Source organism: Zootoca vivipara, chromosome Z1 (genome assembly GCF_965207765.1).
Source record: "Zootoca vivipara chromosome Z1, rZooViv2.hap1.1, whole genome shotgun sequence".
NCBI lineage: Eukaryota > Metazoa > Chordata > Lepidosauria > Squamata > Lacertidae > Zootoca > Zootoca vivipara.
Window position 1 is genome coordinate 3,361,434 of NC_142583.1, and position 71,512 is coordinate 3,432,945.

Sequence of the window (71,512 nt, forward strand, 5' to 3'; positions counted from 1 at the left end):
CCTGCCTTGCAAACCTTTATCCACCTGGCCTGAGAGGGCGGGGCCCGGACTGACTCCAACTACAAAAGCTGAGGCTGCTGAACAGACTCTTGGGCTGGAATGTTCGCTAGGTGGTCTTGTTGTGGGCTGTGTGTGTGTTGTCGTTACTGATATTAATTTCTTGTCTCTTTATTTTTAGGTCTTATTACGATTTATGGGGAAATTTGTTGCACACTTTTTGATGTGTTCTATTTATAGCTTATGACTACTTTTGTAATTATGTAAATCTACTCACATTGTAAGCCGCCTTGAGCATGGTTTTAACCAATGCTATTTTTCCAGAAGAGGTGCCAGAACTCACCATGAACGCCTCCCTTGTTTTCTTAGAATGGCAATGACGCCAACTTGAGACGGACAGGAACTGAGTTCTGGTGATTTCCAGCTGGGGGGGGAAGGGGAACACCCTGGTTTTAACTATGGAAAGGCAGCAGACAAATAAGATGGTGAAGAAAGAATCGCCCAAGAGCAGCCATAGTTGTGGAAGGCCGGGCTTTATTTATTTATTTATTTTCTGTGGCAGATGACTTACAGTAATTTCAAGCCACAAGGCAGCTGTGGTTTCCCTTCATTTAAAGAAACCAAGCTTTGTCACTTTCTTGAAGTGCTGGCAGAGTCGCAAGCAGCTGGTCAGCCCTGTGTCCTGGACACATCCCAAGGCATACCTGCCAAGTTGCTGTCAGAGAAATAAGGGACCGGGTGAAAATAGCAGACCGGAAGTAGCCCTGCCACCATTTTGGAACTGGGCAAAGCAGCATCAAAAGTCGCTTCTGAGCATGCTCCGCCCAGTTCCAAAAAATCAATTTTTTCAGCTAGGAACAGCTGGAAAAACGGGGATTTCCCGGGGAAAACGGGAGACTTGGCAGCTATGTCCCAAGGGGATGAGTTCCTGAGTGGCAGAGAGACTCATCCAGCTTGGCTCACCAAGTGTTTTCTGACCTATCCCCAGTGGCACTCGTAACATAAAGCAGATTTGCTGGATCCCGACAACACCAGTTAATACCTTCTTGTGAGAGTAGGTAGCCTAAAGGAAGCAGTGGGTAGACAACCCCTTAAAAAAATCCAAAGATTGTTTGAACCATCTGGCAGTTGCAAACAGGGGCACCATATGGGGGGGTCAAGTGAAGAGCCTCCCCCTCCCATTTTTTTTCCAAGGCGGGGGTCAGGCCCCCTCAATGTTCTGTGGCAATGCGCGCACACCATGTGACATGCTCATGTCAAACGCACAAACCGCGCTTCTCTCCACTTCTATTTTATGCCCACATTTCTGTAGGCCCTTTAGAATAATTAGGGGATCTTTTCCTCTTTAACCAAGGTGTGTATGTATTGTAAATTAATTTTCTATTGTTAATAACTTAAAATGTTGCAGGAAAAATCCTGAGAAATTACTGTTAAGTTTTGGTAGCAGACTTCTTTAAGATTCTGGACACATCACGGGTGAGAAAAATAATAAACGGACAGAAGCAAACAGAGATAAAACATAATGAAATTCATTTTCTGTATGCACAGCAGGACTGTGATAGACTCGACAGGAAGAGATTCAACAGGAAGATTATGACACAGCCCTTTCGCCATCCTTCAAATATTTTTTCATCTAATAGGGAGGCACTAGATCATCTTCTCAACAAGGGCATTTTTGCTTTTCTTTAAAGTACCTTTTTATATTAGTGACAGGGAACAGTGGGTGGCTGATCACGGTGTTGGCATTGTGCAAGAGTTACTGCTGTTCCAATAGCAAAAAGCATCCGGTTTTGTAAGCAACTGGGGTTGTTATCCTAGTCTATTTTTTAACTTCCATTTGAGAGAAGAGTTAAACCACTTAGAAATTCCCTCATGCATGGTACGGTCTAATAATAATAATAATAATAATAATAATAATAATAATAATAATTTATTATTTATACCCCGCCCATCTGGCCGGGTTCCCGCAGCCACTCTGGGCGGCTTCCAACAAAATATTAAAATACAGAAATCCATCAAACATTAAAAGCTTCCCTAAACAGGGCTGCCTTAAGATGCCTTCTAAAGGTCTGGTAATTGTTGTTCTCTTTGACCTCTGGTGGGAGGGCATTCCACAGGGTGGGTGCCACCACCGAGAAGGCCCTCTGCCTGGTTCCCTGTAACTTGGCTTCTTGTAGCGAGGGAACAGCCAGAAGACCCTCGGCGCTGGACCTCAGTGTCCGGGCAGAACGATGGGGGTGGAGACGCTCCTTCAGGTATACTGGACCAAGGCCGTTTAGGGCTTTAAAGGTCAGCACCAACACTTTGAATTGTGCTCGGAAACGTCTTAACTTCTATGCAATGTAAACAGGAAACAAATTCACATAATATTGTGCTTACTTATACTTGCGCCTCCAGGCACCCACTCTTCCCCTTTTCTTTCCATTCAGTCTCAGGTTGGCCTGTGGAGCTGCCCAATGATTACATTGGTTAGAGGCTCTTCTACAAATCATCCCACCTTCTGAGGTGGGAATATGGTTGGTAACCAGAAAGAAGGCCTCTGCATTGTGGTACCCAATCTGTACAGGTACTGACTGCCTGGCACCAACTGTGATGTCTTCAAGTGCGATAAAAAAAACCTTTGATTTGCCCAGGCCTCACATTCACCCCAGAAGTCAAACGGGGACCAGCAAGTGCACCATCCCACCTAGAGGACCCTGTTTTAGCTAAACACAGACAAAACCCCCGAACAAATCATATTGTAGGTTGTAGCATACAATGAATCTTACAAAACAGTAGAATTACAAAACTGTCACTTGTGTATCAAATATAAAAACTGCAATGTTCACATCAAGGAGAATGCTCCCAGTAAGAGGTCTAAATTCCTCCTGTTCCTGGGAGCCAGTTATGACTCATAACTCAGGGAAGACATAAGACTGGCCAGGATAGGGGAGAAGTGTACAGTCCCTTCTAGCACATACCTAGCATTTGGATTGGGAAACTCTGCTCTAAGCAGCTGTTGTAGCTGACACCGAAACCCTGCTCTCCACCCTCCTATAGTTATATGACATCTGGGTGTGCACAGAATCATCAGATACACCTGGGAATGCTTGAGTCCGCACTCACACCCAGGTCCCCAAAGCAAGAACTTCTACAAGGTCAACACTCACCTTCTTCTATAGTGGTGACCTCTGCCACTTTGTGCCCTAACTCAAACTTACTATTATTATGTATCATTTTGGAGAATCACTGAAACTGCCTGCTACCCACAATGCACTATAGTTGTTGTTGTTTAGACGTTTAGTCGTGTCCGACTCTTTGTGACCCCATGGACCAGAGCACGCCAGGCACTCCTGTCTTCCACTGCCTCCCGCAGTTTGGTCAAACTCATGTTCGTAGCTTCGAGAACACTGTCCAACCATCTCGTCCTCTGTCGTCCCCTTCTCCTAGCGCCCTCAATCTAGTACGTGTTCTCTTTTTGTAATCTTTTAAAATGTGGCAGACACAGCCAGGACACACCAGCACAATTCTGACAATCATATTGCAGTCTTTGCTTCCTCAAAGTAGCATCCAAGTCAGACAAGATATGGAAAGAGATCTGACTCTAGTGCTTCTGACAGCAGGTGTCTCAGAATATCAAAATATATCAAAAGTGGATGACGGATGAACACTTCAGTGCATTAGGGCCGAGGAAAAGTGTCTTACCGCCCTTTTTTATTTCAGTCTTTAGAGAGGGAGAGGCTATAGAACCCAGCCTCTGGGATAATGGTGTTGTCCGAGTGACTCTTCACACACACATCTCTCCCACTTCCTCATTCGTCTCCTCTACGGGTGCTGCTACGTGCCTTCTGTCTTTGAGCTCTTTGCTCTCCTACTTTTAAGGCTCGCCGTGTTCTGGGAGATGGAGGGTCTGGAATGCTTTCTAAAGACACCGTGTCGGCCAGGTGTTGTTCCGGCTCTCCCATGATTTCCCAGCTTTCCCCTTCATCTGCATCTGAGCTGCAACCTGCCTCATACCTCTGTTGTAAATCTATACTGTCTTCCTCTTCTTCCTCCATGGAAGGGTCAATATGGGGAGGCGGTCCCCACCATTCCTCCTCCAGCCAGTCCCAGACTCTCTCCCTGTGAAGAACTTGACACAGAACTGGCTCCGGTTCATTGGATGGAAGTCCTTTAACTGTAGAGCTGGATGAGAAGCAGGGCATAGCCAGGCAGAGGCTCAATTAAAGTGGCAATGTAACAAGGGCAGCTCCGCTTTTCGCGTGAGAGTTGTTCATGCATCTCTAAGGCTATGGCATCCCACAGATGCTGCAACTAAGATTCCAGTGCCTTCTACCACCAACCCAACCACATCTGGATAAACTAGACTTAATGGAACATTGGTTCTCATTAAAAAGCAATGTTTGGAGTATACCGGAAAAGGAATTACTGTGAAACTTGCAATACAATTAGCAATTTACTAAAAGTTAGTCTTTTAAAATAAAACAATGTCTATATTATGAACAATATACAATTTAGGGGAACTAATCATATGGCTATACAAAGTGTTCTGTTTACACGATCCTCTGGAGACAAAACATTACAACATTTCCTGGGGATGCAGGTGGTGTTGTGATCTAAACCACCGAGAATCTTGGGCTTGGCAATTGTAAGGTGGGCAGTTCAGATCCGCACGACGGGGTGAGCTCCTGTTGCTCTGTCCCAGCTTCTGCCAAACTAGCAATTTGAAAGCATATCAGTGCAAAGTAAATAAATAGGCACCGCTGCAGCAGGAAGGTAAATGGCATTTATGTGTGCTCTGTTTTCCGACACGGTGTTCTGTTGTGCCAGATGCGGTTTAGTCATGTTGGCCACATGACCTGGAAAGCTGTCTGTGGACAAACGGTGGCTCCCGCAGCCTGAAAGTGGAGATAAGTACTGCACCCCATAGTCAAATTTGACTGGACTTAACTGTCCAGGGGTCCTTTACCTTTATAGCATTTATGCCATTTCTAATGTGCTTATAAAGTTGTAAAGATTTCAAATCCTCCATTTTTGCTAGGCCAGTCCATTCCAAAGAACATGGCTTCCTGATGTCAGGAGTAAAGGGAAAGGGACAACAGTGTGATGCATCAGCTAAAAAAGAGTCAACAGTGTGATGCAGCAGCTAAAAAAAGCCAATGCAATTCTGGGCTGCATCAATAGGAATATAGCATCTAGATCAAGGGAAGTAATAGTACCATTGTATTCCGCTCTGGTCAGACCTCACCTGGAGTATTGTGTCCAGTTCTGGGCACCACAGTTCAAGAAGGATACTGACAAGCTGGAACGTGTCCAGAGGAGGGCAACCAAAATGGTCAAAGGCCTGGAAACGATGCCTTATGAGGAATGGCTTAGGGAGCTGGGTATGTTTAGCCTGGAGAAGAGAAGGTTAAGGGGTGATATGATAGCCATGTTCAAATATATAAAAGGATGTCATATAGAGGACGGAGAAAGGTTGTTTTCTGCTGCTCCAGAGAAGCGGACACGGAGCAATGGATTCAAACTTCAAGAAAGAAGATTCCACCTAAACATTAGGAAGAACTTCCTGGCAGTAAGAGCTGTTCGGCAGTGGAATTTGCTGCCAAGAGTGTGGTGGAGTCTCCTCCTTTGGAGGTTTTTAAGCAGAGGCTTGACAGCCATCTGTCAGGAATGCTTTGATGGTGTTTCCTGCTTGGCAGGGGGTTGGACTGGATGGTCCTTGTGGTCTTTTCCAACTCTATGATTCTATGACCCCTGACCGTTGGGTCCAGTCGCAAACAACTCTGGGGTTGCAGCGCTCATCTCGCTTTACTGGCTGAGGGAGCTGGTGTACAGCTTCCGGGTCATGTGGCCAGCATGACTAGGCCGCTTATGGAAAACCAGAACAGCGCACGGAAACACCATTTACCTTCCCACCAGAGCGGTACCTATTTATCTACTTGCACTTTGATGTGCTTTCGAACTGCTAGGTTGGCAGGATCCTGATGTCAGAGAAAGGGCCAAATCACACAAGACAATATTCACACAATTGAAAGTTTCACTTTTAAAAAACCATCCACACCTTTCCTAATGGCAAGAACAGTTTGTCATCTGTTCTGGCCCTTAGGTTGCAATCTTATGCACTTTTCTGGGAACAAAGACCACCAAATAATATGATTTAGTTCTGAACAAACATGCATGGTAGTACCCTGGAATATGAATGCCCTAGTTGTTCCAGTATTACACATGTAAAGATGAAGTATTGTTCATCTTGTTCTAATTAAAAGGTTATAGGACTGGAATAAAATAAAAAACCAAGCAATTGTTAGCCTGTGAGGTACTAACATAAAGGAGGTTAAATTTCATGCAAGTTGCTAATGAACCTTGAAATTCAGATCTCAAAACTGAGGCACTGCTGCCCCAGACTAAGGCAGGCAAGACTTTTTAAAGGAATAATGGAGGAAATATGCTAGTGACGGCCAAAAAGGGCTTTGCCAATCTGCATATCCAAGGCTGCTATGAAACCAGAGAACATCAGCCATGAAACCGGGCACTGAAAGAGGTTAGAGGTGGGTGCAGGGCACGTTTAACCACATTCATGACCCATTGCACTATTACAGCCTCAGCTGCCAATTGACCATGCAAAGCAGGCCAAACCTTAGTTCTTGTCATCCTTTTCAGTCACTGAAGTACATCAGATTCTTACAACTTTTCAAGTACTTGCTGTGGTGTGAAAGGCAGACATGAGACCTGACCCAAAGAACAGCCATTTCAGCCATAACTGAAAGGGGGAAGAGAAGAGTAAAGAACCTCTACTGAATTGATCAACAGGTAGTCTGATTGAACCAGACATTCAGTTTTAACACTGTATTACAAAGAGTTTAATTTTTAAAAGACCAGCCATAAAATGTGCTTTGTGAAAGTTTTAGAAAATAAAACATTTAGGGTCCAGAAGCACAAAAATATTCCCCGACTTAAATACATTAGAAAAGATGTGAAAACAGCAACTACCTCAAGCATTCCACTTTCCATTCTATGATTGAAGTCCAAACATGAAATAAATAGCTTGCTTCTTTCTTTCTTTCTTTCTTTCTTTCTTTCTTTCTTTCTTGTAAAAGTAGAGTGGTTGTTGAAATGTGCTCATTATTCTTAATAAGAGAGTTGATGCCGAACTTTCTTTTGTGACAAGGCAATTTAAAAATAAAATAAAATAATGCCTTTTTCTGTTGGGATTCTATTTCAAAGTCTTGATTGCCAATCTCTTTAATTGTCAGAAAAGTCCTCTATAATCAGGCCTTGGCACAACTGCACTGCTTTACTAACTAGACCTGAAAGAGCAATAAGTTCTCCTGCTCAAGTTCTGTGGAAATGAATGAGAGCTGTGCAAGAGCACTGCCTTCACTTTCAATGGGATTCACACAAGGCACTTTCCTGAGCAGACTGTACCCTTGCTGTTTAAACAGATGGTGAAAAAAGAAAACACATAAATGAAACCTGAATCGATAGTGGCAAAGTGATTATTATATACTCACATTTCCCTGAACAGGCTGAAGCTTTGCATAGATGCTGCCTAGTCACTATCCTTCCTAATGAACAAAATAGATACCAGCAAATGGTTACCAATAAGCAGCCTTTGATTCCCTAAGATCAGAGGACTGTCACAAAAGAATGTCTACAAATAACACGAACAGGCCACAAAATAGCAAATGTAGACCAATGTAAAGCAGAGCACAACAGGACCAAACGTCTTAGCTTCGCAAATAGCACCAATGTGGTCCCAAACTTGCAGTAATCTATCAGAAAAGAATAACAGATTGTAGACTTAACAAAAGCAACAGAGAGCTGCCCTCAAACCTGATCCAGCCATTCCTGCAAACCTATTCTCTCAGTTTCCAGCTTCGTGGCAACCAATCACAGAGCATGCCATACATTCCATATTGGTCAAGCATCAAAGCTGATGCTCAAAGGGACCTGAAGATCTGCATGTCAAGATAAAGTTGGGACAAAGAAAAATGACAGGAGGGAATGGCACAGAAAAACAGTTCCTTTAAATTTCACCTGGCATGCCAAAAGGGTAAGAAAATTATAAAGAAGAGCTCTGTTGGAGCAGGCGAAAGCCTCATCTAGTCCAACGTTCTGTTTTCACAGTGACTGACCAGAATGAATGAATGAATGGGGAAGACTGTGCATGCGAATGAATGGCCCTCGACTCTGAAAAGGATGAGGCTGCACTAGAAGCATTTGTTTTCGGGTCTTTTCTACTAGAAGTTCTTTTCAGTTCTTTTCTACCAGTACCTTAGGGTAGCGCACATAGTCAACATTCTCTTTGCTCCAACGTTTTCCTGCCCTCCCTCACTGGATCATGCTTACTGCCTGTAGTTTAATTTCTAATCTCACAGGATTACTTATGCTGGACCCATTTCATTAACACAGGATCACATTTCTACCATCAACACTAGCAGAATACTAGAGCAACCATCTTTCTTTCTTCTATGACTAAAATGCTGGCCTAAAACAAACACTCTTACAGTACACAGGCACCAGCACGTGATTGTACTAAATTGTTCCAAGACTGCTCTGTAAAATAGGAGACACTAGAATTTGTAATCAGTGCTTCTCACTTTTTACTTTCTAATGAAAATGAAAGGATGTCCCACCCTTTTGTGGCTTCCAGCAAATGTTTCTGCCCGTGACTTATCCATTCTTCTTGCTCAGCATACACCCTACTACAAAACAAACATTTAAACATTTGTTTTGTCGCTTCCGCCTCCTTGCAGTTATTTTTGTGCCCCTTCTTTCGTTTCGTTCTTACTTTTTTCTGTTGTTTCACTTGAGCTGATCTATCAAAAGTCTGAAAAGTCAGTCTTTTATAATGCCGTTTCACACCGAGGCAACTAATAGTTCTTTCTGATAAAACTGCTTTCAGGACATTGCCTTTGTACTTATTAATAACCTTCATGATATTAATTATTTCTGGTGACTCAACATCAGGGTGGTTTAAGACAACTACTGGCTGGTTAGGATGAGGGCATTTTATTAGCTGATCACTTTTGAATGCTACAAGTCTAAGGCATCTCATGTGAGCAGGCACCACTTTATGCAAGCATTCCTCTTGAGCTGACAGTCTCTTCCGGGGCAAATTCTTTGCAGCATGTGCTCGCTTAGCTTTGTTTGGGGGCTCTTCACCTTTCATGGCCCTTTTACTTAACCCGCTTGGGCTGCTGCCTTTGTGACATGACAAAATACCATTTTGTTGGCCGTAACTTGGTACAGAACTAAGAGAGCGGCAGGTTTGACTATGTGACTCACACAGATTTCTAGAAACCTCATGAACTTCATTCTCAGCGGACAAAGTTGGACCTTTGTCAAGTCTGGCAGAAACACAGCAAGGAACTGGCCTTGGGATAAACATTTTGTTGCAATATCGAGAAGGGGATGGTGACATTTCATTCCCATTTTGTTTTTCAGTTGGGGCTCCAGAACTACTGCAGTTTAGCACTCTCAGTAGAGTTCCTTGAGGAATGAAAGCTGGAGAAACAGTGTTTGTTTTTGTAATCACCCTGGTTTTAGTTTTAGCCTTTTTAAGTGTTTCCAATGGTTGTTCTTGCTTATTAGAAAACTCATTAGAAAAAGTGGTGTCCTTTGGTCTCCGAGGAGAAGGCACAAGCTCTTGTTCAGATATCATATTTGAGCTAGTTTTCTCACTCTTTTTTTCTGGCAATAACGCTTTCTCCTTAGAGGCTTGGCTGTTACTGTGTCTTAATGAAGCAGCTAATTGAGATTTCACATTCGATTCAACAGCAGACATCAGCTGAGCAATCTTTCGGCACAACAACGACGTGGACCTTTTCTTCTGTAGTGTATCATCCCACTTAATTCCTTCCGGGATATTTACAGCGCCAGAGCTGAGGGAAAAGACAGATGAGATCACCGGACCATCTAATGAATCACCTTCATATTTTATATTGTGTGCTTCCAATTCCATCTTTTCTTTCTTTCTTTTCACATTAATTCCATTTATCACACTTAAGGCATTCTCAGACTCCTCCGAAGCTAGAGACTTAGTCTGCTGTGACACGCCAACTCTTTCCAAAGGGTGAAACAAATGGGAATCAAACAAATGTGTTTTTGCAGCTACTCTAAGCCCATTCCATTGTTCCTTTTTGGCATTAGTTAAAGTGAAGCACATGTTACCGAATACCGAAGGCGGCGGTAAACTATTGTTTTTCTGGACAGTATCTAACAAATCATTTGGGGATTTGTTCTTATCTTTGGAAGAGGGAGCCTCTAGGCATATGGATGGATCTGAATTGGAAGTTTTATGTTTATGTTCTGAACATTTTCCCTTTTGAAAGAGTTCTGGGCAATTTGTTTTTTCAGAAGAAAACTCCGCTAAAGGTGGTATAAGATCATGTTCTCTCTGTGTGTTTTCTTTGCAAATAGCATTTTCCTCCTGGGTATTTATCAAGTTGCAGTTCAAAGTAGTAGAATTGGCAGAATCCAGACAGTTCTTGTCATTCTCATTATCTAAAGCACAAGACTCAAGAGTTGGGGGCACACACTTATTTATTGTTTTTTCTTCTTGTTCTGCACACTGGTTTCCATATTCTACTTTTTTAGATTCCATAGCTTCAGAGGTAGTTCCTTTCGGAGGAATGAGTTTAAGAATCAACTGCCGTGTACCATTATTTCTTTTAATTTCTACTATTTGTGCCAAACAATTATGTGGAATACAAAATTTGGTGGGTGCAACCACTGTTAATGGCATTCCAGGTCTTATAGGCCCCTTTTTGGGAGAATAAACTTCAACTTCCATCAATGCATCTTCATTTTTATGGATTCTGACATCAGATAGCTTATATACATTTTTATCTTGTATGCAGGCTGTACTTTGAGTACATTCATCATGAACCGACGATGAATCAATTTCAGGTATTTCATCTTTAATCCCACAAATCTGAGATAAGCTTGAAGGAGTGGACAGGGAAGCTTTCAGGGCATGTTTCTTCCGCTCCAAATTATGCTCTGGTGAACAATTTCGTTTTTGATCAACTTTTGCAACTGAAATCATTTCTTGCTTCTCAGTTGCATGTAATCTTTTCGTGTGTTTGACAATATAATCTTGCCTAACTGCACCATAGTCACAGTATTTGCACTGGAATGGAAATCGTCCAGTATGTTTCACTAAATGCTTTTGGAATTCCCCTTTGGTGTAAGACACCCAATCGCATTGGGAACAAATAAATTTGATCTTTTCATGTTGAGCTACATGTTTCTTATGTCGCAAGAGATCCTTTGTGGAAAATCGGCATTTGTCACAATAATATTTGTCTGGCTGAAAGTTTTTTACTTTGAAGACTCTTAGAGGCTTAGTCGGGGACATTTTCTCTTGGGCTTCAGTATCCAATGCAGGCGCAATCTGAAAATTGAGAGTCCTCAACAGGCACTTGCTACAGACATCGTAGTCATCTTCAATATCTTGGCATTTCTGCTGATGCAACTGTAGGGCCAAAATGTCTTGCACACATCTACACTTAACACAACTTATTGGGTACAATTCACTTTCCTCAGCTTCTTTATATACAAAATTGCAGTTATTATCATTTGCCTTTATTGTATTTGCTTTATCAACATTTGTTTGCTTTGGCAATGCAGTCAATGACCTAGGCCCTTTGTTCCCTCGGCTGGCAGTTAATATTGGTAAGACTTTCCTTGTTTTCTTCAGCTGCATTTCAAAAGCTGACCTTGCGCCGATTCACCTGCTACAGATGTCATAGCTGTTCACATGCGACAATCATCCCAAAGCTGCTGCAAAGGAAGCAAATGAAGAAGCGTTTCTAAATAAGTATATGCAACTCCTCACATTTTAATTCAACAACAGTACTCACTCACAAGCACTTTGCATGGAAATAAGTCCCATGGATTTAAATGGAAAATTCTTCCAAGTAAGCATGCTTGGATCAGCCTTTAAAAACTGTTGTATGAACATAGGGCTCTTCCTTATGATTGGGAACCCTGTTTGGATTTCTTATTTTTTATTTTTTTAATGAATTGGTTCTCATGAATCATCCTGAAGCAATTAACAATAAATAAATAAATAAATACCATTTCAAATCATATACAGATACAGGCAGAAATAAGAATCTCCACTTAATACATGAACATGCCCATATACAGTGGTACCTCTACTTACGAATTTAATGTGTTCCGAACACACATTTGTAAGTCGAAAAAAATTGTAAGTCGAATCCCATAGGAATGCATTGGGAGAAAAAATTCGTAAGTAGAAAAAATCCTATCTAAACTGCATCCAAGATGGCGGACAGAGCTCCATTCGTAAGTAGAAACATTCATAAGTAGAGTTATTCGTAAGTAGAGGTACCACTGTATATGTTCTGCAATCTTCTCCAAGTGTTTGGCATGGTTTCAAATACAAATTAGGGGGTGGGAGAGACCTGTGGTCCTGCCAAGCAAACTATGAATGGGTTATTGCCCATTTCTCCCCTATGAACTGCCCTGTTTCCTCTAAAAGCATTCTGGAAGGCACCCTAACTCGCTGAAGCAGGTTTGCAGGTGAAACAGAGGAGGATGTAGACTGGGATGGGGAGGTCTTTGATACACACCCATCCCACAAGCAGAAGTGTCTTTTGTTAACATGGCAAGGTCTTCAAATTCAGCTAATTCAGAGGTCTCCAAAATGTTCTGCTGAAATTCTGTTTTAGTATTACTGTGACTGTGTGCTGTGCAGAAAGGGAATTGACACTCAGCGGTAACATATTCGAATCAGGAACATGAAATAAACTTGTGCAAATGTGCAAACGTATTATTGCAGCTCATCCTATGCATGTTTACACAGATCCTTCCAAGTTCAATTGGTCTTAAGTGCGTAAGAGTGCAGCTTCAAAAGTTGAGGAAAAGACCAAATGATAATTGTATCTGGTAACAGTGACAGAAAATAAAGTTTTGTCATATTATTGAAACACAATACTGAAGAATGAAGTATTTTGAATGTGAAGCCAAATTAGATACATTGCCATGAAGCCACCAAGAAAATAATAGGTGTAAACACCTCTCCCCCCTTCCAAAGTTATGAAATAATCATCTGCCCTGGATCTGATCTAGGGCGGTGCACGTATTTCCTCCCCCCTCCCAAGGTGCCAAGCTGAGGGGGGTACACAATAAAGAAAAAGCAACTGTACCAAAAGGAAAGATCCTGGAAAGAAGAAATATTTAAGGCAGGGGTATGCCAAATGTTTGACTTTGCCAAAGTCCAGCACTGTTGACAAATTATCTTGAAGAGGCAAAAAAACCAGGTACCTTATGTAAGAAGTTATGTAAATATACATGCTCACCTGGAAGTTAATTCCACTGGGGACAATGGGGATTACATCCAAATAAAGAGCCTGCATCTGTGAGTAGATCTCTCTGGCGCCAGTTCTGTGCCTCCCCATTGACCTGACCATGGAAAGACACGGTCGCGGATCCAGTCCAACTGAGACTTAAGGGGACTTGAGCTCTGATGCAGGAGGACCTGCTTCCGAGAAAACATCGGCGGAATTCCTCCTCCTCCTCCTCTCTTCTGGCCCGCCTCGCGGCCGCTTTGCTCCCAAGGACAAAAGATGCTGCGCTCCTCCGAAATGGCGCAGGGACGCGCGCGCGCTCCGAGCAGCCGCTTCCCCGAGCGCAGCCGGGCGCGCACGCCGAGGCAGGGCGGACGGGATGGCGAGGGCTCCGAGGAGAGAAAGGGGCTAGGGGGGAGGGGGGACAGGAATCCGGCCGTTCGAGAAAGAAAGAAAGAAAGAAAGAAAGAAAGAAAGAAAGAAAGAAAGAAAGAAAGAAAGAAAGAAAGAAAGAAAGAAAGAAAGAGGTTAGGCAGCCCTCGCGAGGCGGAGCTGCAGCTGGAGAAGCGGCTTGGCCGGCGATGCTGGAGGAAGGCTCTCCGCGAAAGCGCCCCCCGTCCAAGAGGCGCCTCGGTCCCTTCTGGCGGCGCGCGCGGCGGAGGAACTGACCTCAGCTCCGCGCCTCCAGCTGCTCGCCTCCCCGCTCCCCTCCCCGCCCAGCGTTGGCTGGCGAGGCGCGGGTGCGCGCCGGGCCGGGAATCTCCTACAACTCATCGAATCAGAGCCTTGGAAGGGAGCCCGAGGGTCATCTAGTCCAACCGCCTGCAAAGCACGAATCTGCAGCTGTCCGTTGCCGGGATCAACCTGCCGGCAACCTTGGCGCTATCAGCGCCGTGTTCTAACCAACCGAACTCTCCAGGATTATTATGCGTGGCTGAAATCTGCCGCCCTGCCTGGAGCCTTTTCCCCACTTACTTAGGAATAGTGTTTTTTTATAAAAAGGAAAAAAAGGAAAAAATGTTTAGGGGAACTCTCATTTCCCTACTCATATTGAAATACTGCCCCTCAATGAGGCCAAACTTAGATCCACAAAATGTTTAGGGTATGCCTACCCCTGCGTCCCCCCCCCCTGGGGAAAAAAGCCCTGTTTGGGAGCAACACAGTGGGGCTTCCTTCGGGAGAGCGTCTCCACTCGGCACAACCCTCCTACCCATGTGTGTAACCATTGGAGGAGTGGAGAGGGGGCAAATCAAGTAAATAAATAAAAAATACCTAACTAATAGTCGAGATTGTAGAAAGTTTGACAGAGTTTTCTGAGCACTTGGGGTCAAAAGAATAATTTAAAGCAACTGTTGAGACATTTCATTCCAAATGACAGAGCCAGACAGAGCCTGAGGATGGTGACAGATTTTAGTACCGTAGTAGCTAGGTTTACATATGCTGGTCTTTACACAAGGTATTGAGAGCACAGGAGGTCTCCTTGGTGCCTTCCAGGATGTGTTTTTGAGATAAGATCTCATAATGTGGATCTTCTGTCATATTAAAGCTAACCTTCTTGGTCATGCCATGATTGACAGCAGAGGTTCCCAAACTTATTGGGCCTAGCACCCCCTTTTCAGAAAAAAAAATACTCAGCACCCCTCTGGAAATCTCCCTTCTTTAATTTGTTAGGACCTGTTGGTGGCCTTTACTAGCAATCAGTTATAACTTGCATTTTGTGTGTTTATTTGGAAAAAAATGTAATCACTACTCTATGTTACATTGGGAAGACAGGAGTGCCTGGTGTGCTCTGGTCCATGGGATCACGAAGAGTCGGACACGACTAAATGACTAAACAACAACAATGTTACATTGGTAAACATCATTATACAGCAGATGAAACATGTACAAATGCTTTTTCAAAACTGGACAAGGAGGTGGACTAGGACCTGGGATTAAAAACCAATGGGGTAGATCAAACTACTGTGCTTGCTAGATCTTGCTGAAAAGCAGTGCCACAGAACAGACTAGAGGGGTGTAGATTATTGTGGGAGAAATCAGCACAGTGAAATCAATATAAGAAATCAAGCAGGGGCATCTGGAGAAATAATTCTTTTTCCGTTTTCCTGTATTGCACAAAACACAGCTGCAGAGCTCATCTACTTCTGAAACAGAACTGGTGTTTGAAGGATGTAAAAGGTGAGTAGTGGAAATGGATGCTTTATCTAGCTCGGGGGGGGGCAAGGCAATGTACCTGCTGTCTTGAGTGGAGCAATTTGGAGTTGCATTTCCCCAAACTTATCATATTATCAAGGAAATCCATTTTTGCAGGGGTAAATCAGCAGCGTAGGAGCTGTTTGAATGGGATGCAGCACTATTTTTTCTAGAAAAAGAGGTACCGGAACTCACCACGACTGCCTCCCTTGTTCTCTTATAATGCCACTGCTTCAAGTGGCAGGATCCACAGCAACAGCAGATCCGGCCTCCAAAGAATACCTCTTCCGCTACTGCTGCTGCTGCTGCCACTCACTCCTTGGAGGCTGCTGCCTTGGCAGCTCCCCCCCCCCACGTGCCACCTCTGGTCTCCTCCCACCCACAAGGAGAAAATGGCAGAGGCTGCCCTCTGGGGTCTGGTAGCCGTGATTCAGAGCAGGTGACTCCCCATCCTCCATGATGGCCTTTGATTCCTGCTTCAACCATCGGGCAAGGTTGACCTGATTTCCTCCCTTGTTCCTGATGTAGATCTTCACTCACTCTTCCTTCCTTTGCGGGGGGAGGGGGTGCCATTTTGTGGTTCACCTTAGGGACCAAAATGTCTTGGACCAGCCCGGGTGACGCTACTTAACTGGAAATGCAAACAGCTTCAGTTGTACATTTATGGTATGGTATGGTATTCCTGCCAACCTAGCAGTTCGAAAGCACGTCAAAGTGCAAGTAGATAAATAGGTACTGCTCTGGCGGGAAGGTAAACAGTGTTTCCATGTGCTGCTCTGGTTTGCCAGAAGCGGCTTTGTCATGCTGGCCACATGACCTGGAAGCTGTACGCCGGCTCCCTCGGCCAATAATGCGAGATGAGCGCCACAACCCCAGAGTCAGTCATGACTGGACCTAATGGTCAGGGGTCCCTTTACCTTTTTATGGTATGGTCAGGGATGGCCCTATGGCCAGGCTGGGTGGCGCAGGGCGCCAGGGCGCCAGATATGCTTAAGACGGCCCTGGGTATGGTATGGTATGGTATGGTATGGTATGGTATATGATATGATATGGTATGGATAAGCCCTGAGAACATCTCTGGAGGTCTCATGTAGCGCATTGGAGTTGGCTGTTGGAGTGCTTCCAACTATGCTCAACCTATATATCTATATCTGTTCTATATTCTGAGAAATGGTTTGTCTAATTGTCTGTTCTCTGTGCATTTGGACTCAGCAAGCCATATCTTCCAGGCCCCTGGCTGAGCTGCTGCTACAGCTTCTTCGGCTTTCTTCTCCTGTTGCCATCTCCTCATCGGAGGGTGTTTCTGCTGCTTCCTTACCTCCCTGCTATGCTCTTTAGACAAGACAGAGAGGATTTATGTCACTCCAGCTACTCTCCCAGTTTCTAGGCAGCCACACATCTTCCAAACTACCTTGGTCCTTTCTGCATGCCTCCATCCTGCGTTTTCTTTGGTAGTAGGTGGGCCAATTGCACCCATCCAGCTCCCACATCGTCAGAGCAGCATAATCTGATATAAGAGAATAAATCCTTCAGAATATAGTATAGTACTATTTACTTCTGCGTAGACATGCATAGGATTGAGCCATTTTACCACTCTTGTGCTGAAGTCAATGGTCTTTTGACTGAGTGTCAATCCTTCAGATTTCTACAGCTATTTGGTATGACATTTTGTCAAAAGGAAGGTAAAATAAGCAAGGTAATGTAAAATACAGCTAGATGCTGCAGAGGGATTTCTGAAAAGTATCCATGACTATATGACTTGATTGCTGCAACATTTGATAATCCCAGTGAGGTAACACTCCCTGAGCAGTATGTGAGACAGAAAAACAGATTTTTCCCTAGAGGAAACAGCAGATGACCCTATTCTTGAACCAAAACACAAATTTCATATAGAATTCTTTGATGTTGCGGTGGATGAAACAATTGCTCACACAGAAAACAAACAGTGCCGTTTAAATACAAGTATGGGTTTGGTTCAGCAGCTCTGTGGACACCACACTAGGGTTATGCAGCCGTTTTCAGGTGGCGGCTCTGGTTCGAAACTGCTGCATAATCCACAGTGCTGTGGATCACAATGACTGGACACTGCCCCAGCCCAGTGCACTCCACTTTTAATGCCACCAGTGGGTCTGAGGGCGGTGCAGCTTTCTGAGCCCAGGTAAAGGTAAAGGGACCCCTGACCATTAGGTCCAGTCGTGACCGACTCTGGGGTTGCACGCTCATCTCGCATTATTGGCCGAGGGAGCCGGCGTACAGCTTCCAGGTCATGTGGCCAGCATGACAAAGCCGCTTCTGGTGAACCAGAGCAGCACATGGAAACGCCGTTTACCTTCCCGCTGTAGCGGTTCCTATTTATCTACTTGCATTTTGACGTGCTTTCGAACTGCTAGGTTGGCAAGAGCTGGGACAGAGCAATGGGAGCTCACCCCGTCACAGGGATTCGAACCGCCGACCTTCTGATCAGCAAGCCCTTGGCTCAGTGGTTTAACCACAGCGCCACCTGGGTTCCCCAGAAATTCATGCAAAACAGGGTTGGAGCAAATTGCCCACCCCCACAAAAAACAAGTGCTCAGTTGCAACAGAGGCCTTCCTGTGCTGATGACTTGCATGCTTTTAAAGGTTGGTTTTTGATATGTTTGCTTTTTTCAATAATCCCTGCATAGAGAAAGCGAAAGGACAAAAACCACCACACGGCCACAGATTTCTTCCACCTTCCCAGGGGAGGAAGAGAGAGAATTCCTCAGAAAGAAACACAATCCAGGCTATGCATCCCTCTTCGTCTTTTCCCCACGCCGTATCTCTGTGTGCCCTTCGCCCGATCACGCCACGCACGCGATGACGCCAGCCCGACACGAAGCCCTTTCCCCCAGTTCTCGCTCCGGAGGGGGCGGGGCTTGCCGGGCTTCGGCGTCTCCCGCTTGGCGGCATTTCCGGGTCGGGCGGGCTCTAGCAGCAGCGTCGCCGTCAGCTGGAAGCCGCTCCTCCTCGCGCGCGGCGCCGCGGCTCGAGCAGAGTTGACTATATATGGTCAAAGCCAGGGGGAGAGGGCGAAAAGCTGCGCGGGCGGGCGGGCGCTTCCTGGTTTGTGCAGCTGGGAGTTGACGTCGCTGCTGCTGCTGCTGCTGCTGCTGCGGGAGGGAATTTGCAGCGCTGCAAAGCGGATTGTGCTCCCCCCCTTGCCCGCCCCCCGCACACCTTGGCCGTTCTACGTTCGCTGATCAGAGGCAGCAGCAGCAGCAGCCAGCCAGCCGGGGGAGGCGAAGATGCCACATGAGCTGAGTGAGTAGGCAGAGCTGCTCGGGCGCCGGGAGAGAGAACCCCCCCCCCCGCTTGTGTGCAGTGCATGCAAGCGGCGCTGCTGCAGCTTCCTCTTCCTCCTCTTCCTCCTCCTCTTGCTGCTGCTGCTTCCTCCGAGGAGTAGGGCGAGGAGCCTCGCCCATTTGCCCGCGCGGGTGCTTGGGCTCGCCCTTTCTCCTGTCATTCGGGGGCACGTTTCTGTAACCTCCCCAGGCGAGGGGGGGGTTCTGCTGCTGCTGCTTGTGCATTCGAGGGAGAGGAGTTTGCAGGGAATCGGGAGGGGGGCATTTACCCTGGAGGAGGAAAGAGAGCTGGTGTATGTATGGAACGCCATCCAGCCTTTGCAAGCAGCCACGTTGCCCAGGACATTTTCCTCCTTGCAACATTCCCGTTTGAAATTGACCAAGTTAGGATGCGGGTGGTCTTTTCTCTGGTCGGGGAGTCTCCCTCCACCCCACCCCCCTCGAAGTCTCCTCCCCCACCCCAGTACAATTTCCCCACTTAGCATTCAGCAACAGGTCAAATCGCAAATATGCCTATATCTGGAGTTTTTTGCGCTCTTGTTTCTTGCTGGCCTCCCGTTGTTAACAGATGTGTCTTTCTCTCTCCCCCCCCCCCCCCATATTTGTAGGAAAAGTGTTTGCCAGTCTCCCACAGGTTGAGAGAGGCGTCTCCAAGATCATTGGAGGAGATCCAAAGGGCAATAACTTTCTGTATACGAATGGGAAATGTGTCATCATCCGCAACATTGATGTAACGTACCCTCATTTTTACATTGATTCTTCCTGATGGTTTTCTTTTTAAGCTTTAATGCTTCTCCGTTGCTGTTCTTATTGAGGTCAGGGATGTGTGACAATTTAGGAGGGCATTGGAGTGAAAGCAGAATGACTCACAGGAGCTGAGAATAACCAGAGAGAGATGTTGAGGCTGTATATGGAAACGCCCTGAAATCTAACATGATGAAGGCAGCATGTTTTAAATAAACAAGAAAGCTCTTAAAATACAAATAAAAGTTGAGTGGGGGGAAGAGATCAGTGGTATTATGAAGTATTTTTCTGTACTAAAGTAAATATGGAAAGCTTAAGAATGTTGAATGTATGAAAACATCCTATAAAAATTAAATGGCATTTCTTTTCTCCTGTTGTGTTTTTCCTAATCTGGTGAACAGCATTGCTCAAATCCAGGGTGTCTCTCTTGCTTGCTTCATGGGAATATCTGTGTTTTGTATGAGAATAGTTTCATATTTGAAACCCAGTTAGTAGTCAAAAATAGCTCCTTTTTAAAGTTTTAGCCATGGGGTAGGATTATAGTTGCAAAATACTTTCTTTGCTTACTGTCTTCAGACAGGATTGTATTAAGCACTTCTGGGTACCTTAGAGCTATGATTAAAAGTAGAGCATTTGTGTTATAGTACCTACAATGTGGAATTGTCTTTCAGAGTCTTTTCAGAGTCTCCTGAGATCTATCTAGTATATATTTATTGGCGCTTTGATAGGCCTAACGTCCGTGTGACAGATCTTGAACCCGGTGAACCAAACTTTTTAGTTTTGGTAACAACTGGGAAATTCATCTTTCTCTCTTGTATCATTGAAAGCAATGTAGCAATTTGTTACATCGGAGGTTTCGTTGTGGTTTGGATTACTGGTACAGAACTCATGTGTGGGGAGTTGGACATTTTGACTGCTTACGGTATATTTCCTCTTTTAGAAAAAACACTAGTCATGGGAGTCACTTTAATTTCGGGTGTTGGCATCCGCGTTCTAGAAACTAGAAATACATTTGGCAAAACTTTTAAGATACGGCTGTGAGAACATAAGGAGAGACCTACTGAACCAGACCAACAGCCAGTCTAGTCTGGTATGCTGTTTCAGTGGCCAGCTGGATGCCTATGGGAGGCTCATGGAACATGAGCACAGCACCACTCTTCCCATTTGTTCCCCAGCAACAGGTGATATGGATGCATACCACCTCCAGTACCCGAGGTTGTACACTGACATCATGCCTGGTAGTCATTGATATTTTTCTCCTTCATGTATTTGCCTAGACAATGTTGGTAGCCATTGGTACACCTTGCGCCCACTGATTGAAATTAGCCAGGCACATTTCGCACCCGGCTTTCGACCACTTGTGGCAAAGTGAAGATGCCTGGGGGCCAGGATGGTGCCTCGCATCTCCACCATTTGGAGGTGCATGCCTGCGGATCATTGGATCTTGACTAATACCCCATCCTGTAGAATTCCATCAGTTATATTTTATCTGCACAATCAGTGTATATTTCAGGAACCAAAATGCTTTTTCTGTGCTACCTGAGCACCAGCAGTCACCATTAAGAAAAGATGTTGGAATATAGGCCAATATATATGTGGACTGTCCCAGGATCAAGGGACTTTTCTTCTTTAAGCTCTCATCGTTCTTAAACTAGCTCAAGGTTGACATCTGAACAAGCCAGATGTTTAACTGCGAATCAATCACAGTCAATCCGTCTAAGACTTTAGAGCCAAAAATGGCAACTAGACATTTTGTTTTGGTGAGTGTAACCTTGGTTTAAGGAGGCATCTGGCACCTAGCTTATATATCTGAGTATCTAATAATGCTTGTGCCAGCACATTCAACAGCTTATCTATGTGCTCTGTGATGAACCTTCTTGCGTTTGTCCTGGTCTTACCAAAATCATCATCTTGGGGCGGGGGCGGGAATTGTCCCCAGAGATACTGCATGCTCAAAATATTCTGTGCACCTCAATGTGAAGTGCGACAAGACCCTGCGAGCCCCTGTGGTCCTGGTGATCAAAAATCTTGGCTCACTACAAAATCTAGGGGGCGGGATTATTGACCCGTTGAAACCACTGCCTAATAAACATGGGTGGCCAGACACATAACTTGGGCAACAGATGTTTGTATTGTGCATAGATAGGAGCAGGAGGGCCATGCCTGTGGATTTGTGGACCAGAACCACCTCAGAGCATGGAGAATTTTATCTTTATTATACTTTCAACAGGTGGGTCTTCTGGCACAGCTAGGATGGCCGCTAGTGACACAGTTGAGGATCGTGCAGGAATAACCGTTGTGTTATTTCATTTCACTTTTAATTTGTATACTGCCTTTCTATGTTGCAATACACAAGGCGATTTACAGCAGCAAAGAACACACACCTTATAATAATGTGGTCCAATACAAAAAGCCATAATAAAACATAACTTTAAAATAGAACAACTTACATCAAATAAAGTAATATTCAACAATCTATTAGAATACAATACAGTGGTACTTCGAGTCACAAACGCCTCAGGTTACAAACGCTTCAGGTTACAAACTCCGCTAACCTGGAAGAGTTGCCTCGAGTTGAGAACTTTGCCCCAGGATGAGAACAGAAATCGTGTGCTGGTGGCGCAGCGGCAGCTAGAGGCCCTGTTAGTTAAAGCACGCCTCTAGTTAAGAACAGTTTCAGGTTAAGAACGGACCTCCGGAATGAGTTAAGTGCGAATTAAGTTCGTAACTTGAGGTACCACTGTAGTAAACAATAAAATTAACCCTCAACACAGCAAATAATAATTAAACAAATTCACTCTCAACAATTACAATAAATAATTACTAAACTGTGATCAATAAAAATAAGTGCAAGTCAAAATGCATAAAATACCACAATAAATACAAAACCACATAAAAGGACCAAATTGAGAAACAAAGACACAGAACTTATAAAACAGTTTTTTAAAAAATCCCTGAACTCTTCTCCCTTCTTGCTCAGCTGGACTTGATTGAGGGGAAGGCAAGGCTTTTTCTCCCTTCTTTGCACTTCCTCACTGAGGAAGCTGACTTCTGCTGAATTATTTTAGAGTCTTTCCGTAGGTTTTCTTTTGGTGGGACTTTTCCAAACAACTTCCAGCCAGGAGCACTGTGGACTTTTGTTCATTTGGTAAAGAACTTATTCGTTACTTAACCTATGATAGCTATCTGAGACAGAATGAGGAAGAGGCATTCTGCCTACAGTTGGCTGCTAAGCCACTATCTCTTCTTAAGCCAACGAATCCATAAAATTCTCATTGCATGCAACAAAGCCATGTTTTAAAGTGTATCCTCTCTTTTCTCCCATACCTTCATTCCTTCTGACTTGAATCGATAGGCTGAGCAAACCCGTTGCTGGATGTGGTCTAGAAGAGAAGCTGAATAGTTTCCTCATTGCTCATCTCTCAGCTTCCCAGAATATGCTCAAAAGGGCTTTACTCGTTCCAGAGTTGGCAACTCGTCCCAGAAGCCTAGTTCAATTGGCCTTGCTGGGGACGCTGTTTCTCAAAGCCACTTGGGCACAGAAGACTAACTATAGAATGTGTTTCTTCCCCTTTGTCTTTCACCAATGGCTGCCAACGGAAGCTACAAGCCTTTCCTACTACCCATTGCTTTGGATTTTTTAATTTTTTTTTAAATGTTCACAGCCACCTTTAATTGACAATAAGGACATGAACTGTAGAGGAAGAGTAACAGTGGAACAAAAATATGCTTCTACTGGTCTTTTAACTCCTTCAGCCTTCTGATGGCAGATTTCACTGTCACCGCTGAAGTGGTGTTGTATGTCCAGGCGCCACCAGCTACTGTTTTCATATAAGAGCCACAGTGCCAGATACCCACAGCTTTCCTCTTCATTTTGGTCTTGCCACAGAAGGAGCAAGTATATTTAGCCTGCTGGCTAATTTCAATCTTCTTCACCATTTTCCTCAAGGAAGCTCCGTATCGGGTGCCATATTTACCCACAATCCCAACCTTCTTGGTTCGTTTGGCCATCTTGTTACCGCTGCAGGCCCCAGGGAGAGACTGCTTTGGATTTTGTAATGTTGGTTTATTCTTCTTGACCTGGCTTTTCCCTCTGGTCTCTTTGACTTCTTCCCAATGAAACTCTGTATAATTTTGCAGCCTGAGTGCATTTGTGGTATGCTCAAGTGATTGGGTTCCTCTCGCGTACCTAGGTTGCTTCATAATGCAAGAAACAAACGTGTCTCGGGGTCTATAAGGAATGGATGCTCCTTCACCCTGAGGAGCTAACTGGCTTGTATGCTGTGACCCGTTGCTCCTAGCCAGGGTCAGCTGACTTTGGGGGTGGCACTTCCATTTGTCAAAGGGCACAGTTTTGGGGAGCCCAGAAGAAAAACATTCAGGAAATCTAAGAATGTTGAGTCATTCAACAAACAGAAGGTGACAGATTATATTCAGCTTGATAACCATCAAGCTCCTTATGCTGTTGTCTCATCCATAATTGACAATTCAGATGTTTCTGTGCACCCCATTAAAGTCCTAAAAGAGTACTAGACAGCTCCACAAGGGCAACTGTAACACTGGATTACCCAGTTGCATGAATATTTTACTTCTGTGGCCTCCTCTGCCAGCAGTAAGTTACAGAGCCAGTCGGTGGCTGTTGCAGGCATCTCTGGTTTCAGACTTCCAAAAGAATAGACTGTGAATTGGAGGACTCCATAGCAGGGTGTGTGTTTTAGGATTCAGCTAATCTTTTGTTTTCTTTTCTTTTCATAAGAGGCTCTGGAATCCTTACTACATTATTGCTTTCAGAGATTTCCTGGTATCTTAACTGGTTTCAGTGACTTTTTGTGTGCTGCCTCTTGCTCAAAGAGCAGTTATGTACTACAGAAAGATGACCTTATTGTAGCCTTAATACTAGCCTTCAAATAAGGTGTTGACTTAATCAACAAAGAAGATACTTTGCTTCTCAGAAGTCTTGGCCTAATCAGTAATATTTTCTCCTTCTCCTTCTGGAAACAGCACCTATGGTAGGATAGGATAGGCGGCAATTTTGCTAGGGTATTTGCTTGTAGTCCTTCATGGTCAGTTGGTGTCTCTTATGAAAGCTCACAGGTGGGTGGTTTTTAGATGTGGAGGTCTCACGAATGTTTTGACTCCATTGGCTCCCCTTTCCCCTTCTAAGGAGACGTGGTAGGAGACAATGGGGAGTGGGAGAAGAAGTTGTTCGGCAAGTCTGAGGCAGAGAGGGGGATCCTGGTTCAGATCATCACCCTTAGCGGTGGTTAAGGTGCTCAAAAATGTGCTGGACTTAGGAGATTTTCTACCACATATGAGAAGAGGACAGTGAAAACTTCCACTGCGACTTCAGAAAAAGCCACAGCTGCACATTAATCTGTGGTTCTAACCATTCATTCAACTCTACGGTTCTATGATTCTATAAGTAAGGCAGGTTCTGAAACCATGGTTTGAGCCTGGTTTGTTTGAACAAGCTGTTGAAAGGTAAACTGCTGCCCTCAAGTGTGAAGGGGAGTGTTGGGTACAGGAATTCTTCTCTGCTTTACAGCTGCATCTGAACTAGGTCTGAGTATATGATGGCTAACCAGGGTTAGAAGTGTTTGCATCCAATAGCATAGGCAGCAGTCAAATGCCGAGCTCCTCTCCCCGCCCAGGCTGCATTTCAGAGTTTTTTTTACTTCTGAATCCAGACAAATTGTGGTTAGTTTCGAATTGTAGGATTGTAAGCATTGGAAGAGCACCCAGTGGTCATCTAGCCCCACCCTCTGTAATACAGGAATCCCAGCTAAAGCATCCATGACAGATGGCCATTCAACCTCTGCTTAAGAACCTCCAAGGAAGGAGAGTCCGCAGCCTCCCAAGGGAGTCTGTTGCACTGCCGGTCAGCTCTTGCTGTTAGAAAGTCTTTCCTGATGTTTAGTCAGAATCTCATTTCTTGTACAGTCATACCTCGGTTTAAGTACACTTCGGTTTGAGTACTTTCAGTTTAAGTACTCCGCGGACCCGTCTGGAACGGATTAATCCACTTTCCATTACTTTCAATGGGAAAGTTCGCTTCAGGTTAAGTACACATCAGATTAAGTACAGACTTCCGGAACCAATTGTGTTCTTAAACCGAGGTACCACTGTAACTTGAAGCCATTGGTTCAAGTCCTACCCCCCCAGAGAAGGAGAAAACAAGCATGCTTTTGTGCAGGTGGTTCTTCCTGCCTAGGTGTCCCTATTGAAATTCATTATGTTAGTTTGGGCCCAGTTCTCCAATCTGATAAGGTCATCTTGAGTCATGATTCTGTCTTCCATGACTTCTTCTTTGGCAACCACTCGTAGCCAAGTAAGAGTCTTCCATGAACATGGTATGTCCGTAGGTGACTGTGGAGGCCAATTCTGGATCCACAAGTCCTTCCACAGTGGGGACATAGGTTTCCAGACAGGAGTTGATGGTGGTGAGGGTTTGCCGAATGTGCCCTCCTCTTAACAAGTTTCTTCCTTTTGTCCTGAGTTTGATTGTCTTCAAAGCCCATGACACCTTTTTATGAAGGCTTCAATTGGAGCACTTACAGGCTAGTGTTTCCCAATTATTGGTGTTTATACTACATTTTTTTAGATTTGTCTTGAGTCTTTAAACCTCTTTTGTTAACCACCAAGCATTACACTTTCCATTCTTAAGTTCGGAATAGAGTACAGTGGTGCCTCGCTTAACGAATGCCCTATAAGACGAATTTTTCGCTAGACGAATGGATTTTGCGATCGGAGGTTGCCTCGCAAGACGACGAGTTTTTCCATGGCCGTCGCTTCGTCTTGCGAAGCGTGGCCATAGAAAAACAAACCTCCCACTGCAAAGACCAGCGTGCAGCGAAAAATTGCCAGGGCTTTTTGCCGCCTGCCTTCCCCTTGGCTTGGGGAAGGCAGGCGGCAAAACACCCCCACATCGCCGCACTTCTGTCGGGCGGGGGGAGGGAGGAAATCCCGGATCTGTCGGGCAGGGGGAGGGAGGAAATCCCAGATCTGTCAGGCGTTTTCGCTGGCTGCCTTCCCCAACTCAAGGGGAAGGCAGCCAGCGAAACACCCCCGCACCGGCGCGCTTTGGCTCTGGGTGATGGGGCAAAAGTGCGCCAGTGCGGGGACGTTTTCGCTGGCTGCCGAAAGCCCCGCTTTCCCCTCAGCCCGTCCGACACAGCGCAGATCGGAGGAGGCTTCTCCTCCGATCCCGCTGTGTCGGACGGGGTGGGGGGAAAGCTGGCACCAGGGGGAGAGGAAGGAAGGAAGAGAAAGGGCTGCTTTCTCTTCCTTCGTTCCTCCCCCCCCCTGCCCAATAGAGCCCGCATCTGACGGGGGTTCGGAAGCCCTGTCAAATGCCGGCTCTGTCGGGCGAGGCGGTGGCACACACCTCTCTTGGCTTGGGGAAGGCAGGCAAGAGAACAAGTGCCTGCCTGCCTTCCCCGAGCCAAAAGAGCAAGTATCGCTGCCACCGCCAGGCCACCAGGCCCCCGGAGCCCATAGGAACGCATTAATTGACTTTTAATGCGTTCCTATGGGAAACGGTGCCTCGCTACACGAAATTTTCGTAGGACGAATTGAGTCCTGGAACGAATTAATTTCGTCTAGCGAGGCACCACTGTAGTTGCTTTGGAAGACTCCGGCATCCAAACATGTTGATGTTGATAAATCATTGCTTCGACACTGGTGATCTTTGCTTCTTCCAGTACACTGACGTTCGACTGTCTTCCCAAGTGATATTTACAATTTTTCGGAGACACCGTTAATGGAATCTTTCAAGGAGTTGGAGATGACATTTATAAGTAGTCTATGCTTCACAAGCAATACAGTAAGGTTGGTAGTACAATAGCTTAGTAAACAAGCATTTTGGTTTCCCTGTGAATGTCCCAGTCCTCAAACACTCTGCACTCTTGCAGAGTTCAGGGATTTTGGCACCAATGATGACCCTTGTGGAAAGATAACTGCTGTAGGAGAGGTGATCAACAGTTTCCAACGTTACACCATTGAGTTTGATTTGTGGTGCTGCAGAGGGGTTTTGTGCATGCTTTGGATGTTGAGCGATAGGCCAAGCTATTCGTAAGCTTCTGCGAAGAATACGTGGCATTAGCTACACCTCCCTGTTTGGTTTCCTCTGCTACATTGATGAGCTTCTCCTCAATTCCTCCATGCTGGCTGTGTTCAATGTGAGTTGGGAGTCCAATAGCATCTGAAGTAGCCACCACTGCTGTAGAGAAACAAGCCAACTTGGGAAGCTGTAGCTATGACCGTGACTTGTTTCCTTTAGCCATGTCCCCATGTTCTTTCTTAGGCTCCTCTCCAGAGGCTGCCTGCCCCTTTCTCCTTGGGACATTAACGCTTCCTGTGGGTGAACTACTGGTATTTAAGTTATTGATTTACAACCTGCTTTTTATGAAGATCTTCCCAAAGTGGTTTAGAAAATGCAGGCAAATATAATTTAAAACAAATAAAGCATTCAAGTCATGTGACTATTACAGTCAGCACAGAAAAAAACACAATAACCTAGGATGAGTTAAACAAAACAAAACCCAGATCACAACATCATTTCTACAGCTCAATGTATAATTAACCACTGAAGGCTTTTTTCAGCCAGATCTCGCTGAAACTCAGTTCCAGCACCTCTCAGGTGGGCGCCATTGCCATTATAAGAGAACAAGTTCATGGTGAGTTCTGGCACCTCTTTTTCTATGACAATAGCACTGATCAAGACCCATTCGAAAAGTATCGAGTCATGGGGCTTGCCTGATATTGCATGGAATTGAATCCAGAAATGGGGCAGCTGGAGCTTTGGCTTGGTGTGATCTGGTGCCCAAATCAAACGCATTCATTTGATTTCATAATGACGGCACGGTGGTACCTCGGTTTGCGAATGCAATCCGTTCCGCAGAGGTGTTCGCCCACTGAAGGCACACTTCTGCGCGTGCGCAGAGCACCGATAGAGCGCTTCTGTGCACGCACTGCACAGATCGCTTCTGCGCATCTGACGCCGCGGAACCTGGATGTAAACACTTCCGGGTCCACAGCGTTCGTAAACGGAGGTAGGCGTAAACCGAGGTTCCACTTGTCACTGTGCGTCATCAAACCACAGATTTGTCCCCTCTTGCCTCAGCATATCGTTCTCTTCCTTTGTCTGTCAACTTAACTGCTCACTAAACTGAGAACTAAAGGGTGGTATATAAGTCTAATAAATAAAATAATTGTTCCATACAGAGATGTAAAGCATCATTATTTGAAATTGATAGTGGTATATTATAGCAATAGAACTTGGGTATCTTTGCTATATATCTAGCAAGCTGTGTGTGCGTGGACTGGGCAGATTGCGTTAAATTTCCATGTGTGGACCTTGAGGGATACTCAGCAGTGTGCTGCTGATTCATTGGAACTCTGACACCGGCTTTGATACTGCACTCTCAGATCTGCCAGTCCAACGTTTCATCTCTCTATGGCACTGTCGTGAATGTAAGAAAATAGAATATTAAACTCTGGTTCATATCCCAGTGTGGCATCATGGGAATGGAAGAAACTCCATGGTTTTCTAGGAAAGCAAGGTGGTCCCTTTAAAACGACCTCTTCTCTCTCTTCCCCCCCCCCCCATCCTGTCTCTAAGAGGGTGATTTAATTACCTAAGGCTGCAAAAAGGCCAGAGCTGTTATCTGATTAGCATCTGGGGGGAGGATGTGGAATGGGTAAGAAAGGATCATGCCACCTCTCCACCTTAAAAGTGCCTGGTACATGTCCATGAGAACTTTGGGAGTTTCCCTCAGTTATTTCAAGGTCCATTATGGGAGTCAAAACACGGAAAGCTGTGTGTGGACCATGAGTTACAGTTCGCCCATATTGTTATTGGTGATTTTAAATTACCCCGTGGTAAATTAGAATAAAGATACCTGGCTTTGAGATGTAAACTCGCACTTTGCAACTTGCAACTTGGCCAAAGCAACATGGCATCATGCAGTCTCTCTCTCTCTCTCTCTCTCTCTCTCTCTCTCTCTCTCTCTCTCTCTCTCTCTCTGTGTGTGTGTGTGTGCCTGAGGGCACTTGGCCACTTTGAAACCAACTTCTGATCTCTTGCTGTGCTTCTGAAATGCTAATGGTTCATATGTACCTTAGACAGAAATACTAAATACTGTTTTTATTTTATGCTTGTAACTTTTAAAGAAATGTGCACTGTTTTAAGCTGTCTTATTTTACAATAAATCCTGAGAAAGGACTTTTGCTTTTCTGTTTTGGGGCTTTGCTGAGGGGAAGCTAAACTCAGTTCCTAAGCCACTTAGTCACCTACCACATTGATTGAACTTCTGCCTGCCTCACGGTAAAGTGAGTCGGAGGTTGCAACTAAAAAACCTTACCTGTTGAGTTTCTGTCTGTGTCTCGATAGTGAGACTGAGAGCCGTGCAACCTTGTAAAAAGCGGAGGATTCCTTCCTTGGTCCCTCCCCTATGGGTGCTTGGTGAGAACGGGGAAGTGGTGGCAGTCCCACCTTTTTGTTTTGTCTAGTTTTGCAAAAGCGAAAGCCACTCTTGCCTTCCTTGACCAGTCAGGAAGACTGACTGAGAGGGTCAAAGGGCGATGAAACCAGACAGACACTGAGACTGCAGCCTTGACCAAGAAACTCAAAACTGGAAAAACATTGTCCTGATAATCTCGTTAGATGTTGACGCATCCACTAGTACCATTAATCATGAGGTGTTGGTGACATGGCAGCTCTCTGTGGGGCTGTGTTCCAGTTATCTGGCTTCTGATTGGAAGGGAGTTCCCATAGCTGAAGATGGATGCTTGCCGGTTGTTCTTTTGGACCGACCTTTGGGCTTCTGCTGAAGTCCACCTTGTTTCAATCCTTCTCTCAACATGGTAGTCGCAGATAATTTTTCTGATTTCTCTTATCAGTTGAGAGGGACTAAGAGCAGCAGATGGGAAGCTTCCTCGAATACTTACATGAAAATATAACTCTTTTATAGAATCCAGCGATTGCTGACATCTACACTGAACATGCTCATCAGGTTGTTGTTGCCAAGTATGCTCCCAGCGGCTTCTACATCGCATCTGGAGGTATGGTATTCTACTAGTATCCGTGTCAATCTTGCTATTACCAATTTTACTCCAAATGGGGTCCATTTATAATCTGTGGTGGAAATCCTATGCCATTTTAGGTCATAGATTTCAGTGGGCCGAAGTGGGCCTGCCTCAGTATTGGCTTGTGGTCTACAACATTGCTTAATATTGCCATTGAATGTGCCTCTCTTAATAGTGTACTATGAGGGCTAAGAGACTTGAGGCAGAAATCTGGAAGTCTCTGGTTTGAATCGCGAGTCTGCCACAAACTCACCAGATGCAATCTGCAATATTGGGATAGTGATACATAACTATCTTACAAGATTGATACAGTATAAGGATTTCAAGAAGAGAATGTATTTCAAGTCATTTAAACATAAAGGTTTGTGAAATGGTTATGCACTTGTTTCCAGATAGAACCTGTTTGTTTTGAGCCTAAAAATGAGGTCACTTTTCAAAAGCTGTAGCAGTTTTCCATTTCCCACCATGAAGATGAGTTTAAAACCCTGCAAAGTGCTTTTGCATATACTACCAGGAATTCTTCTCCTTGCCCCTTCTATTTTCCCAGGAGTGCAATACTCTCAGCTGTTCAGCCTCAGATGTTGTGAATGTAGCCATAGCTGTGTTGGGCACACTCAGCCTTAAAAATGGATTCTGTGAGCGCTATAAATTATGCAAATTAAGCAGCTGGTCATGGGGGAGGGCCAGGACACCCAAGTTCCACCTCCTACAAATTAGAGATGTTGCTTGCTCCCCTTGGCTTGTAAGCCAATGTTGCAAACATACCTTTGGCATATTCCCAACCACAATGGCTAGAAGTTTGCCTTTATGAAAAGGCCAACTGTGACGACCAGTGTCCCACTCTCTCTTACTATCACTGCGGCACAGGAATCCAGAGGGGAAAACACCCACCCTCTTCTCCTGCCGCCTCAAAAATAAACCCCTTTTACTAGTGGGTTTCTTAGTAAGGAGAGCCTTCCAGCTTACGTGGCCTGGTACCTTAGGGAACTCTAGGCTGTCCGATGGAATAACCTCTTGCGTACAGTAAAGGGTCTCCCTCAGTTTGATTCCCCACTGTAAAAAGTTTGCCCTTTTCACTCTGGCAACTTCTTGGCACCTCAGGTTACCCTACAAAGCCTCCCCCGTGTAACTCCAGGACACAAACTGCCACCTCCCTGCCTGAGGTGAGTTTTGCCCTCTCTTGAGCCACCACGGCTGTGAGTCCTGGTACCTTGCTGGAAAAATAAAGACGGACCTTTTTGGCAAAACAGAGATGAAGTTTTATTGTGTTAAAAGCATAAGTGTTTCTTTAACGTGTCATTTATTTATTTGCCTTGTTCCAGTTGTACAAGAAAAAAACTCAGTCAAACATTTAACTTTAAGTTTTCCTAGCCTCTTCACTTTCTTCATACAAGACACCACACCCTCCTCCCTCTCCCTCCTAACTGACCAAACCGACACTCCCTCCTTTTAAACCGGGCACAGTCCCGCCCCCATCAGAGTTCTATGTCAGTCAGGCTGGAGGTGGGTTAACTCTTTGCCAGCCGGGTAGGAATAAACATTCCAAAAGTGCTTCAATTTGTCACACCAACTTTCAAAAGATAACACTGTTCACACATTTTGCAGTTGTGTAGAATCACAGAACGCACAATATCCAGGATATAGTTAATTTTAGATTCAATACTCGGGGGAGGGGGGCGTAATTTCAAGAGATGTGGTCTCTTGTGCTTCATAATACTAGCTTGCTCTTTACTTGATCTGCATCTTAACTCTCTCTAGACCTAAATTTGAGGCTTAGTTAATAATAACCCTGTGCATGGTGATTTTCAGTGGAAAGCAAAAGTAGATGAATCCCTGTGCTGAAGGTAATTGCAGTCTAAATTCTCAAATAACTCGAGGAGGAAGCAAACTTTTTCGGGGGGGGGGGATGTATTTTCCATGTTGTCAAAGATAGTTGCACGCTAAAACTGTATGAGTGTTTAGAAGCATGTGAACATGGTAAGAAAGCTTTGACCTGGCCTAGTTCCCATCAGCAATATTTGACTTTGTATTATCACAGACTTTAATCAGTGATACGTGGTTTCTTATGAATTCCTTTGACGTCCATACAGAAGTAGCATTTTCCCGAGATGGTTTTTACTGAGTTTCCAATAAGCACAATCCTAGGGACCAACAGACATGCATGGTTTCTCCGAACTCCATACATTTCACAACTTCCGGTAGGACAACTGCCCTGTATCAAGAAGAGGAATTTGCTTCTGGCAGTGATCTTCAGCCTCCACTAATGTCATTGGAGGTCACACCAGCAGTTAAAGGCCCTTTGCTGCTTTCCAGCAGTACTGAGAGCATCAGGAGTTTAACTGCTCTCTTATTCCTGGCAAGTGCAAATGCCTTGGCTTGTTATGCTATTGTGAGATGCATTTGAACATGGTTGTACATACGGAATTTTGTTTGCTTGCTATCTTTCCACAGTTAAAACCATGCTCAAGGCAGCTTACAACATGAAAAAGATGTAAAATTACAAACTTAACAAGTAGTCATAAACAAAAATATATATCAAAAAGTACATTATTCAAAGTTGAGCCATTTGAACATAAATCATAAGGAGATCTAAAATAAAGATACAAAAGTTAATATCAACAACAGCAACAGAAGCCCTCTAAACAATACTCCAGTCCAAGAGTCTGTTCAGCAGCCTCGGCTTTTGTAGCTGGAGTCAGTCCGGGCCCAGCCCTGGAAAAAGGCCTGCAAGGCAGGGTTCAGGTTTTCCAGGACTCTCAGTCAAGATCTAAACAAGATTTAAACATGCAAGACTCCATACATGTGTGCCTCCACTCCATTGGAGGGAAGAGGATTGTGTCGATTCTTCTGGGATTCTGTCTTGGCTTACTGGCATTCGCAACCCCATTGTCTAACTTAAACCTAAAATCAGGAGATTGAGCTATTTTGAATGTGAAGGTTATTCTTGAATAGTCTGAATTTGTGCAGCCAGTAATTAATGGGAAAGACATTATTGTGGTAGATCCTGTTATTTTCAGGCACTGCCGTCTTTCTCTACTGAGCTCCAAACCGTCAGAGAGATAGAAATGACTCTTGTTTATTTAGTATTCTTTCAAGCTCCTTGGAGAGCTTGGAGACCACCTTCTTATTACAGCTATTGCATAGATCAGGAAACCCAAGGAGGAGGTTAAGCAAGCTACAGTACTGTCAAAACAAGAAAGCTACCGTGTTGAATTGCAATGGCTCTTCCGGGTTTTTTTTGCAGAGGCCTTTGGAAAACCAAGCACATTTTGGTTACTTGGTGCATGATTTTAGAAATAATAGTCCCAATAAGGTTTTGAAAGGGGACTTTAGAAATGCATGCATGCCTTATGAACAATCACAAATGAACACTCTTTAAGAAGTAGAGGTAAAAAGCAATTGAAAATTAGATAATACAGCTTAGCATCTTAATTCGGGCACAAAGATATAAGTCAGGTATAAAGATGGAGGGTTGGATGGGTTGGAATTTCATTGTCCTTCTGTGTAAGAGAGGGGCTGAGATTCAGTGGAGGCTCCGGCAGAAGGTGAGGAAGGAAAGATAATTCTTGCCAAGCTCTTCCTGCAGTCAAGTTTTCAGGAGAAGGTATGGAAAATCTCCTAGGCAAAACCAAGAGCAGTGGTGTGCACATAAGCCCTGCCTGAGAGTCCCTAGGTGTGCAGGCTGTTCTTCAGATCTTTGTGCAATAAGTGCAAAGGTCTGAAGAGGATTTTAAAGTCTCCCTGTAATCCCCTAATAAGTCAGGGTCCCCACTCACAGAGAGGCCTCTAAGTGGTTCAGTCGAACATGCTTAAATCCTCTTAAGGCTTTCTGTGCTAATCACATGCCTGGAGATGTTGTGGGCGGGACTTCTGCCGATGTCCCTGCCCCACATCCTTGGTTTTGCTCATTGCATGTTCAGGCAAATGTCGTCAGCATTGCATTTGCACACAATCAAACGCCTGCAGTTTCTCCGCAAAACATTTATAATAGCCGCCACATCGTTGCAACTGTGGTTTGCAGAAAGAGTTTAGCATTCCTAACGTGCACCCTGGCAAGTTCTCGCACGCCTGACGATTTGAATGTGGCAAAGTGATGGTTGTGCGGCAACTAGGTCTTGCTGGAATGGTGACTTTATGTGTGTTGCTGTGCTGTGACAGATATTTCCGGGAAGCTTAGGATTTGGGATACCACGCAGAAGGAACATCTATTGAAGTATGAATACCAGCCATTTGCAGGAAAATTAAAAGACATTGCATGGACAGAAGACAGCAAGAGGCTTGCCGCTGTCGGGGAAGGAAGGGAAAAGTGAGTAGAGAATCAAAGTATTAAATTTTGCACATTCCTGCAGGAGAACTTGGCTTATTCTTGTGTTTTAATTTCCAGATTCACAGTTGATAGGTGATCGTTTAACAGCTAGAGATCTTTTAATAGCTCACATTCTTGGAAACCATTTCCACAAGGAAGCCACATGGTTTCTAAATGGCATTGAGCAGCAGTAGCAGGAGTTCTACACGTGTAGTGGTCCGAGTGTAAAGCAGGGGTCCCCAAACTTACCCGGCTTTGGGCCAGATGCCCGCCGCGCCGATTGCGTGGTGGGCCGGAGGGTGGGGGAGCGCGCGCCCATGCGCAAACGCTATTTCTGGCACACTCCTGTCCTGGAAAGCACTGGAAATAGCTTGTGTGCATGTGCAGAAGCCTGCTCCGACCCGGAAGTACACCGGAAATGACGCGCGTGCGCACAAGCTATTTCCGTCGCTTTTCCGAGTCGGAAGTCGGCAGCCGTGCCGGTAAGAGCGGGCGGCGGCAGTCCTCGGGGGCCACATAAAAGAGCCTCGGGGGCCATATGTGACCCCCCCGGGCCGTAGTCTGGGGACCCCTGCAGTAAAGGATCCCACAATCCAAGGGAACCTGCATTCAAGCACCTCCTTAATGAAAGTGCTTCTCAAAATTCTCCAAAGCCCTGGAATGCAGCACGAGAAGGGAAGGGTTGGCACGAGAACTGCTTAAAAGGTGCAAGCATCATTGCCTCCTCTTTCTAAGCTCGGCCTGATCCTTAAAGAGCATTTAAGATTATTAACATTGATAATCTTAATGGATAATGCCCAGCTTGTAGAGCTTCTCCCTGGAATGAAAGGCCACTGCTGCCACAGCGTCTCAAGGCACAGAACAAAACAGAGTATCAGTTTTATAGAAATAAATGCACCTCAGCCCACACTTCAGTAGAGCTCCAGCCAACCACTTCTTCAGAGATCTTTCACCTTCATGGTTGCGGTTCTGCTGCAGAGTATTCCGAGGTGAATGTATTTATACTGCGTTTCGTCCTGTGCCTTGGGATGGCATAAAACCTCTTTCTCCCTTCTGTATAGAGCAGGAAACTCACTGAAAATAAGGCTCATTACTGCTTATTTGGCAGCACAGTCGTATTTTGATTCTCAGACAGAATCTGTTCCGGAAATCCGTTCAACTTCTGAAAATGTTCAGAAACCAAAGCGCAGCTTCCAATTAGTTGCAGGAGCTTCCTGCACTCAATGGGAAGCTGTGTCGGACATTCGGCTTCCAAAAAATAGTTTGCCAACCGGAACAGTTACTTCTGGGTTTATGGCGTTCGGGAGCCAAAACGTTCAAGAACTAAGCTACGACTGTAAATAAAACTCTTGCCTGTTCAGCTCTTGTATGACATGGCTTGTGCGATAAAATGATAGGAACAGTCTCTAAAATTCAAAATAGCTTCAGATGACTGATGCTTATTATATTTTTGTTACTTTAGTTGTTACAATTGTGTTTTAATTATTGCCATCTTGCGTTTTACCATATGTGCACTGCTCTGCACGAGGGAAGGGAGTATATAAATAAAAATATTAGTGTTGCTTTTTTATCAGTACACGAAGCAAGTGCCCTATTTCGTTGCATTATTTGTTTATGCATAATAGGCAAAGCATTTGAATGCCATAGGGCAGGCATCCCCAAACTGCGGCCCTCCAGATGTTTTGGCCTACAACTCCCATGATCCCTAGCTAACAGGACCAGTGGTCAGGGATGATGGGAATTGTAGTCCAAAACATCTGGAGGGCCGAAGTTTGGGGATGCCTGCCATAGGGAATGAAGCTAAAACTCCACAAGATTAACTGTGTGGTCTAATTTCTCTTGTTTAAATCCACTCAACATGCTGACTGTGCTCAAAATGTTAAGTCCTATATACAGTCCTCATTCTATGTGACTTGATTTGTTTTTTTCTTAATAGATTTGGGGCTGTGTTTCTGTGGGATACCGGATCTTCAGTAGGTGAGATCACCGGCCACAACAAAGTGATCAATAGTGTGGATATTAAACAGACCAGACCATACCGCCTCGTGACCGGCAGCGATGACAATTGTGCTGCTTTCTTTGAAGGACCACCATTCAAATTCAAGTTTACAATAAGTGTGAGTTGTCATTCTTTGCCACCTGTGTGCCATCTGTCTTTGAGATCCAGCTCTCTCCCCATTCCTGCACAAGCAGAGAGCATACCTACCAGGTTCCTGTGGGAGAAATAAGGGACCAGACCGGAAGTAGCGCTGCCGCCATTTTGGAACTGGGCGGAGCATGCTCAGAAGCAACTTTTGATGCTGCTTTGCCCAGTTCCAAAATGGCTGCCGCGCCAGAAGTCGCACTGCAGCCATTTTGGAACTGGGCAGAGCTGCATCAAAAGTCGCTTCTGAGCATGCTCCGCCCAGTTCCAAAATGGCCACCACGCCAGAATAAACCAGGGAAAAACAAAAAAAATCCGTTTTTTCAGCTGAGAACAGCTGGAAAAACGGGGGTTTCCTGGGGAATACGGGAGACTTGGCAGCTATGGCAGAGAGCAGCCTTTCTCTTTCTCGTTCTCTTTCTCTTTCTCTTGTGTTTCGTGGAATAGGCAGCATTGCTTTTTAGCGGCAGCCCTTTGCACTTCATGGTGGTGTTGGAAAGGGGGAACTTGAAATCCTCGTGTGCAAGCATAAGATCGCCCATGCTGTCATGGAGCCAGCACAGTCTTTTTCAGAATTACAGCAGGTCTAAAGTCTTGGGACTCTAGAGCTTTCTCTGCAATTAAAGCAGGATTGCTTATCTGCCCAGGGAGAAAGTTAAAGAGTTTAATAGCTGCAAACAGTTGTCTTTGCAGTGCATGCTAACTATTGCACAAACCGTAGCAGATTGCATTTTTGCTTACACCTTCAGAGGTGTCTTCCTTAGGCCCTTCGCCTGTTTCTTGCATGAAGGGGTTTCCAGCAGTCAAGGAACAGTGGAGTCACACTGTGCAGCCCACTGCCCCTTGACCAGATGAGACCCCCTTCAAACAGGCAAGGTGTCTGTTGCTGCTTACATTTTTTTCACGCACGCTGTTTAAGAGTCCGAAGATGAAGATAGCTCTATTCAGTGGGGCCAATGATCTAGGTTATAACTGCATATCCAGATCCACATAAGCTCTGTGCACTGAAAGTCATGTTCAAGGAAAGGCCTATATACCAGCACACTCATTATTTTTAAATGCAAAATTGGTGCAGAGATGTTAATTCTTCAGAGCCCCCTCTCTTGACATGAGCCATCCAGGACTTTGCAGTCTTCATCCAAGTTCCTTCTCTGTGTGTCTCATGTCTACACAAAAACAAGTTTTCTCAGTGATAACCCGTTTGCGGAATGTTTCCCCAGGAAAAATGCACTTTATGCCATCATTGTCCATTTTTAGGCACCGGCTTTAAATAGTTTTATTTACCCTTAACTTTTATTGAGATGGGGCAGAACCGTATTGTTGGATGAGCATTTTAGGACTTTGCCTCATATGCTGTTTTTAAATTTGGCATTTGATTGCTTTTGCCTACTTGCATTTAGTCTTAAGTCTCTTGGAGGCATTTTCTGTATAATGTGAGCAACAAATACTGCTGCTATAGTTACAGTTTAGGGGTGGGGAAACCTGTGGACCAAACTTGGCCCTCCGAGCACCCCCGTTTTGTCCACAAGACAATTTTCAGAAAGCCTTGTGCAGATGCATAGCTGCCAAGTCTCCCGTATTTCCTGGGAAATCCCCATTTTTCCAGCTGTTCCTAGCTGAAAAAACGGTTTCTTTTGTTTTCCCCCGGTTTATTCTGGCGCGGCGGCCACTTTGGAACTGGGCGGAGCATGCTCAGAAGCGACTTTTGATGCTGCTCTGCCCAGTTCCATGGCTGCAGTGCGACTTCTGGCGCGACGGCCATTTTGGAACTGGACAAAGCAGCATCAAAAGTCATTTCTGAGCCTGCTCTGCCCAGTTCCAAAATGGCGGCAGCGCTACTTCCGGTCTGCTACTTTCAGCCCGGTCCCTTATTTCTCCGACAGCAACTTGGCAGGTATGCAGATGTGAGTTAAGTCTATGGACAGTGGATAAAGTAATCTCTTTGAGACACACCCCGAGAAGGGCCACTCGTTGACTTTGGGCAGTGATGGCCAAACTTGGCCCTCCAGCTGTTTAGGGACTACAATTCCCATCATCCCTGACCACTGGTCCTGTTAGCTAGGGATGATGGGAGTTGTAGTCCCAAAACTAGCTGGAGGGCCAAGTTTGGCCATCACTGATTTAGGGTCTTTGTCGCCTCATGTCAGCAGAGGAATTCTGTCAGGTATTGGGAGTCCTGAGCCACGTAAGCCTTTATAGCTTAAAACAAGCACTTAGAATTTGTCTTGGGAACACGTGCCGTTTTGTTGAGACTGCTGTTACAAAGTACTTGAAGTAGGAAGGATTTGAGCTGCTTGCACAACCCACAGCAGGCTAATGGTGGAGACCAATGAACAGCACAAAATCAGCTGGAGTAATCCGTTTGGGAATTGATATCTTTTTATATGTTTCTCCTATAGGATCACAGCCGGTTTGTTAACTGTGTGAGATTTTCTCCAGATGGAAATAGATTTGCCACAGCCAGTGCAGATGGCCAGGTAAAATCGAGCCATTTCTTACCTCTTTTTGGGGGAGGGGCAGATATGCCTATAGTTAAATGGAGGATCTGCTTTGAGTGCCAAAGGTCCCAGAATCAGTCCCTGGCATCTCCAGCTAAAGATCTCACCTTGGAACACTAGGAACCTTGGAGTGTCATTGCTGGTCATAAGAGACAATGTGGAACCAGATGGACCAGCGGCTAGGGTTGCCAGACTCAATAGTGGACAGGGCAATTAAAGACACAGAAGTCCTGCCCTCTATTGAGTCTGGCAACCCTACCAGTGGCCTGGTTCTTTATAAGATACTTTTCCTCTAGAGCTAGCACAGTAGTAACCATGCCAATATTTCTGGCACTTTAGGTTCTAAGAAAAAATGGGTTGCCTCTCAGGAACTGGTGTTCCAGAATCAATGCTGGAGAAGGCAACAGATGAAGGAGAGGATGAATAAGGCAAAAATTAAGTATTGGCCCAAAGGGGGCAAAATCCATAGTACCCTGTTTCTCCGAAAATAAGACGTAGCCATAAAATAAGCCATAGCAGGATTTTTAAGCATTCACGGAATATAATCCATACCCCGAAAATAAGACATAGTGCTAGGCACAGCAGCAATACTGGCCACGGCAGGAGGAGGAGGAAAAATATAATACATCCCCTGAAAATAAGCCATTGTGTGCTTTTTTGAGGAAAAAGAAATATAAGACAGTGTCTTATTTTCGGAGAAACACGGTAATAGGGCAGGTATGTCCAAAGTCCGCTTTGGGGGTTTAATCCGGCCCGCCGGCACTTTATTTACTGGGGTAAAATCCTAAAAAAAACCTCCACAACTTCAATCTTTAAAAAAACCTCAATAATTTTGGGATAAAATCATAAAAAGCTCTACAACTTCAATCCTAAAAAAGGCTTTTGACTACCAGCCTAAGAGTTCTGGAGATGGAAGATGGGGAGAGGTAAAATGTGGATTGATGTTCAAGCTATGAAATCTGCCTCAGGTGGGATGTTGGAGGAGGTAGCAGAGGCTCTGTTAAATGCTATGCGGATTACAACCATTTTGGGTGAACCAAAATATTCTCCGATATGGAGGGTCCGCCATCTTAGGCTGATAATGCAGACTACTTCCTGAAGGTAAAGAAGCAAGCATGGCATTGATTGCCTTAACCCAGAGGCAATGCCAAACAGCATTTTCCTATATTTCAGATGTTTGGATCCTTTGGTAACTGTGTTTCATTCAACACATTCCATTGCTTTCTGATGTCAAGAATACACTGTTTGAGTTTGATACTTAAATATCCACGTGCTTTAAAGAAACTGCTGGTGTTTCAATATGTGGGTGGGTGGGGGTTAAGTATGTTTAACTGCTGCCCAAAAAAACCAAAACCCACTTAACGGATACTTTGTCTCCTTTTCGGTTTTGAAAAGATATGTATTTACGATGGCAAAACTGGAGAGAAAGTTGGTGCGCTAGGAGGAAATAAGGCACACGATGGAGGCATTTATGCAGTGAGTATATTGGGCTTTCCGTCTCTCTCTTTGACCAGACTGTTAGGTTATGTCAGGCGTCCCCAAACTTCGGCCCTCCAGATGTTTTGGACTACAATTCCCATCTTCCCCGGCCACTGGTCCTGTTAGCTAAGGATCATGGGAGTTGTAGGCCAAAACATCTGGAGGGCCGCAGTTTGGGGGTGCCTGGGTTATGTTGATTTCCACAGGCGTTATATGGATCTGCTTCTCTTGCAACAGCACAAAACGTGTCTCGCTCTGCAGCACCTAAGGCTGCCTCTTACGCTTGGGCAAGTGTGACAGAGTTGCTCAGTCCCTTATCAGGCATGAAGGAGTTTCTTAATTGAAAAACCCAAGAGGTGTTATGCCAACATTTACTTTCTTTTTGGGGGTCAAAGCTTCAACCCCCAGCCATGCCAAGAGCAATGGGCATTCTTGGCAACGGTGCTGCTGGAGTCTGCAGCTGAGTTCAGGGCCAGCAAAATGCTGTGAGTGCAAGATCTGATTCCTGGGCAGTCCCTCTAGATTTTAATCCAGGCTTGTTAAAAATTTGGTTCCAGTTTTAGGCTGCGGTATTTCGTTGACTTGAGTTAGATGGACGGCTTAAAAGCCTCTTGATCGATAAAGGTTGTCCCTTTATAAAAAGATACAAGTACTTTGAAAAACCAAGGGCAGAAGAGGCCACCTTTGAATAGAGATTCTGCCATCTTTCTCCAAGGAGGGGATCTCTAAGATGATGCAGCACTATGTGTGGTTGTTGTGTTTTTTAAAGTAACAGACGTTCTGAAAGTGATGCTTTCCATTGTAATATTTCTTTGGGGTGCTTGTGGAATCTTCTTCTGATTGATTAATTCACGAAATGCTTTAGAGTTCAACTTTGCATTCCAGAATGGACTCAATTCATTTCTGATTCTTTGCTTCTCCCAGAGCTGAGTTTACAGAATTACACAGAAATAAAAATAAGCTGTAATCATTACTTGGAACAACTTTTTAAAAAGACGTATTCATAATCCTTCCTCCAGAGCACAGTAACAGATTGTGCTAGAAGGAAAAAAAATTAAGAATATTATTATTAATAATAATAATAATATCAATTATTTCTTCTTGAGGTTCTTCTTTAGCAAATACCCATTCTGCTAGAGTACAATTGAAAGCAAAATAATAAACCTTAAAATAACAGCAAACAGTCTTATATTGGCGAGTAGCTTGTCTGCATGACGTCTTCAAACTCGCCATCTGGGGAAATGTGCATGGAAAACAAATATAGGCTATCTCTGGTAATTAGGGCGAGCCTATACCTCTAAATCCCTTTGTTTCCTTCCAACAGATTAGTTGGAGTCCAGATGGCAATCGCCTACTTTCCGCTTCTGGAGACAAAACAGCTAAGATCTGGGATGTTGGTGCTAATAGCGTTGTGAATACCTTTAACATGGGATCAAATGTTTTGGATCAGCAGTTGGGTTGCCTGTGGCAAAAAGGGCACTTGTTGACTGTCTCACTTTCTGGCTACATCAACTATCTGGATGAGAACAATCCGGATAAGCCCCTTCGTGTCATCAAGGTGTGTGGAATCATTGATCCGTCTCTTTCGCGTTTCCTAATCATGCGCTGCTCGCATTATCTGTCTTGTTTCCAACAGAAATGAGTGTGGTTGTGAAGACCCATTGAACAGAAAGGCTGCTTGAGCTACATTGTGGATGCTCTTGTTCGGTTGGCTACACTGTTTTGTAGTAGTAATTGTAATAATAGTATTTTATTCTTTATTTTATTTATTATCCATGCCCCACCCATCTGATTGGGTTGCCCCAGCCACTCTGGGTGGCAAACGAGAAGTGACTTTACTTAATCCAAACAAGCCAGTTCTGAACAATATGTTCAATGCTTGCCAGGTGGGAGGTAAAGGTAAAGGGCCCCCTGACCATCAGGTCCAGTCGTGTCCGACTCTGGGGTTGTGGCGCTCATCTCGCTCTATAGGCCGAGGGAGCCAGCGTTTGTCCACAGACAGCTTCCGGGTCATGTGGCCAGCATGACAAAGCTGCTTCTGGCGAACCAGAGCAGCGCACGGAAACGCTGTTTACCTTCCCGCCGGAGCGGCCCCTATCTACTTGCACTGTGTGCTTTCGAACTGCTAGGTGGGCAGGAGCTGGGACCGAGCAACGGGAGCTGACCCCGTTGCAGGGATTTGAACTGCCGACCTTCTGATCAGCAAGCCCTAGACTTTGTGGTTTAACCCACAGTGCCACCTGGGTCCCTGCCAGGTGGGAGGATTCCTGGTTAATGTGGTCTAAGTGCAGTAAGGCGTCTCTAAATACCTAAATACATTTCAGGCAGTAGCTAGCTGCACCTCTGCTTCTGAATGTCAAGCCTAAACAGCAGTCCGCCCTTTCCCCACCCTCCCTACCCAAATTGCCACAAGGACAACCATCTTTTTAAAACTGATGGAAAGTTCTGTTGCAGTCACATCTCACGGGAGTATATTGTTTCAAGGGAAAGGGAAAAGCCCCTTGGAGTTGGCATGCAGAACATCCCAGTGTATGTCTGCCTGACACCCCACCACTCTTGGCCACCTGAAAATAGCCGTTAATCTTAAATGGCCCTGTCCCTCTCCTGTCCCTCCCCTTTCATATTAGACTGCTGACATCATTTAATCTCTCTCTCCCCTTTGTAGCCTTTGGCACAGTCTTAGTCTCTCTTGTGCATAGAAACAAAACCAAAACATTTGTAGCTCAACAGGGTGCATAGTCTTCCTTCCTTTTCACCCGTTGTCTACTTTCCCCCATGTCATAATTTGCATTGTAATCTCCTCTGGGCCTGTAACATGTAATAGGATAATATTTGCCCTGTGTTGTTGTTTTTAACAGACTATTTTAAGGATAAGACAATGGCTTGGAACCAATTCCTCTTCTCCCCCCTGCCCCAGAAGCACATAGCATAGGGTTTGTGAGCTTGTCAACTTTCCGTTTTGTCTATTATCAGAGTAGTTTGAGGTTAGGCGAAGCTTTCCTGGGGGGAGTGGGGTTTTCTTCCAAAAATCTGTGCAAAGAAGCCCAGATTTGGGCAGGAAGAAACAAGTGCACACAATGTGCTATGAGTAACTTGAGCTGCTGTCTGTGTAAATGTAAGAGTTTGTTTAATTATGTGTGCTTTCTTTCAGGGTCACAGTAAATCAATACAATGTCTTACGGTGCATAAAAATGGGGGGAAATCCTATATCTACTCTGGAAGCCATGATGGGCATATTAATATCCTTTGAGCAACCAAGCAATGCTTTTTTTGCAGATGAAAACTCCCTAGTGCTATGCTGCTACATATGGGTGTCTTTCTTCCCTTTCTCTTAACACCGTATTTTTCGCGCCACAGGACACACCTGACCATAGGACGCACCTAGTTTCTAGAGGAGGAAAACAAGAAAAAATATTTTGCTTTCTTGAATTGTCCTAAGCATAGCAGCCAACTCCTAGAGGCCTAGGTGCCTTTGCCCCCCCCCCAAATTAAATATTTGAGGAAGCTTCTTTTGCAAATGGGGAAAGCTCTAATTTTTTTTAGGATCAGCTCAAAGTTGTGTAGCTTTTTTTGCAAATGGGAAACGCCCCATTTTTGCGGGGGGGGGGGTGTCAGCTCAGAGTTGTGCATCTTTTTTGTAAAGGGGGAAAGCTTTGCCTTCATCTATGGATGAAGGGTGGATACAAATTTGATAATGATATCAGGAGCCTTTGAAGCCTTGGTGCCGAACCCTCAAGATTGCCGCTCCCGTCAGAGAGCGCGCACGCAAACACACACACACACCTCAGCAGCGGCATTTTAATGCTGCTTAAAAAGGTGTTCGGAGACTGAGACAATATGTGTGCTGTCCTAAGCATAGCACAACTTAGGAATTGAGTCGGTTTGATTGTTCCTTGCAATAAATGTTGGATGTCGCCCTCATCCTGAAGAAAACTTCCTTAATATTTTGCTCACATTATTGGGATTCTGAGACGGGGGAAAATGACAGCTTTTCTGGGAAAGGACACACAAACCAGGTTTCACGAATGGTTGTGGATGAGTCGGAGCAGCTGGTCAGCTGCAGCATGGACGACACCGTGCGGTACACCAGTCTGAGCAAAAAAGACACCAGGTAAGTTTCGGGCCATCTAATTCTGCTGCGTTAAAGCCCTATATCAGAAAACCAGATATAACAAGCAACTTTGGTTGTTCTTTCCGCAACCAACATTATCCTTGGTTGGCGCCAGAAAAAAAATTAAATTACCAGTTTTACTCTGCTGAGCAGATGGGATTGATAATGTGCAATGGGCAGTTGTGCTTCTCATCTTATATAGCAAGTTAAAATATCAGTGCAATGTAGGAAAATAAATACGGTGTCTAAAACGTTCTCCACCAAATGTGTAAGAAAAACGTAAGCTGCTGCTCAAAAGATGGGGGATGTGCGAAATGTTCTCAATCGCCCTTTAATGTGCCGAAACATGCCTTTCTCTAAGTACCAAATGCTAGTTCATATTTTTTAATTGTTGGATTATTTCACCTTGACTACTACAGCTTTCCGTTGTCCCACCTTGGTCCCTTTACATCTACCCTGCTGCCCAAATCCCCCGTCTTCCTGATAACAAAGTACCGCTCCTTAAATCCCCATGCTTCGTATCTGCTCTCAGGTCCTTTGGTTCTATTCTTGCCAATGACTTCAGCTCCTTCAGCTAAGGGGAAAAAAACCTCTCTTTTTGTCCCTTTCCCTTTTCAGTGGCCAGGATGTTATTAAAATGGACGTTCAGCCCAAATGCATTGCAGTTGGACCGGGTGGGTACGCCGTGGTCATATGCATTGGAGAGGTGCGTATCAGGATACATGGATTGTACTGCAATGCAATATAACTACTAAAGACTGTCATCCTGGGAGTAAGACCCGTTGACTTCCATAGGACTTACCTCCAAGTAGATGTGGTTCGGATTGCATAATAAGTTTCTTAGCTGCAATGCACACTTTGCATTTCAAACAATAAGAATGGTTTTGAAAGCGCAGCAGGTTCTTTCTACCTGGATTCCTCATGGTGCTCTTTAAAGTGATATTTGGTAACTAGTTTGTAGTGCTTAGATGCAGAAGCATTACTAGGTTCTGGAAAGAGTCAGCACAGGCTGATGACATTATTACTGATGTGTGTGGGGGTGTTAGTTTATGCTATTTTACACTGGTGTAAATGCAGGCCAACTTTTTTTCCTTTTTTGAGGGGTGAAAAAACTGTTGCTGCTGGGCTTACTCTCTCGTGGCAACACACACAGAAACACACACACACACTCCCTGTCACACCCCATTGAGCTCTCACATTTGCCTCTAGGCAAACTAAGATTGTGGGTGGCTGTGTCTCATTGGCACGCTGGTTTGCAGCGTATTAACGGGCTGCAGGAATAGAGAGAAACATTGGCTGGCTTCACAGTTTTCCCACATTGTGATTTTTGCATAGCATGTGTGCGCGCACACACACACACACACCATGATCCGTGATATATTGCCAGGTCAAAGATGATGAAACTGATATAATCAAACCGATTTTGGATAATATATCTATATATCACCTAGCCCAGGGGTGGCCAACTCCCAAGAGACTGCGATCTACTCAGAGTTAAAAACTGGCAGTGATCTACCCCCTTTTGGGGGGTTCAGGTCAAAGTTGTTGAGCTTCTTTTAGGGAGGAGGAAAGCCCTGTTTTGGGGGGGCAAAAATGTTGAGCTTTTTTTAGGGGAGCCAAAGTTGTTGAGCTTCTTTGGGGTGAGCCAGTGGTCTACCACAGATGTCCAATGATCTACTGGTAGATCACGATCTACCTGTTGGACATGCCTGGCCTAGCCCTATAAGTCAGCAATGAGCAATGCCACCCATTTGCTAGTGTCTCTCTCACTGCTCTGGACATGTGAAGGGGGCCTCTGTTGATGCAAATCCTTTGGACCAAGTAGGGAAGCCCCCCTGTAGCAGGTAGTGGAACATCATTTTCTAGGCAGTACCTCAATGTGATTTGCATACTCCTCGGATTACAGATCGTTCTGATGAAGGACAAGAAGAAGTGCTTTGCAATTGATAGCCCTGGCTTTGAACCAGAAGTGGTAGCAGTTCACCCTGGAGGTGGTATGGCAGCCGTCGGAGGAACAGTAAGGGTTTTATTTTCCTCTTCAAGGTAGCCTTTTCTGCTCATTAAGCACTTGGCCGCTCCCACAGCATGGCAACACTTGTGGAAACATTTTCAGTATAGTAATTTCAGATGCTCTCTTAGCCTCAGCTCTAATTATCCCTTAATTTTCTCCAATAAATGTGCTGTTCCTATACCTTAATAACGGATACAAAAGCAGCAGTTGGGTGTGAACTGTTTCTGGTGCAAGACTTGAGAGAGGTTTCTCACCCATGGCAGTAAAAAAATCTGAAAGCCAGCAAGGCCTTTTGGGGCACTGAGGAGAGCCTGACTCCTGTGCATATTTTAACTTCCAGGATGGAAACGTGTACCTGTATGCGATCCAGGGAACGTCTTTAAAAAAAGAGGAAAAGACGCTGGAAGCGAAAGGTCCTGTGACTGACTTAGCGTACTCTCATGATGGTGCCTTTCTGGCTGTGACGGATGCAAGCAAGGCGGTCACTGTCTTTAGTGTTGCCGATGGCTATGCGGTAAGGAGGACTTACTTCTGTTCTTTGTATATTGTATTGTTGCTTGATTGCTATGGCCAATGGCTGACACAAATAAAGATTCATTCATTCAATGTAGAAACCTTGCACATAGATTAAATATCCCTCATGAGCAGTTTTATTTAGTTATATAAAAATGCTGTTGAAGCAAAACTTGACACTGTGTGGGGCCTTGCAAATACAAATAGAAAACAACTTAGTAAATAGCAGTGGAAGAACCGAGTGCTGTCCTAATTAATTTATATTATTAATTCCTGCTCTTGGAATCTGTTGCCCCTCTTTAGATTGAATTGGAATTTATTCAGTAGTTCTTGCATTGGGCTTTATTACAGTTTCAGTGCCATCCTATATAATAAAGTCCCTGTGTCTCTGCGTCCAGATTCCGTGTGTCCTGTTTTCCGCGCTACTGAGCATGTGCCCCAGGGACACAGGGATTGGACGCAGAGACTGCACACACACACACACACACACACACACACACACCACACACACCCCTCTGCCCTGCACTGGCTCAATAAGCACTTAAAACAGAGGCCACCAGCTGGAAGGCAGCAGCAGGCAGCAAAGCCCCTAAGCAGTGCAGGCCCTCTCTCAACGTGCTCAAGGGCCTGAGGAGGAAGCCGGGACGACCAAAAAATCAAGGCCCCGGCTTCTCCTCACTAACAGGCCCAAAATTGAGGCCCAAACAGCGCAAGCAACCGGGAGACCCCCGCTGGGCTGGAACGGCCAGGAAAGGCACGGGGAGGCCACCGAATGCTCAGCGCGGGACCCTCAGAAAGCGCTGGGGCGGGCACAAGCCCCCCAGACGGCAAAGCTGCCTCCTGGACGCAGCAGGCGACTGAAAAACAGCCGCGGAGGCCAACAAAAGTAGCAGGAGCCACCCCCACCCCACCCCCAAAAAACTGGGCGTACACCCCGGAGCAGCCGCCCGGGCCGTCCAGGAGCCAGAATTCGACCACTGGGCCCTGGCAGCAGCAACGCTATTGACGGGGGAAAATTAGGAACCAAACGGCAGGCACAAAAAGCGCGCGAAAACAGGGTGGGGAGGGATCCACACTCCAAACACAAGCTTCGGAGGGGGTAAAGGAAGAAATACCCCCCGCACCCCCCAGCCGAGCCCGGGCTGTAAAGGTAAAAGGGGGTTGATTTTGGCTTGGGGTTTGGGAACGGGGGGGGGGGGGAGAAAATTAGGGATAAATTAAGGATCAAAGGGAGGGGGGAGGAACAATCAATTAGACAAGGAATAAAAGCCCCCCACGCGCCGCTGCCACCGAAAAAGGCCGAATGTTCTAGCGCCCGTTTATTAAACGGGCTGAATGGCACTAGTTAGAACATAAAGAGCTTCAATTTTTTTTACCAATGGTTAATTCATTTTTTTAGGATTAAAAATCCAGTGATTGTCTTACTTTTACTTTCTCAATAGGAGCATAATATTTTCTATGGACACCATGCGAAGATTGTTTGTATTGCTTGGTCACCAGATAATGAGCACTTTGCTTCTGGGGGAATGGATATGATGGTTTATGTTTGGACAGTGAGTGACCCAGAGACCCGAGTTAAAATACAAGGTAACAGTACAGCCTTCTCATTACGGAGAAATCTAAAGTGCTGTGTTCATTGTTCATTGCATTCTTGGAATACTGTATATTCCTGCGTATAAGACTACTTTTTAACCCAGGAAAATCTTCTCAAAAGTCAGGGGTCATCTTATAAGCCAGGTCGTATTTCTTATACGGCGAGTATATCCCAAACTCTATATTTTAACTGGAAAACGGTAACAAAAGTTGGGAAATAGTGTTTTTGAGGGAAATCACAGAGCTAAAATTATCCTGAAGAATGGAGACTTGTAAACAGATTTTTCAACATCAAGACACGCAATTCTCCCTGATACAGAGCAGCTGCTGTAGACCCTTAGTGTCGCCACCTCTTCATACCTGCCAAGTTGCTGTCCGAGAAATAAGGGACCGGGCGGAAGTAGCAGACCGGAAGTAGCACTGCTGCCATTTTGGAACTGGGCAGAGCAGCATCAAAAGTCACTTCTGAGCATGCTCCGCCCAGTTCCAAAATGGTCGCCGCGCCAGAATAAACGGGAAAAAACAAAAAAATCAATTTTTTCAACTAGGAACAGCTGGAAAAACGGGGATTTCCCGGGGAATACGGGAGACTTGGCAGCTATGCCACCTCTTCCCTGTCACGTATACGTCCAAGTCCTTCCAGCGGCTCTTGCCTGTGTGTCGGGTCTCCCAACAGAAGCGGAGTCATGCATAGGGGCTGAGTTGAGGGGGTTGTGCAGGTTGGTGAGGCTGGAAGATGAGGTCTAGAAGAGCCTTGAGTAGAAATTAAAGACCTGACCAGTGTGTTGCCATCGCACTGCATGCAACAATGGTGCAGGTGCCCCGGGTGAGCAAACATCATGGGTGTGGGGAGGGAAGGGGGCAGGGAAGTTCACGCACGAGCTCTGGTAAACTTTTTAAGAGCAAATTTGGAAAGAGGTTGGTTGCATCCATTTACATTGTCTGTTGCTTCTGTCAGATGCCCACAGATTACATCACGTAAGCAGCTTGGCATGGCTGGATGAACATACCCTGGTAACAACATCTCACGATGCATCTGTCAAAGAGTGGTCCATTTCCTACAAATAAAATGCCTTCAATCAGGAGAAGCTCATCAGGGACTAGAACTATATAGCATTTCTCTTAAAAATATACAAATCTGTCACGACCTCCAGGGTCCTAGAGCATATTCTCATATCTTTGCAGAGGGTGTTTGTATCTGTAATTAAATGACCTTTGAAAAGCTTTAGTCGGGAATGCTTTGCACTTGAGAAGCACTTAAATTATGTCTGGAGCTTGCAAAACCTTTTGTGTGCTGAACATTCCAGGGTCTGCAACCTAGCAGGTCGGCATGAAAGAGTTTAAATTGATTTGGTTCCTTAATTTTTAATATCTGTCTCTCACACACATACTTGCACATGGTATTGTACAGCATGAGAGTATTCTCATTTTTTTCTAACTGCAGAACATTTCTGTACTAACAGTCATAGTAAAGAATGCTAGTTGTGATCCAAAAATTAATTGTGGTGTGCAGCTACTGTATATTGGCTTGTCTGTAATGCACCAAATTGTTGCCTCAGATTTCCTTCACCAGACAACAAAGTGGGGTGTGTTCATAATAAACCTTTTCTGTATTTCCTGTCCAGATTTGTAGTTATTTTTAAGATGAAAATGTGGGGTTTTGATGTATTTTGCCATTCTTTTAGTAATTAAAGTTTACAGATAAACGTCAAAGGCATTTTTTTTTCGGATATACCTTTGTTACCTTTTTTGAACAAATGAGAATACTTGATCATGGTTTGTTGTTTGGAAATGAATGCTTCTAGATCTGCTTTAAATATACCTTCGTTCCTAAGGAGAAATATGTCTATGTAAGAACATTTGCAGTAATTATGAAGACGCCTTTTTCAGTACAGGAATTAAAGTAAAGTAAAGCAATTACTGTGAGTTGAACTGATCATTACAACAAACAGCAATCTCTAACACTGTAGAAACAGAAATATTTCTTCTGAAGAGACCTTTTCTCCCAATAAAGAACTTCTGTATGTTTTATCTCCTGCTTAATACAGTTTGTGGGGTCACATTTATTTCAGTGGTTTCTAGGACTGTATAAACCTCCTTTCAATCTCTTTCATGTGTTTGCATGTGCTTGCAAGTAATGCGAAACCATGGTTTAGCCTAGGACTGGGGGGCTAATGGTTTTCCCATTCATGGTTTATTGCTGCATGAATGAGCCCTTCATAAGCCCAGAGCAAAGCGTTGACTTGCATGGTCTCCTCTGCTCCACCGGCCAAGTACAGTTTTGCTTTCTATAAATCCCAGAGCTTTACGAGCCAGGGAATTCTGCCTTACAACAAGCAGTGATTTGTTTCTGAACGTGCCAACTTAAGGGTTATGAAGCTGGCTCATTAAACAACTACAAAGTGAGTCCACTTTGGATATTATTTTCCTTCTCCTTCTGAAAGCTGGGTGGGTAAAGACTTGGGGTTCCCCACTTTCGCCAGGCAGAAAATGCATGGTCAAGAGGGAAAAACGGGTAATTGCAATCAACATCAGCCAGAAATGTTGGGATAGGATAGGACAAGAAAATATAGAGCCAATTCCCCCATTCAAACACTAGAAGTTAAGGAAATTGACAGTGGGACTCATAATTTGTTCATACTGTTATTGGGGGAGGGGGGAGAGAGCCGTGGGTGTAAGAATTAGCTACTGCATGAGAAACTAAAGTAAGGAGGAAGGAAAAATTCTTGTGAGGAGCATTTTGAAATTGTGGCATTGTGAGGAAGTTTAACTGCAAGGTTCCTTGTTTCTAAAACCAGTTGTAGCAGCCTGCCACATGCTGCTTTGCTGGCTCATTTCAAGCTACTAAAATTCTGCTAATATTCCCAGATATGCGATCTGTCCTGCTTCACCAGACTGCCTTTCATGCCTCAATCTTCCTTGTGTGTACCTTTTTGATGCAAGTGTTTCCAGATTACTGGTGTCATACTCTTAAGTTTACAGCTTGTGCATACCTATCCAAGGCAAACATCTCCTTGGAGGATACATATTTCATGATAATTCATCAACATTTAGCATTTTCTCAGATTATCATATCACAAACACATTTCCCTAAATGCAGCGTCGGTTGATGGCTCTCAGTAGAGGCTGCCAATGCAGAAAAGAAAGAGCATTCTTAAGAGGCTGATCTTTCAGATGCTACTTGCATTTCAAGCTAGCTGTTTTCTAAAGTGGCAACGCACCTCGCGGAGCTCCAGCGCTCCAGAACCAAGTGGCTTGCTGAGCCACTGAACTTAGTGCTATTATACCACTTCAAACAGCCCTGGCTTTCCACAAAGAATTGTGGGAAGTTAGTTAAGGGGTTTGGTGGTGGTGGTGGTGGTGTTAGGATACTCCTCTTCCTCTCTGGGTTGCAATTGTGAGTGGTTTAATAATCCCTCTTCACAGGGAACTATGGGAATTATAGCTCTGAAAGAAGAACAGGCTTCTCCCAACAACTTCTGTCATAATCTGCTATCAATGCCAGAACACACTTTTTTTTTTTAGACTCAGACTAACATAGCTACATGTATACACTTTGTGTAGACCATGGGTAGGCAAACTAAGGACCAGGGGCTAGATCCGGCCCAATCACCTTCTAAATCCAGCCTGCAGACAGTCCGTGAATCAGCGTGTTTTTACATGAGTAGAATGTGCCCTTTTATTTAAAATGCATCTCTGGGTTATTTGTGGGGCATAGGAATTCGTTCATGGTTTTTCCCCCTTCAAAATATAGTCAGGCCCCCCACAAGATCTGAGGAGCAGTGGACAGGCCCCCTGCTGCAAATGTTTGCTGACCCCTACTGTAGACTCACTGCATGACAAAACCATGCATTGCACATTGGACTTAAGCTACATGTTATGGGGACTTATGTCATCCCTGGCAGGTCCCTGCAATGAGGGAGGACGAAACTGGGAGCAGGAGATGCAGAACAGAATAGGGCTGCCTTTCTTTCCAGAGGGGAATGGAGATACTATCCCTTAGCCAACCAGGGGAGTACGTTTGAAGGGGCAAATGGCAGGAAAGAAATGAGGCAAGCAATCACTGTGCTCTTCTGGTCCATTGTCCCCTCTTCTACATACAGTGGTACCTCGGTTTCTGAACTTAATCCGTTCTGGAAATCCGTTCTTAAACCGAAACCATTCTTAAACCGAGGCACGCTTTCTCCCGCCACCGGTGCCCTTCCACCATTCGGCTTCCATTCTTAGACCAAGGTAAAGTTCTCAAACCGGGACATTACTTCCAGTTTTCAGGAGATTGTAAACCGAATTGTTAGTAAACAGGATTGTTCTTAAACCACTGTACAGTGGAACCTCGGTTTATGAACACCTCGGTTTATGAATTTTCGGTTTATGAACGCCGCGGACCCATCGGGAACGGATTAATTCATTTTCCATTACTTTCAATGGGAAAGTTTGCTTCAGTTTATGAACGCTTCAGTTTATGAACAGACTTCCGGAACCAATTACACCCATGCTTCAGTTTATGAACGCTTCAGTTTAAGTACTCCGCGGACTCATCTGGAACGGATTAATCCACTTTCCATTACTTTCAATGGGAAAGTTTGCTTCAGTTTATGAACGCTTACTCTGCAGACCGTCTGGAACGGATTAATTCACTTTCCATTACTTTCAATGGGAAAGTTCGCTTCAGTTTATGAACGCTTCAGTTTATGAACAGACTTCCGGAACCAATTGTGTTCATAAACCGAGGTACCACTGTAGTGACTTACGTAGGTTGCCATCCCACCACCAGGTGGCGCATTGGTTCCACTTGGTTTAACCCACTTGCACTGCAGGAGTTTGAATGAATAGACCCATTGAGTCCTCATGACAAGAGTTGTGCGGCAGTACAGTTCTGAGTTCGTTGTGTTCTTGGTTTTAGCAGCCTGAGTTGCCCAGTGGTTTTATTGTGTAACTAAATAGCTCCATTCATTGACCAACCTTGTTATACCTGCCCCCATAAATATAGCATAATTACCTGCATCCTGATTAAATGATCCCAATAAAAGACGGGATTCTGTCTCAGTGCCAATAATCTGTTTGCTGTTTCAGTTCTTAAGCAGGGTCACATGTCCTTTCTGATGTGACTCCACTTGTCACTTCAGTAATCTCCCAGGATCCTATCTTATGCATGGGGCATTCAGCACCCTCCTGATCCCACCTTTTGGTCCTTGCTTTGTGGGTGGCTGAAAATGATTGTTTCTAATAATGCCATGTTGAATTTCCGCTGTTATAGAGACAAACTCTTAGGTTTTCCATAAGGCTTCATTTCTTCCCTCTAGTGTTTTCTTGCCCACATAAGTAGGGTTTATTTGTGCCCACAAAGAGAAAAGCAGTAACAACAAAAAAGTTCAACATGAGCTTTTGTTAAAAGTCAACAAAAGCAGAGGTGAATGAATACAATTAGAAAATTATAAATGGGGTATAAAAATCACAAGTTGGCCTTGTACAATGAAATAGAAAGGAAAAGGTCTTGCCTATTTATAGACCAAACAAATAAAATCGGAGGGATTTGCTACCTATGTGCCTACGTTGTCATATACTTAATAAATACCGCCGCCACCGCCCCAAAAAACCAGGTGGAATCAGAAGGATCAGCTACACTTTAAAAAACAATCCCAAACTACAACAAGGTTTGCAGTGGTTGTTGTTGTTGTTTAGTCGTTTAGCCATGTCCGACTTTTCGTGACTCCATGGCCCAGAGCACGCCAGGCACTCCTGTCTTGCACTGCCTCCCGCAGTTTGGTCAAACTCAAGTTGGTAGCTTTGAGAACACTGTCCAACCATCTCATCCTCTGTCGTCCCCTTCTCCTAGTGCCCTCCATCTTTCCCAACATCAGGATCTTTTCCAGGGTACACAACTATTAAAAGGTGATTAGAGCAGGGCTGGATTAAATATTATCGTAAGTATTCTACAAGATGTATCTCCAGCCCAGCTGGGACTCTGCTTCAGGTTTAGTTTATTGATACTGTACTTCCTAATGTGAATCATGTGTGTGTGGCTGCCTGCCTACAATGGCCATCTTAGAATGATCCTGTGATTCTTCACATGATGTTGGATTCCAGCTATCATCAGCCCCAGCCAACATTTATTATTGATTTAACGAATCACTATCCATAAAACATCCTGAAGTGATTTGACAATAAAAACAAGTTCAAAGCTGATGCAGATGCAGGGGGTGGGGGGTGGGACACAGGAGCGGTTGCCACAGGTGCAAAATTGTTAATGGGTACTTAATTTCAAAACCTGGTGCTGCCTCAATACAGCTGTGTGCTTCTGTCACTGGGCTCCATTGAAAACAGCTTCTCCATGCAAACCAGGAAGTTTCCTCTCCAGGCAACGGAATGACACCTCTTATCTCTGTGGCTGTGATCTTCTGGGTGATGTGGACACTGTCAGGTAATTGAATACGCATGCGTACTCCATTCCCCAAATCCACGTGGCCCCGGGTACTGGCAACACATGCTATGCTACTGGTGCCAGGCAAATACGTTTTTGTTTTCCCAGGCCTTTGGGTGACACCAATGATTGGACTATGTTGTGTGTGTGTGTGTGTGTGTGTGTGTGTGTGTGTGTACAGTCATACCTCTGTTTATGACCACAATTGGTTCCGGGGAGCCAGTCCCTCCCCGAGTTCATCGCTCCCTGAGGCATGCTTCTGCACGTGCACGAAGTGCCGATAGAGCGCTTCTGCGCACACGCATGCTGCACAGATCGCTTCTGCGCATCTGAGCGCCGTGGAACCCGGAGGTAAACACTTCGGGTCCACGGTGGTCAGAAACCGAAGGGGTCGCAAATGGAGGCGGTCGCAAACTGAGGTTTGACTGTATGTGGTGATTTTATACTTGCATATCACTTTGGGGCCGTGCCTTGTGGGAAGTGATTCATAAATACAATAGACCTAAACCTAAACCTAAACCTACTTGAGATGAATGCAGGGCAGCCTATGTACCAGAACATTATTGGTAGTGATTGGAATTCATAGGAGGATGGGTGGAACAGGCATGTCGGACGCTCTTGGTGTGTCCTCTCGTAAAACCCTGGCAGGTTGGACTTTCTAATAAGCAAACATTATAATTTCTTCCATTACAAAACAATGTCTTTATCCTCTTCTTATCTTTGACATCTAAGAAATTCCGGTCCTATGATCTTTTCCCATGACCAGCCCAGAATGGCTTTGCTATAAAACATTGTGAATAGGCACATTGTTAAGGGATATATTGACAGTCTTTACAAATTGCAACAATAAAATTATATACATGTCTTGTTGAAATTCCAAAGCCTTGCCAAAGCGAAAACAAAAACAAAGATCCCGCCCATTTTAGAGGACTTTTATCAGATTATAGATTATGATCTTGAGCCTAATGCACAACTGAGTCACGGCTTTATCAAACCCATGAGAGTTCCCTGTTTCAGGCAGTTCGGATGTATAACTTGTAGCAAGAGACCATAGGAGCCAACTCCTAGGGGCTGAGGTCCCTCCCCCCCCCCCGCCCCTGTCTAGTTCATGGTTATTGCCATTCAAATGGTATGTGTTTATGCTGTTCTGGTGCATTCTGCCAGAAAAAGAAGGCCCTGCCTCCCCCCTTTGTGGAGCTGCAGCAAGACCTGATAGCTAATTTGGTGGACCTTTGACAAAAGCACGAGCAGCTTGGCTCAAAAGCCCAACAGCGTTCAGTATCTTTCAATGTTCATTTGCCAAGAGTATTCAGGGGAAAGATTGACAGGCTCTGCACCAGCATCAGGCAGCTTCTGGCTCTTTCAGTGCCCATCACTAATGCCCTTAAAATGGCACCAGCCATTTTAATAACCCATAATGTTCCCCTGACAAAGCAGTGTTCTGACAAAGCAGTGTGGTAAGTTTCAATAGCGACTAGATGCAACTGCCAGTGCTATTTGGGTCACTAATGTCACCAGGTACTGTAAATATGCCAAGACCCATCAACAGGGGATTTTGACCAGGGTCTTCTCAAACCTAATAATTGGCGTCTTCAGAGGCCTGCATAGAACTCTCCCTGCATAAAATTCTGCAATTCACCTAGGTCAGCAGGCGACTTCTTTGCTGCTGTTTGTCAAATGGTAGCAAATCCCTTTCATGTCCATATTTTGTTACAGAAGTTTTATAGTGTCATTTTGTGCACGCCTTATCAGTCACGTTGATTGTTTGATCTGGAGAGAGATTATTCTGCAGATAGTATCCATTTTCTGTGTAATTATGGTTTTCTCTGTGCAATAAACTAAATTGCAGATTAATGCTTCTGGAGTCCTCCAGGTAAAATTGCCAGTGATTTGTAAAGTGCTCACTGGCCAGAGCGTACCAGCTCCTTTCCAGCTTTCACACAACAAATTAGTCCAAATACTGTCCCCATACAACACAAAGGATGCATTCATTGTCTGGCAGTGGTGCCACTCAGGAATTGTTCTGATGAGGACAAAATTATGTGTGGCATCAAATGCCTCTTTGGATTGAGCATGCAGCTTCTAAAATGCAAGTTACATTAACTGGCTGGGAGTGAGGGGAATTAATGAGATCAGATCAGGGATTACTATTTGATCCCAAATAATGATCAGCTCCCACGCCCAAGCGACCAGTATACCTTCTCCTGCCTATAACCACTGGAATTGATATAAAAATAGAAACAGAGTCATAGTAACTTCGGCCCTCCAGATGTTTTGGACTACAATTCCCATCATCCCTGACCACTGGTCCTGTTAGCTAGGGATCATGGGAGTTGTAGGCCAAAACATATGGAGGGCCACAGTTTGGGGATGCCTGCTATAGGCTCATTCAAACGCATATTGACACCACCCCACAATAAAATTACATGAAGTACAAAAGTTAGGGATAAGATGATAATCTAAGCACTATTATATCCATAACTATGCTCTGTCTTCCTCCCACTCAGGGGGGAATATGTTAGAACCAGACTTGGTCAAAGGCCTGGAAATGATGCCTTATAAGGAATGGCTTAGGGAGCTGGGTATGTTTAGCCTGGAGAAGAGAAGGTTAAGGGGTGATATGATAGCCATGTTCAAATATATAAAAGGATGTCATATAGAAGAGGGTGAAAGGTTGTTTTCTGCTTCTCCAGAGAAGCGGACATGGAGCAATGGATTCAAACTACAAGAAAGAAGATTCCACCTAAACATTAGGAAGAACTTCCTGACAGTAAGAGCTGTTCAACAGTGGAATTTGCTGCCAAGAAGTGTGGTGGAGTCTCCTTCTTTGGAGGTCTTTAAGCAGAGGCTTGACAGCCATATGTCAAGAATGCTTTGATGGTGTTTCCTGCTTGGCAGGGTGTTGGACTGGACGGCCCTTGTGGTCTCTTCCAACTCTATGATTCTATGATTCTGGTGTCCCCATATATATCTAATTCAAAATATAAACAACAATAAACCATAAAATATTGTCTTCTACAATTATTCAGCATGACTGAATCTTGTTTTTACATTTTTAATTGCACTGAACTCACGATACACATATTAGTGGGAGCCTTTTTTGTGGGACCTGTTTCAGCTGCACCATAGGGTCCATGGTAAATCCGGCAATGGGAAATTTCTGTGGTGTCCCCTTCCCTTGATGCCCTAAGCACATGCTTATTTTGCTCAAGGGTTAAGCCACACAGGTAGCAGTCCAAGGGGGTAAGTCCTGTTGGTGTCTCCCCTGTTCTATATCAGCCAACTGAAGTTGGGACACTGGCTCACGGGTAGAAAAACTTTCCCACACCAGCTGCAAGTAATGAAAACTCTCAAACTGAAGTGTGGTAATATGGGCAAACACTCTAGCAAGCAAGCAAGCAAACAAGCAGTATAACATTCAAGTTACCTGACAGGCAGATGGATAAAACCCATCTTTACCAGGAGCAGCTCGAAGCTGTGGGGCTGGGATGGTGGCTGCAATTTCCCCCTTCTTGGTCCTTTCTTCTTTTGGCCATGCCCCCAAAGCACACTCACAGACAACGTACTTTAACACTATCTTCACAAAAGAATAATCCTCAGTGACATATTGTGGCAAGAAAGTATATTTTTCTTGGTACCTCTTGAATTCTGCAGACGTGGTAATAACTCCTCTCACGCCTCCCTTCTAGTGAAGCCCTCTGTCGGGAGAAATTTCTTTTTCTAAAGATTTTTATTGGTTTTCACATAAACACACAAATTAACAAACATAAAACAAACACACACAAAGAAATACACACATAACACAACCTCTTGCATCTTATACTCTTGTATCTTAATATAATTCGCTCCGCCGAGCTAAGACTTCCCTCCTTCCCATCCTTCGGCTTTGTTTTTCCACTCTTATCCCGCAGTTTCTTTTACCTACTTATTCAAAGTCAGTTCGTAGGATTTATTTTAGTCCTGCAAGTGTCCTTAAACTTCTACAGTTCCTCTCCATGTATTCAACGAATTTACTCCATTCTTTTTGGAACCTTGTTTCCCCCTGGTATCGGATCCCGTAGGTCAACTTGGCTAGTTCTGCATAGTCCATCATCTTTGTCCTCCACTCCTCAACTGTCGGTAAGTCCTGTAGTTTCCATTTTGGGGCCAATAAAGTTCTTGCCGCGGTTGTAGCATACATAAACAATCTCTGATCTTCTTTAGCAATTTCCCCTCCCATTATACCCAATAGAAAAGCTTCAGGGTTTTTTGGGAAAGGTGTATCTGAACATCTTTTTCAATTCATTATATATCATTTCCCAGTATCTTTTCACCTTTTCGCATGTCCACCACATATGATAGAATTCACCATCTTTCTCTTGACATTTCCAGCACTTTTTACTACTTGTCGGGAGAAATTTCAATGGGTCCCTTTTACCATTAGGACTTCACAAAAAATGGCAGTTAGAAAGTTTGTGCTTTTTGCTCTCTTCATACCTACAGCCCAATTTATTACCCAGTCATATAAGCACTGAAGTATTTCAAACAGATATAAATATTTAAATCCAAGGATAATGATTTAACTAGATTATGAATCAGGCTGCTAATCACATAGCTGGCCACCAATGTGTGGGTGCTTGTGAATCTTGCGTGCTTCCGATGCATTAGTAATAAAAGTATTTCCATCAATGGAAACTGTGAAGTGATGTCAACTAAAGATTAAGTGAGAACAGAGGCAGCCGGGGGGGGGGGGGAATATCCTGGACATACCTTGTAACAGGAGCAGGAAACCTGTTTTGGAAACTGTATTAAACTGAATTACCTTGGTTTAATTTGTAATAATTTCTGTTTGTAAACATTTCTGTTACAGCAATTAAGAGAAGATTTCTCAAGTATATTTCTTCAACCTGTCATTGTAAGGCAAGTTTCATTAGCATATCCATTATCAATAAGACCTTGATTGCACAGAAAAATAATTAGCTGCTAAGAGTACCCTGATTTATCAGCTTTATAATCAGGTCAACTAAAATAACAGCCCATTGCTTCTCATTTAATGTTTGACCTAAAGAATAAATGACTGGATGAGCAATGAATTTTTTATTTTTTAAAAAAGTTCTATTAACTCAATGTAACAATTTGACAGTCGCTTAGCTCCAAGCTGGGGCAAGATATTTCTTGGCCCTTCCTGAACACATGAGGGTTGGGAACCGCTCCCTACCCTCCAAGCTTCCATCAAATCCATCTAGATAAACTCATTGTCAAAGAGCCTTGGATGGAATGCATGCAGTTTCATGGTTTAGTCTAAACCTAGGCAAAAGCAGGTATGATGTGGGAGATCATCTTCAAGCTGCTGATGGGGTAAAGTTTTTTCATTAATTAGCAGTCCCAATTGGTTCCTATAAAGTTTGAAGAAGAAGCATTCAGAGAAGAATAACCAGCTTCCACACCATTTCATCAATATAAATCACTCCTGTCCCCCTACTGAAACGGCTGATAGCTACACAGTGGAAAACGTATATCCTATATGGTATTTGTTATGTTTTTCTTTGCAATATACACTGGGAAAATGGCATAAGAGAAAATGGTTAGTGCTTCTTTTCCAAGTACATTTGCTTGATTTTCAAAGCAGCAGTGTGGGCAATGGCAATGCAACATTTGAGGCCACTTTTTCCTAATCAACTCCCTGCAACACCAGTTTCTCCCACTGTGTTCTGCCATTCCTTCTTTCCTTCCCCAGTGCTCTACCCCCCTGAGCAGTTCCCCAACCCCTCCTATTCCCTCACTGCCCTTGGGTGGCCCAACCCACCCACCCCCATTCCATTGCTCTAGTGACCCCATTTTCCTTCTCCCTCTCCTATTTTACCAGGTGATTCCGTTTTCCATTTTTAAACATTTATTCTGGGTGCTCCATGTAGTGAAATGCCTGCTGCCAAGGTTCCAGTCATGCCACCATCTTTACTTCTCTGTTTAAAAGAATGTCAGAGAACAACCTGGACTCTGAAGGGCTGTTCAATCCAAGTGTGCTTTAAAGATAAAGAACCATAAACTTGGAGAGAATGAACCTTAAGGAGACACATTGCAGATTCTATACAGATAATTTTAAATACCATTTCTATTAGCAATGAAACAAGGAAGCCGTTAGCAATTATATCTCTTGACTCTGCCAAGCTTTTGATAATGTAGAATGGAATTTCCTGCTAGGGTTATGTAAAAGTATGCAGATGGAAAATATGTTTAAACCTCTGCTTAGACAACTGTACAAGGATAGTATGATGGTGGTGTAGACAAATGACCTGTCGTAATGAGGTGGGAAACAAAACAGGGCTGTCTATTATCTCCACTGCATTTTCAGGGAAACCATTAGCAAACATTATAAGAGGTACTAGAGGGATAAAGGAATACAGATAGAGAATACACAATAGATATTGAATCTGTGGATGACATTGCTTTAACATTCTTAAGTCTGGAAAAGGCCAAAGTGTAATGTCAAAATGGGAAGACTTTGCATTGCTTTCTGGACTTCATATTAATTATGAGAAAGGAGGCAGTTGCTTCAATAAAAAACAAAGACAAAAGGCTGGAAACCTAGAAAAATTAAAGAACATGAACTTTGGGCCACTTATAAAAAAGCAATTATACAAAAACTAAAGCAATTGAATACTTTGAATTTATCACGACTAATCCCTGAGGTGTTGTGCCTGTTGCATGTATTTCCTATGAATATTCCAAGGACAACTATGGAAACATTAGTTACAGGTAGGTAGCCCTGTTGGTGTGAGTCGAAACAAAATAAAAAAATTCCTTCAGTGGCACCTTAAAGACCAACTAAGTTTTTATTTTGGTATGAGCTTTCGTGTGCATGCACACTTCGTCAGATACACTGAAACAGAAGTAACCAGACCCTTATGTATATTCAGAGGGTGGGGGGTGGGGGTGATGGGAATGGGTGATGGGCTGATAGGAGTGGTAAACCTGTTGATGACTGTTAACAACTGTTAATGACTGCAATTGGTCTTGCGGGAAAAGGCAAGGGCTGAAGTGCTAAGGAAAGCTTAATCATGTATAATGAGATAAGAATCCTATGTCTCTGTTCATGCCAGGTGTCTCCATTGTTTTAAGCTTGGTAATGAGTTGCAATTCAGTGACTTCTCTTTCCAGTCCGTTTCTGAAAATTTTCTGTAATAAAACAGCTGCTTTGAGATCTTGTATAGAATGTCCTGGGAGATTGAAGTGTTCTCCTACTGGTTTCTCTGTCTTGTGGTTCCTGATGTCAGATTTGTGTCCATTTATCCTTTGGCGTAGGGTTTGGCCTGCTTGTCCAATATAGAGAGCTGAAGGGCACTGTTGGCATTTGATGGCATACACAATGTTAGAAGATGAGCAATTAAATAGTCCTGAGATGGTATGTTGGATGTTGTTGGGGCCAGTAATGGAAGCATTGTCCAACTTTTTCATTCACAAGGGAAACAAAAGAAGGCTAATATAAAAAAGTGGAGCAAAGAGAGATTGGGGATCTCTAACAAAACACAGAATTGTGACTCTTCCCAGCTCATGTAAATTTATTACCAATTTTAATGCATATAAAAATAAACTGCAGCTGGATTTGGGGTATCCTAAATATGTGAGAAGTAAGGTCAAGGCTAAATCATTGTTGATGGTGAAAGGCAGAACCCTTTTCTAAAACTTACTTTTTGTGTGCAGATGAAAAGGCCAGAGAAACTGGCCCCACAAAGGCCCCCAATGCAAACTTTCCTACACCACAAACTTTTTTTAAGTGAGAGAGCTGTGGAAGTACAGTAAAGGGAATGGCATCGTTCATCTCTCTTGAGACCATTTAAAGGATAAAAGAGCAAGAGCCAGTCAGCTGAAGGCATGCACATCAGGCCATACATTTTATTAGAAACCCATTCATAAATATCTGGCAGTCCAACCATTAACAACCAATATGGGAATCTACAGAGACACTAGCAGGGTTAACAATTGAATAGGGGTAAAGTTTGGGTTCCAAAATAGAAGAGCAGCAGTGAAACAGAATCTTGATTAGAAGCCATTAGGATCTATCACACAGTAAGCATACGGTATAGGAAAATCCATAAAGATTTTGCAAAAGCCTTGGCAGAAAGAAAGGAGGCATCTTCACAAGACCAAAAATGTTGGAGGCGTATGATTCTGCAGGCTGATATTTCCACAAACAGTTCTCTTTGGAGTAAGGATGTCAACAAATAACTTTTCAACCAATATGTAAGGATCCAAAAATGACATTGTTCTTGGGTTCTTTGAAGGAGACAATGAAAATTTAATGATTGGATTTTTCCTAGAAGGAAAATTAATGGTGGCAAAGGCATGGAGGAATTCTACAGCTTTGGAAAAAAACAGCTTTGGAACTTTGCTTTATTTGAGAAATTTAACAGCACAGATAAAAAAAAGGTAAAGGGACCCCTGACCATTAGGTCCAGTCGTGACCGACTCTGGGGTTGCGCGCTCATCTCGCATTATTGGCCAAGGGAGCCGGCGTATAGCTTCCAGGTCATGTGGCCAGCATGACAAAGCCGCTTCTGGCAAACCAGAGCAGCACATGGAAACGCCGTTTACCTTCCCGCTGTAGCGGTTCCTATTTATCTACTTGCACTTTGAGGTGCTTTCGAACTGCTAGGTTGGCAGGAGCTGGGACCAAGCAACGGGAGCTCACCCCGTCACAGGGAATCGAACCGCCGACCTTCTGATCAGCAAGCCCTAGGCTCAGTGGTTTAACCACAGCGCCACCTGGGTCCCTATAACAGCACAGATATAAAAGCCTAAACAACACACACACATAGATGAGTTGGAAGTCTCTTGGTATATACTGTACTTCTATCCCTTTTTCCTTCAGCCTGAGAAAGGCAATGAAAATCTTGAGGTCAGCAAAGATCTGGACTAATAAACAAACTGAATCCTAATTTAGACAAGATAGCAGTACCATTGGCTGGGATTGGAGCTGAGCCAGGTGATGGGGGAGAAATAAGATTCAATTTGCATTTAAAAGTGAACCTACCATATTTGTACTTCCTGAAATAATATGCAAAGCAAAACATAGCCACCCTTCAAAAATTGGACTTCTCTGAAGTTTGCAATAGAGCTGTCCAACCTAGTAATGTGTACAAAAATGAATATGCTAGCAGAAAAATGTCCATTAAAATACATTTATTCATTACAACAACATACAAAAATGCATTATATTAGAGGACATTGCTTTGCAAGAAGAAGAAGAAGAAGAAGAAGAAGAAGAAGAAGAAGAAGAAGAAGAAGAAGAAGAAGAAGAAGAAGAAGAGTGTATTAGGCAAAAATGCATAGAAATATGCAATAGTGGGAGAGATTAGCTGATTGATTTTCTTGTGGACTATTTTTAAAAATTGCAAACTGGTGTTAAAATATGGAGAATTGTACTTCAGATTGGCAAAAGGAGAAATTGAAATGTTGCCCATTCCTCAATCTGTATCAAGGCTGTTGTGGATGGAGTTTCCCTCCCCTTGAAGCACAGCCTGGGAGTTATTGCAGATCTGGCTCTGCTGCTGGAGAGGCAGTCAAGACACGAGAGTGCCTTTGACCTGTTTAGTTTGATACTTCAGCTGAATCTTTTGTGGGGTGAGTTCTGACCTGACCACAGTCAGGCATGCTTTGGTAATATCCAGATTAGATTTTCCCTTAATATGTTCTACCCAATCCCTGCCCCCCCCCTTTTAAAAGCTTTCAATATAACAGAATTTAAGTTTTCAATATAACAGTTTTCAATATAACAGAATAAAGATTCAACCAGCATAACGTATACAAACAATGGATAAGGAAAGCATGCATGGTATTGCACAATGAAAGACATCTATATGATGGAGGTCTATGAATGTGCCAAATTTTACAGTGGCCTAATAAAAAATGCCACTGGAAAAACAATTTTGAAAGTGCTGAAAATTGGCACATTGACACTATAATTTGCACAAAGGCACATCGTATATTCTTTTCCAAATCTGGAGAAAACTACTGATGGGCTTCATTCAGGCTTGTTGAGGAAGGTACACTTTCATTTAAAAATAATTTTTATTAAATTTTAAAAATACATAACAACAAAAAATGCATTTCAACAAAAATTTGAGGAAGGTACACTTTCACTGGTTTGTGCATATTTAAAATTGTGAGGTGCAAATTATGCCCACAGGGGGAAGCCACCTAGTGGATACTATGTGCAATGCCTTTCCCTTTGACAGTGGGATAATATGACAGTGTGGTGCAATGGTTAGATGAGGAATGACCAACCTTTTGTAGCCCATGTGCCCATTTGGAAACCTGAGAATCTGTTGTGGGAAGCTACATCTTGCAACCACATGTGCCCCCACCCCCACGAACCATCAGCTTGTCCCACATTGCAGCTCTGCCCCCAACACACCCACCCAACCGCAAGTGTGCTAAAAACTTGCTTTGTTATTTTTCATGACTACTATCATCATTGATCGCAATGGTGCTAGGAAATACAGCTAAACACAGCACACCAAGCCATTATTACCCCTGCCGCCACCACTCTCACCCCACTTGTGACAAAGGAGACCCCCTGAGCCCCGCATATTTCCCACCTGTTAAGCCATCCTGCCAGCTACTGATGTGAGCAACAAACAGGTATGGCACAACTCACAAGAGAATCCCTCCAGCAATATAGGAAGATACTAGGGGCACTCAAGGGTACACAGTACTGGCACCTTTTTTCTAGAAGAAAAGCACTGCGGAAGACCATAATGGAGTATAGGACCAGGACAATAGGGGGCATTTTGCTGGATCCAAGTGTTTCATCCTCCCTATCTGGCTATGAGCTTAAAATGTGATGTCAAACTGTGCGTGTATGGAGAGTTAAGTTGTAAGCTAGCCCATCTACAGCATTGCACAAAATCACTGAGGATCGTGGGGTATATCTGAGGGCTTGCTGATCAGAAGGTCGATCAGAAGGTTCGAATCCCCATGACAGGGTGAACTCCCATTGCTTGGTCCCAGCTCCTGCCAACCCAGCAGGTACCACTGTGGCAGGAAGGTAAACAGCGTTTCCGTGCACTCTGGTTTCCGTCACGGAGTCCCGTTGCGCCAGAAACGGTTTAGTCCTGCTGGTCATATGACCCAGAAAACTGCCTGTGGACAAACACCGGCTCCCTCGGCCTGAAAGCGGAGATGAGTGCCGCACCCCATAGTCACCTTTGACTGGACTTAACCGCCATGGGGTCCTTTACCTTTTTATATCTGCTAAGGCATCAGTCTTGGTTCCAAGTCCCCCTTTTTTGTGGTGCTTCAGCCAACATTCAATTGGCAGGGTGTTGTTGTTTTTTATCATTGAATTATGCATGCTGCACATCATCCCCTTTCGGGAGGATACTACAATAATATCTCTTCAACCTTTATGTAAGTTCCATAAATATTGTGCTTCCTGTCATTTATGAATATATAAGCTTTATTCAGCTTGTGTGGATTAATTTTATACTGCTGATTAAAGTGATTGTTGTCCCTGAAATGTCACTTCAATCAATTTTTTTAAGAAGCAAATTTGGAGGTTTCTCCTCTGGTAAAATATCTGAATAAAGATTCGAGAACCTGGACTGATACTGCCTTTTGATAGAAACTTTCCACATTTAGAGGTGGGGTGTCCTACACATCCATAATAAAGTTAAGAAAGAGTTTCTATAGCTTGTCTTTGTAATTTGTCTAAACTTTACACACTCTAATTACATAATACAAAACATTGCATTGTTCTCAGCAGGGACGGGTTCATGGTTTGAGGATCAAACCAGTAATTGTTGAAATTTATATCAATGGGAAAATTACCCAAAACATATCATTAATATTGTTTTTTCTTTAAAAAAATATTGCATGACTGTAGGAGTGCTATTTGAATGCGTAATAAATCAGCCTTTAGTAACTGATTTGTCTTGTCTCAACTGAGCCACCTCCCAAGTCCTCATACCTCAGGCCCAAGAAAAATGATCTTTAGATGATGTGACTTCTTCTAGGTGAAATAAAGGTGAAAGATCAAGCATTTCCAGTTTTGGAAATTGGAAATGTTCATGTTCATGTACTGAGAAAGTCAGTCCCTGGTAAAAATAATATCAACTGGAAAATTACCTAGAACATATAGAATCCACACAACTTGTTTTACTTTCTTAAAAAATGTAGAGAATGTAAGAGTGCTAAGGAGTTGGGTGAATAATGAACCAATCTCCTGTAATGAATTTGTCTTCTCACAGCTGAGCCAACATCCTCGTATATCCAGGCCAAGCCACACAAGAAAAAGTATTTCTAGGATACGAGATCTGCTTCTAGGAGAAAAGAATGTGAGAGTAGAAGTGACTCTTGAAACTAGTTCTTGTGGGTCAAGGAAAACTGAGCCAAAATAGACTTCTGTCTCCGTTTCATAAAATCATGGAATTGTAGATTTGGAAGGTGCCCCAATGGTCATCTAGCCCAACCCCCTGCTATGCAGGAATCTCAGCTAAAGCATCCATGGCAGATGGCCATCCAACCTCTGATGAAAACCTCAAATGAAAGATTTGTCCTTGGAGAAAGAGAATGTGGGCGTATTGCATTGCTCAGCCAACCAGGTCACTGAAATTAAGGTCATTTAACCCTCTGAGGAGAGATGTATAAAAGAGCGTGACACATCTTGGGAAGAATGGCAGAGAGACTTTCGTCTGAAGAACAAGGGATGCAAAGGAACAAGGGCTGAAAAAGAAAAAGTAAGTGCTGGCAAGTATGCCATCTGTCGGACTTCAATTCTAATAAATTCCTGTCTTTATTTCTCATTATTACAGTGGGTGGGGCTTCTGTGTAGTGCTAAGGCTTGTAGAGTTCCCTTTCTGTGAGGGCTGCCTACATTTTCTCAGAAACGGGTGAAGCATGTCATTATTTTCCCATATACGGTATATTCATGGGACCCATTCAGAGACACAGTTTGGAAATATTTCCTGTTGGGAGCCAAATGTGCTCTCTGCCCCTTAAGAATAAGCCTGTTCCTTTCTGTATCAGCTCGTCTTTTCATCTGTTCCCATGTTGGGTTCTTGGCCACCCTAAAACGTGACATTATGTGAGGAAACTTATACAGTGGTGCCTCGCTTAACTAATGCCCTGCTTAACGAAATTTCCACTTAACGAAAGGATTTTTCGAGCGGAGGTTGCCTCGCTAGACGAATTCGTTTTATGAAAAATTCGTCTAGCAAATTGCAGTTTCCCATAGGAATGCATTGAAATTCAATTAATGCGTTCCTATGGGCAAAAAAAATAAAAATTCAATGCATTCCTATGGGATTCGTTATACGAATTTTTCGTTATAAGAAAAGACCTGTGGAATGAATTAAATTTGTCTAGTGAGGCACCACTGTACGTGTAATGGAAACATTATCCCCCCCTCCTCGTGGCAAACTCAATGACTTCACGTTATGCAAAGAAATTGTAGTGTGACCTGATGAAAAATTTTGCAACCATTGCTCAATAATTTTGTGTTTAGGTCTCTGTCTATCCTCCTTTCCCTTTGTTTAGCAACCTTTCTTGCTGTATTTACCGATCCTTCAAATTTTGTGGTCTTTTTCTATTTCATTAATCTATTTGTTCTATTAGTATTGGTACATGTTACAATTAATGTCAAATTTAGATCCTGCCATGTTTGCTAAGTTTATGGTACCATGTCAGTTAAATTAAAGGGGATATATTTATTTATACCCCGCCCTCCCCAGTCAAAAACCGGGCTCAGGGCGGCTGACACCAACAGAACCACAATATATTTATTGGTCAATATTAATCTGATTAACTTGTATGGGTGATATCTGTGGGATCTTAGAACCACACTTTGCCTCGGCAACTGTGGAAGCCTCATAAGACACACAAATGCCTAATGATCAGTTAATTGGCATGAACTGGTGACATCCAGGAAGGGACAGTTAATGAGCACATTCTGTCTAATAGCCTGCTGGTAAATTCAAATATCATTAAAATTAATTGACTGTTTCCAGTCCTATTGGTTTTGTTGACAGCTGTATCCTTGCCCAATGAAAGCCTCTTTTAAATGTAGTGGCTTAGCAAATTAGCCCTTTTATTATACCAGATAAAGGGGAACAAGGGGACCATTTCATCATCAAAAGTGGGACTATGTGTGGGAACCATGAAACACACCCTCATTTCTATTGTGGCTGAATAGTGATTTGAACTCTCATCTTCCCAATCGAAGTCCAACACTCTAACCCAGGCATCCCTAAACTGCGGCCCTCCAGATGTTTTGGCCTACAACTCCCATGATCCCTAGCTAACAGGACCAGTGGTCGGGGAAGATGGGAAAACATCTGGAGGGTCGAAGTTTGAGGGTGCCTGCTCTAACCACTACCACAATGGGTTGTTTTGGGGTATGCAGGAGACAAACCTTGAGCAAAAAAATAAACTTCCATGGCTCATCTGATGTGCCTCAGTTTCCAGTCTTTTACAGAGCGCTCTTGCAGAAATCTTTGCCAGCCTTTGCTACTCACCTGAGGCACTGGGAGGCTCCCCTACCAGAAATATCTAAAGCCCTGCACTAAATAAATAGCTGTTACTGTTGGATGCTACTGCATTCAATTCAGTGTGTTCCAGAACTGCCTGCGGTTGTAATTTCATTGTATTTATTTCAAACATATTCTGCTCTCCAGATAGCCCTAGCAGTGCGAGAAACAATAGACAAGTATGACCAGTTCCGTTTACCAGAACTGTTTACCTCTCTTATAACAGTCCATACATTTTTCCAAAAGTGAAAAGGTCTTTGTCTTTCTTTTTGCATAGCAAATGTTTGCCATTGGTCACATCACTACACCCCAGTTAAAATTTTTTTTTAAAAAAAAATAATGTATAGCACCTTATCTGAGCACTATGGGAAAATGTTAATTTGCCTCCCTTTGATTTTTCTGGTTTCAACCCAACCCGATTTTGTTCACAGTGTCTTTGGCTGTTATCTACGTTTTCCTCTGCCATCCTTTTTGATAAAAAGAAAAAAATGGGTGTGGGATGCAACTTACTGTATTAACAAAGTGTGAAGGGGGGGGGGGGGTCCTGTGACGGATTGGGCTGGCTTGAGTAGAACTCCAGGGTGTTAAGCAGGCATCCCCAAACTGCGGCCCTCCAGATGTTTTGGCCTACAACTCCCATGATCCCTAGCTAACAGGACCAGTGGTCGGGGAAGATGGGAATTGTAGTCCAAAACATCTGGAGGGCCGAAGTTTGGGGATGCCTGGTGTTAAGTGTTAAACCCAGCCTCTTAGTTGATTGACGCATTCCATTCCATGAGGGGCGGGACAGCCACTGGTTTAAAGGGGATGGGTAGCCATTAATTCAGTTGAGAGGGCTTTGGGAGCGGGAGCGTGTGGGTGGTAGTGGAGAGTAGAGTGTTTGAGAGGTTTGCAGGAGCTGTATTAACTAGTCTGAGTTATATGAAAAGAAGATGATGAACTAAGAGTTTATACAAATGAAACCATAAAGAATTATACATGTTCTTCAGTTAAATAAAGCTTTCATCTAGGTTGTGTCAAATTGGATGTTCCTCCTTATTCCAGCAACGTATCTAAACTCTAAAGGGTGGTGACTGAAGAGGGGAGATAAAATTAAGCCTGAGGAGTAGCTGGATAACTTGTATCTCAAAGTCATACACAGAGGAGGCAAGTGGAGGGAAAGAGTGCCTTGAAGTAGCTAAAGTGCTGAGGCAACAGCTGCTGAGGTGAACCTGAGTTGAGAGGGAAACCTTACTGAGGGCACAAGATTGTTCCTGTAAAATTTACCTGGAGTTATTAAGGATACTGAGCCACATT

The 71,512-nt window shown here is 44.0% G+C and overlaps 2 protein-coding genes and 1 pseudogene across 5 annotated transcripts; 1 reads left to right on the forward strand and 2 right to left on the reverse strand.

Moving 5' to 3' along the window:
* Window positions 1-7,229: 7,229 nt before the first annotated feature.
* Window positions 7,230-14,002, reverse strand: ZNF518B (zinc finger protein 518B). Of its 3 annotated transcripts, XM_088657439.1 has the most exons (3): window positions 13,308-14,002; window positions 8,613-11,763; window positions 7,230-7,406 (listed from the first exon to the last, which is right to left on the reverse strand). In XM_088657439.1, exons 2-3 carry the CDS (start codon window positions 11,684-11,686, stop codon window positions 7,370-7,372), a joined length of 3,111 nt encoding a protein of 1,036 aa, XP_088513565.1. In that variant the 5' UTR covers window positions 11,687-11,763; window positions 13,308-14,002; the 3' UTR covers window positions 7,230-7,369. The 3 variants fall into 3 exon arrangements, with proteins under 3 accessions (XP_088513565.1, XP_088513557.1, XP_088513561.1); XM_088657431.1 differs by lacking the exon at window positions 7,230-7,406 and having other exon boundaries at window positions 8,556-11,763; XM_088657435.1 differs by lacking the exon at window positions 7,230-7,406 and having other exon boundaries at window positions 8,556-11,760; window positions 13,308-14,001.
* A 4,571-nt stretch (window positions 14,003-18,573) lies between these two features.
* Window positions 18,574-51,334, forward strand: WDR1 (WD repeat domain 1). Its single transcript, XM_088657449.1, has 15 exons — window positions 18,574-18,767; window positions 19,417-19,538; window positions 30,523-30,613; window positions 34,796-34,943; window positions 36,880-37,060; window positions 39,486-39,563; window positions 40,980-41,060; window positions 42,388-42,621; window positions 44,215-44,302; window positions 45,018-45,174; window positions 45,793-45,880; window positions 47,081-47,191; window positions 47,526-47,699; window positions 49,141-49,285; window positions 50,250-51,334. Exons 1-15 carry the CDS (start codon window positions 18,752-18,754, stop codon window positions 50,357-50,359), a joined length of 1,824 nt encoding a protein of 607 aa, XP_088513575.1. The 5' UTR covers window positions 18,574-18,751; the 3' UTR covers window positions 50,360-51,334.
* Window positions 23,189-23,579, reverse strand: LOC148687261 (large ribosomal subunit protein eL43 pseudogene; annotated as a pseudogene). The gene has a single exon (XR_015946937.1). The product of XR_015946937.1 is annotated as a large ribosomal subunit protein eL43 pseudogene (transcript).
* Window positions 51,335-71,512: the final 20,178 nt, after the last annotated feature.

Excerpts from the sequence above, each read along its gene's own strand:
- ZNF518B (XM_088657431.1), bottom strand. The coding sequence starts at position 11,686 with ATGCAGCTGAAGAAAACAAGGAAAGTCTTACCAATATTAACTGCCAGC.
- WDR1 (XM_088657449.1), top strand. Across the intron at positions 41,061-42,387 it reads ACGATGGAGGCATTTATGCA|ATTAGTTGGAGTCCAGATGG; the intron begins GTGAGTATATTG and ends TCCTTCCAACAG. Across the intron at positions 45,175-45,792 it reads CTGAGCAAAAAAGACACCAG|TGGCCAGGATGTTATTAAAA; the intron begins GTAAGTTTCGGG and ends TTCCCTTTTCAG.